The 65030-nt window shown below is 38.2% G+C and overlaps 1 protein-coding gene across 1 annotated transcript; it reads right to left on the minus strand.

Annotated features, from left to right (window-relative positions):
* Nucleotides 1-16390: 16390 nt before the first annotated feature.
* Nucleotides 16391-43518, minus strand: LOC139728257 (folylpolyglutamate synthase, mitochondrial-like). Its single transcript, XM_071639217.1, has 13 exons — nucleotides 43397-43518; nucleotides 35863-36250; nucleotides 32094-32207; nucleotides 30499-30617; nucleotides 29599-29806; nucleotides 28873-28934; nucleotides 26454-26556; nucleotides 25340-25417; nucleotides 24559-24721; nucleotides 23312-23437; nucleotides 22939-23165; nucleotides 17053-17122; nucleotides 16391-16767 (listed from the first exon to the last, which is right to left on the minus strand). The coding sequence occupies exons 2-13, from the start codon at nucleotides 35929-35931 to the stop codon at nucleotides 16391-16393; spliced, it is 1716 nt and encodes a 571-aa protein (XP_071495318.1). The 5' UTR covers nucleotides 35932-36250; nucleotides 43397-43518.
* Between the last annotated feature and the right edge of the window lie 21512 nt (nucleotides 43519-65030).

Here is a 65030-nt window from a genome sequence, read left to right on the forward strand (position 1 = left end):
ATTACAACTGATTCGTTTTCCTATTCCTCAGATCAAGGGATATTATTTACACGTCTCTGCCTTTGACCTCTGAGGACTGTGACAGGTCAATGACCTCAAAATATCAAAATATTGATATTTGATGTATATTCAATGGTTAACTGTATACCAGGGCCCCATTTCATAAAAGATGTTAGGATGGCAACTCTTGCTGGAATGGCAACTTCCAATAGCAACAGCCAATCAGGAAGCTGGATTCCTGTCGTTACTATGACAATTGCCATTCCAGCAAGAGTTGCTATCTATCAACTTTTCATGAAATGGGGCCCTGGTGTGCAATCATGGAATATGCTATTAGCACTTATACTACAAGAAGTGTCTTCTCATTCCACAGAACATTGGTCATTACCCTGTGTATATCCAACTTTGACCTCTAAGGACAACGCGAGGTCAGACTTTTAGAATATCAAAATTTGTGTAGGATTGCCAATATTGATGTTTGGCTTCATTGGTTTAATCCTAAATGTTTAATCATGTACAAATCACGTCTTGACGTTATAATCAAAGTATGTATGCACATTCCACAAAGCATTGGTTCATAGTAACGGGTCTCAGGAATGTGAGCGGTCAATTACTTCAGAAATGAAGCTTACGTGTCTTCAGTGATGGCGGTGACCTCAAATATAATATTCATATTTGGGTTAGTTATGCAGACTAGCTTGCATGAAATTATGTGCAACATTATCCAATTTGCACTGGACAAAATTTGTACGCTTAAAAATTGAAGGTGGGGTGAGGAGTACCATATTTTGGGTTGATGCTTAATAGTTTGTAAACAGGCATATGGCAAAGTCCCTTGAACTGGATGAAAGGGTGACAGATGCCAACCAGAAAACAACAGGCCCACCTCATCACATGTACGTCACGAGTCAAAACAACCCGAGTCGTACAGCCCATGAGTTAAGCAGCCAACGAGTCATACATCCCGTGACCTAAACACTAGATGAACAAGGTCAATGAGCTCGACATCAAATATAATAGGCCCACAAGCTGTGCGGTCCTCGAGCTCGACACTCGAGGAAAACAAGGCCCACGAGATTAATATATGTGTTATATCAGAAAGCTTAATCTATTCAGTGGAGGTCTTGTGGACCTCCCCCTCCCCCCCCCCCCCCCCCCCATGTGTCGGACTCTTTTGGGCCTGGTTTGCCTAAGTGTCAGGCTGATGGGCAATGCTACCTAGTTTCGAGCTGGCGGGCCTGTGTTGGTCAGTGTCAAGCTCATGGGCTGTATGTTCCGATTAATGACTCATGGTCCTGGAGCATGCAGAGACGTCATGGACCATCTGGAAAGCGACATACTGTGAGGCATAACATGCATTCCACATGAAGCAACCCTGTGTCTTGCAACTTGCTATTGTCATCCAATTAAGTTTGGGTCATTACGTCAGGCACTTTGGGGCATTTTTTCAACGACTTGTTTAGGTACCTCAATTCCAAATAGGAGAGGAACTACTATTTACTCTAACTGTCTTCTTTATGCTCGATACTCCTTAACACTTGGGCCTGATGGCCAAGAGTTGTGCCCCCATTCCCAAATATTGGTTGTTTCCAATATGGCCGCCATCCGGTTTGCATCCAATGTGTGAATCAGTGTACGCTGGCAGCGGGTAATATCACCTGCATGATCCGGTTAAGACTCTCTGCCAGCAAGTGATGATTCAGTGTAACCTGCTTAAATTGGTCTAGATCTATACCCTCGATCTCTTTCAAGACAGGGCAGCATCTGCGTCTTCAGTGAAGCACGCGATTGAGCCTACGTACATTGCACGGATCGAAATACAGATCTCCTCCACGACTAAACTGGATAGACATCCCGAGGTCAGACCAGCGTTCTTATAGGTGCACAGCCACTGTATGCGATCATCAGAGTCTTCCACTGGCAATATCTAAACAGTTAGGGTGAAGGTAAGCTTGTCTCTATGATGAGAGCATTGCACACAGAGTACAGGATGCACGAGATGATAAGAAAGCTTCTTTTTGACTTACGGGATAGGCTACAATCCTTTCTCAGGCAGAGGTTCTGAATTATCGGGTCGTGCTCAGTCTGCACACAGTGAGCTGAACACCATATCAAGTATACGTGTGTAATGATAGCGTGTAATGATATGGGAAAAATGCATGGAAAAATCAAAATACGTGTTTATGTATTTTACGTGGAATATCAGTGCCTGTCTGTTGTCTTGGCAGAAATGCATCAATCTTGCAATGTTGTTGTTTATTATTTTCCCTCTCCATCACGAGTATATATGGAACGTGTTGATCAAAGTTTTTGTGATGTCGGAAAATGCGAGGCATTATTGCAGGTGGCCTATTGCAGGTGGCCTTCAATTTGTTTTTCACAGTATATTGGCATGTTTAACAGACTGTAACTCACCAAGATGCCTCTTGAAATGTTTTGAAAAACTTCTGCTTGATTTCACATGAGCGGATGATTATCAGTTGTCTTTCTGCTATCATCTTGTGTGAAACAAAGTATTGTTTCTCAAATTCAAAAGATAGCGTGCCAATTAATCTGCACTTACTGTTGGTGCTCTATCGGCCCCATAGACATCCGTAGGCGTTGTGGTGTCGAGCGGGATCTGAACATCTCTCATGAAGCGAGACTTCTCTTTTCTTTTCTTTTCTTTTCTTTTTCCCAATAACAATGTGAAACAAAGATATCCGTAGGCGTTGTGGTATGTAGACGTGGCAGAGCGAGACTTCTCTTCTCACTTTTCTTTTCCCCACTAACAAACAAGTTTAGCAGGAAACATAAAACCGTTCACACATACTGTTTCCCATCACATGCTTTTAACATCGGAATTTTCATGTACAAATTTTGCCTGGAAAAGAATTACCAAGAACTTTTCAACACAATACATGTTCAAAAGAAGCCATTTGGTTCATATATGATTTACTCGACAGAGTGATTTATAGGGGCCTACTTATCACTGTCCACGTACTCGAACAATTTTCGCTAAAGATACAAAAGTATGTTCACAAGACTGCAAACAGTAGAATGATTTTCCCCATAACATATCAGACTACAACATCTCTTGAAATGTCTTCAAACGTAAATTAAAGTCATTCCTCTTAAATAATTACTCTCGGTCGACGAATGTGGTCCTCGGCTTCATGTCATTGTCGATCTCGTCAGTGTGACTGGGCCGTCCATTGAGCGATCTGCCGTCACGCTGTCAGTATTCTCTTCGTCACTATCACTCTCCACTTTGTATCAGTCTGACAGGGCGCTTCAACATCTCCGATGACACTCCAAATTGCACTCCAAATTGGCGTAAACCAAAGTTTTGTCTTATAGTTTTTCCTAATGTCCTGCTGCTCGCCGGTTCAGTCATGACAGTCAGATCCTCATCACATTCACAGCGTAGGTCGATGGTGCATTCAACGTCGATAAAGATTACTTGGTTGACTTGGAGGGGGGGGGGGGGGGGGGGCATGATGTACCAAGAAAGGGGAACTCCTGACTTTATCTCTGTGGTCTCCAACTATTCTCAAAGTTCCTCAAAATTCCAAAATACTCTGCAGCCTTTGCTTCACTGCATAGTGTGAAGCCGCTCCCTCTGTACTTGCCACTCTAACTGATTTTTCGGCTGAGACATGTTTTTTTATAACTAATTTACTTACAAACTTCCTTTCCCTAAAGCATTTCATTGGTTCAATCTTATATTGGGGTGTGGTGTTCACTAAAAATTAATTCCTTACTGGTCAAATGTTCAAATTGCTCCTCCTATTCGTTTCTGTGAAAACTCAATTTTCTATGATTCATCTCAATTTCTGATTAACTCGCCCACTGTCTTTTAGTTTCTTCATTCAATTGTTCTCTGTAACCACTGGTAAAGACTTTATTGTTTCTTGTATTTCAAAATGATAAACCAAATGAATATCAGTGTCCTTATGGCAACCAACGTCATCATTGTTCTGGGTCATTATCCCTGAATTTGTCTTGGGAGTTCCTGTTTGACCCACTCCACTAAACAATAAATGCTAAAATAGAGGGATAAATTCTGGCAGGAGGGCCACCTTCCAGCTCAGAGGGTCATTTATGTGTGGGGATCAGAGGGCAAAAACACGTCATCACGTCATTCCCCATAATTTGGCGCGGGACTTTGGGGGTGGAGAGTGCTGACCACTAGCGGGGAAATTAGCCAACATCAAACTCATAAATTCCTATGACCATAGACTTAATTTTCTTGGAAGAGGTGGTTTTGACAACAAAAAAGAAGAAGAAAGGAAATAGCTGGAAGGAAGATAAACGGTTTCATAAACTCCAAGAAGGGGAAAAAGACTGAGCATATATTAACCTCACAGGGTGTCTAGGAAAACGACTGCCGTGTTCTGTTTTCTTTTACTCTCTATCCTATTCTATTCTATTCTATTCTATTTTATTCTTTATTATAAACATGTGCTAGTAGCCATCTGGGCTACAATTGTGTTTGTTTTGTACATCCTCTAAAGGTCACCAGAGGTCAAAGGTAGAGCCCTATCTGTGCTCTTTGGAATATGAAGACAATTTCTTGTAAAACAGGTATGCTTGTTTTGTACATCTTAACCATGTTTATCATTAAGTAATGACACCACAGATCAATATTATGATATTTTGAGGTCATTGACCTCTAACAGGTCACCAGAGGTCAGAGTTAGAAACCTGTCTTTGCTCTTTGACATATGAAGACAGTTTCATTGCAAAACAGATATGCTTGTTTTGCACATCTTAACCATGTTTATCACTAACTAATAACATCACAGATCAATATTATGGTATTTTGAGGTCATTGACCTCTAAAGGTCATCAGAGGTCAAAGGTAAAAACCTCTCAATGTCCTGTGGAATCAGAAGATTTGTAGTACAAATGCATATTTAGTGCAGCGTAACCAAGATCTAAGCCTATCATTCATAAAATGCCTCCAAACATCAATATTCTGATATTCAAAGTTCATTGACCTCTGGAGGTCATCAGAGGTCAAATCAGACTTACCTCCCGATCTTAAAATGAATCTTATGGTATGTACTAACACTGGTGAAAGTTTCATACTTTAGTCAAATTTTGCACAATTCTCATGATTTTGAGGGCTTAACCGCTCTACTAATATCACATTTTGCTACTCATCAAGGAATGAATTACATGGGGATGTTGCATTCTATGGTTATCGGATGATTATGATACTCGTCGACGAGCAACCTTTGGCTGAGATGAGCCACGGTGTTCAAATTAAATAAACTCAAACTCAAACTAAAACTCAGCCCTCAACTTCCCTATATTCGTCGAACTTTTTAGGCTCATTATTTGACTTGCTCTCTCTCTCTCTCTCTCTCTCTCTCTCTCTCTCTTTACATTCAACCAGACTCAGCCAAGCTGCAAATTTTAGGAGCAAATCAGTATGTCTAGAAAACAACAATTGCGTTGCCCTTGGTATTGTGACATTCTTCCTTTTCTTAACCCTAAAGTGTACAAACGCCGTGGGAATTTATTTGATGGATTGTTGCGCTGTAAGTGTTCACTATTGAATTATTCCACGCGCTACACTCGAAGTGCCTTTTTGAGTATACAGTTGGTGTGGATATGGGCCATAGATGTGGCAGGGCGAATGAACTGTGAGGAAAGTAGATGGAATTAAGTTTCAACCGACAGAATGACTCAGAGTCACACCGAGGCAAGTCCACTTAAGCCAGTATCTAATGCTGGTTGCAAAAATAAAGGGCAGCACAATCATGAAGACGTATCATATAGCTATGTATAGATACCTACTGACGAGGGGATATATCCTTCCAAATTACCAAACAATACCTTTGTTAACTCCATAACCTGATGATCCAAGACATAGAAAAACAGTTGGCTCAACGTGGGGAATAGTCTCATTGTTCAACAGGTAGTGATATATCTTTACAAACATAGGTAAAAAAGAATATGTGACATTGAAAACGACTAAGACCCCATCAGTATCTTTCTTTTTGTGTGGCTAAATCCAGATTCTCTCAAATTCTCTCAAATTCCCTTTCAACGTCGTCATGGCGTCTAAAATCAGTGATTGTAATGGGGATTGTTATTATTCTTATAGTATAAATTGCGCCGAAAGAGAGATTCGAGAGAGCGTAATCAATGGTAATGTTTCTCACAGCAATATAATGGCCAGTGCATACATAATTCTGACGTGTTTAAAGTGAGGAGTCCAATGGGGCGTGTCTCTGCGAACTTGAAAGAACCGCTAAGTCAAGCGTGTCACAAAGGAATCTCTTCGTGTTTGCTTCTAGCTGTGTGTTCATGAATAGAGGTAATCATCTGTAACTGTGTGATTTGGTGTATTTGGCATTCGATATTTGTTAACATGGGGCCTCTCTACAGCATGGCAAATTGTGTTTTCCACACATGCTTTCACGGGGTATCTCACTGAGCGGCGAATGTTTGCGAACATAGCGAATTTTAGGGAATTTTAGGTTCCGCCAAAGTTCATTATAAGTTGCAATCGAATTCGTAAAAAATTGCAATCAAATTCGCAAACAGTTTTCATGGTCGGAAGCTTTTTGTTGTTGTTGTTGTTGCCAAAAAACCTGCTTACCACCATGAAAGCTCTTTGCGAATTTGATCGCAACTATATGTTTTCCCGGTCAATTTCATACTTTTGTCATTCAAATTCATTAATGTGCATTCAAATTCACACAGTGCACGCACGCAAAAATATTCGGGCATTCAAATTCAGAATCCGAGCAATCAATTTCATTTATGGGCGTTCTATTTCGTTTTCGTCCAATCAAATTCACGATTGGGCATTCAATTTCCAGATGCGAGCACCGACTCTCTTATTCGTGCATTCAAATTCATGCGATAGTCATGTGATTGTCCCGATGAGCTTGTTTGGAGCCTTCAATTTCATTTTTAGGCGATCAAATTCCTACTTCGTGTAATCAATTTAACGAGGAAAATGGAGTAGACTTTTTTAGAAAGGAAAAGGGGCCAACACAACCAATGAAGGTTTGTATATAGTGTAATTACGATTGTTTACAGGTTCTACATTGTTCTCTGTTCATGTATTCTTTGTTTTTCATCTCAATGAATTTCAGATTGTAAGGTCCAATCAGCAATGCATCCAAACAACACAATTTAATCATATTTCTTGGTGATACTGCATGCTGACAACGCCCCAACACCAGCCACATAATGACAATTCATCAATTTAAAGGCAAACTGACTCACAATGATCTCACTGTGTATAGTCCCGCAAAAGTAAACCAATAAGATAGCAATACACAACAAACTAGACGTATAAAATGTTCATGTATAATCAGTTTCAATATAGTCGAAATTGTTTTTGTTTTTTTCTCACAGAAGGTGTCAACCAACCCTCCGTATTATGCTCGTCTGTAGGCCTATACAGTGCCTAATGTTTGTTTGTTTAATTTTCCATCAAAGAAGATGGCTGGATAACCCATATTCAGCTGCAGTAGCATAGCTGGTCTTCCATATTGGGTCTAGTTGGATGTAAGCCTTAAACACCCTGCTCTTTGCGATGAATAAATTCATGAAGTGGGATCTTTTACGTGCATGAGTTGTGACTCTCTCACACATGGGACCTCCATTTTATGTCCAATCCGAGGGACATGTGCCTGTTTATTCCTTTTCGCTAAGCGCGAGTTCAAAATTTTCAATGAACAGGTGGACCTCTACTGCAAAATAAATAATAATCATCAAAGACAAATGGAAAACACACAAACAAACTAAATTCAGGATTTCTTTTAAATTGAATGCAGTTATTTGGAACATGGTTGCCGATTCACGAATTTGAATGACCGACGAGATTCCGTCGCCAGCTTGACATTTGAATGCTCATTGATGAAATGCGTGCTCCTCTCTTAAATTTGAATGCTCCGATAGTGAATTTGAATGTTCTGATAGTGAATTTGAATGTTCCGATAGTGAATTTGAATGCTCCGACAGTGAATTTGAATGCTCGGATAGTGAATACGAATGACCGGATTTTGAATTTGCTTGCTGATTCAGTGCTGCTAGTGTGGAATGCGTGAAATCGAAAGCTCGGAATAGGAACTTGAATGACATAAGTATGAAATTGACCGGGAAAACCTATCTTAACGAACCCTGAAATCCCCTTGAATTCGGTTTATACGCTCGCAAATATTCTCAACTCAGTGGAATACCCCCTTTACTGCTCTGCAACGAGCAAACATTAATGGTGTGATGAAGAATCAGCATTGAAGGATGTTGTTCCTTACCAACGAACCAAGTCGTGTATCATGTATTGTTTATGACTGATACCCATATTCTTTTAACCTGCGATTTTTCAAAGTCGTGCATCAGATGGTATTGCTTGCGAGTTTTCATGAGATATATGCATATCAAAATTATACAGTTATGAATATTGTAACGAATACAGAGAGTTTAGTATTCTATATAAGAGGAGAAAACAGGTTTTAAAGGCATTATTTACTACTTGCAGATGAAGCAAAAACCCAGCTTTAATGATTCAGTATAGTTCTAAAACGTGAGTTAGGGATATAGAAACAACCTTTGTTATAATGCCAATCAGTATAATCAATGTTAAGTATTGTTAGATATACAAAATGTGAACAATAGTTATGATAAAAGTGTTTCAAGAATAAATCGTCTACAGTTACGGTTTACTGAGAAAAGTAGTAATATCTCCGTTATGTCCGTGTAATTTTAGCAAACTCAGGAGCCTTGAGGGCCACCAAGGAGGCATGGTGTGCATCTGTATATGCCACTATCGATAACACGTGCCAAGTTCGTAGAAAATAACGTTTAACTATATACTGAGTATGCGTTTCGAAAAAGGAGTCCAAATCCGTGATTTGCTCCTTTCCCCAAGGGCATAATAAACTTGAAAATACACCCACTGATGTACATGTTTATTGAAGGGCTTTGTAGTTGTGCACCTTAGTGTAAATCCTGTCTGCCACATCTATATTCTCAGAACAGAAGCTTTTTTGAAAATGCTGTTTTTCACAGCCATGCACTTTTTAACAGAAGTGTCTATGTCATGAATAGAGACTAAAAACTGAACGGTGTGCTGAACAGTAATATAATTTTGTGCTAACAGGCAAACCTTTTCTGAAAGCAGCCAGGCCTCTCCTTTCCTTCTTCCCTTTCTACTCTTCTATCTCTACGCAAATCACAACTCCCCTCCATCTTTTTTTTTCTCTTTGTATATGTATTATGAAAAGGGTTGCGAGCAGTATCAAGTTATGCTCAAGCTGTAGCCCTTTTGTATTATGTTTTGTTACCCGCAGTATTCATTTTTGTTACACAATATTGTGTGAATCCAATGGATACACAATTACATTGTTAGCAACGCGTGCACACACACACACACACATATATATATATATATATATATATATATATATACCCGCAATGGTAATGCCAAAGCCAATAAATCACATCATGAGTGTACGATCTTTGATGGTATCCACAAAAGCGCAAAAGAAAAACAAAATTTACGTACCCCCTAGGCAATTACCCCTATGATTAGTGTCTACGGGAATTATTCAATGCAAGGGTTGAATGCAAATGTCTACTGCACCAGTATTCGGCCACCAACGAGCGCCGCAACGTCCCCGGTGCAATTTTGCACCAACAGTGTAGAGCGCGATGCATTTTCAGCGGCCTTGCACACGCATTGACATTGAGCACGCATATCGTGCAGTGTGACTGCGACCGAGCAAAATGCTCCTCCAACGAAAAAAACAATCAATGTTAATTTGAAAAATCATCAAAATACGGGCCAGTTTGTGATGACGGAGAACGAACTTTCATAAATCTAGAAGGACATAGTCCCTCAAATAGGCCTAAACGTAAATTTCGGAATTCTTACGAACATTTGAGCAGCGAAGTCGGATCGTTGGGGAGTTTATGTTTTCGTATGGTAGCGGAAAATCGCAAAGTGAGAAACGGGAAATTTTCGGAATGGTCACTATACCATGGGGTCAAAACTTCAAGGTCACACAGAATTTGCAAGGGTCAACCGATTATCACCAAAATCTAATCGATTCTTCCTGCCATTATCCAAACATCCCCATAACATTTCGTGCAAATCCGTTTACCCGTTCTCTTGTTATCTTGTACACAAACAAACAAACAAACAAACAAACAAACAAACAAACAAACTAGCCACTGCACTGGGCAGCCCTGCGTGACTTATCACCAGCCTGTGAGTTCTACCAAAGATCGTACACTTTTAGTGTACGATCTTTTGTTCTAAAGTCACATCACACGCAAATCACATCATTTCACATACTAGAACACTCATTCACAACACGAAAGTCCTTTAGTCTATTCCAAAAATCCATCGAAAACCCCAAATTCCACTGTCAAAAGTGCAGAATCGGAACTTTTCCAAGCGCGCGTTTTAAGAGTAACATGTTAGGGTCTACGGGACGCTGAAATAACGCTAAAAATCGAGAAATACGCCGTTTTCTTGCGGGTTATATAGCAAGCCGAGAGTGTGATGGTATCAAACGTCGTATGAGTGTACGATCTTTGATGGCATCCACAAAAGCGAAAAAGAAAAACAAAATTTACGTACCCCCTGGGCAATTACCCCCCCCCCCCCCCCTACGGCAATTATTCAATGCAAGGGTTGAATGCAAATATCTACTGCACCAGTATTCGGTCACCAACGAGCGCAGCAACGTCCGCGATGCAATTTTGCGCCAACAGGGTAGAGCGCGATGCATTTTCACCGGCCTTGAACACGCATTGACAATGAGTGCGCATATCGTGCAGTGTGACTGGGACCGAGCAAAATTATTTCATGATTGAGGAATGCTCCTCCAACAAACAAACAAAAAAAGAATCAATGTTAATTTGAAAAATCACCAAATACGGGACAGTTTGTGACGACGGAGAGCGAACCCCGAACTTTCATAAATCAAGAAGGACATAGTTCCTCAAATAAACGTAAATTTCGAAATTCTTACGAATGGTGTTGAGCAGCGAAGTTGGATCGTCTTACGAACAGAGTTGCATGCAGCGAAGTCGGATCGTTTGGGAGATACGCTTTTGTATATGGCGCGCCGATCGACCAACAACACTGTTTATCGGCGATAAACACTGTTTATCGAGCGATAAACACTGTTTATCGAGCGATAAACTCTGTTTATCAAGATGAAGCTCTGTTTATCACACTTTTATCAACTGATAAACAGAATTTTTCTCGATAAACACCGTTTATCGGCGGTCGATAAACAATGTTTATCACAAAAAAACTCTGTTTATCGGTCGATCGATAAACATAGTTTTTCGTCGATAAACACTGTTTATCACTTGGTCGATAAACATAGTTTTTCGTCGATAAACACTGTTTATCACTTGGTCGATAAACATAGTTTTTCTCTGTTGATAAACAGTGTTTTTCGCTCGATAAACACTGTTTATCGCCTATAAAATAAAAGAAGGTGGCATAGAAATGCAAGCTTTGCTGTGATGGCAAATCTTTTTACAAAGGTATGACTTTGATGCTTGTACTTTGGCCTGTTTTTTTTTTTTTTTCTCGCGATCTATCAATCGGCTTGTGAGGGATTCTGCGTTTGAATAAAGTTTATACAGTTGGCAAGCCGTCCATCGAGCCAGGCATGCGAACGTGGCACACAAAGAATTACAAAGAAAATGTATTGTGAACTTTTTCTTCTGTGGGAACTTCTAGGTCCTCTTGAGGCCTCCAAAGGTGGCACGGAGCCCATAATCAAGAATATCATAGGCCTTTATATCATACTACCCAAGTGATCCACTTGCCAAGTTATAGGTGACAAGTTTGATCATGCGTTTTCACGAAGATGAAAATGTGAAAAATCAATTGATTTATGCACCCCTCTCCCCCTCCCCCGTAATAAAAGGGGTATAGCTCTGGATCTGACATGAACAAACTTGAAACAGCACGCGCATAATTTACTTACTTATAGCATTTTACCTATATCATGTTTTAGAGAAGAATATATTTTTGAAGATTCTCTGATTTGGGACTTCCGGAGCCCCTGGGGGCCCTTAAGTGGGTCATTGTATTCATTTCTACCCATTACTCTATTACCCTAGCGATACCTCGATACCTGCCAGATTGATGAAAATATGACTGTATTTTTTTTTAAAGAAGAAAGGGACAATAACTTTAAAATGGGTCTCGATTGGTCCCCCCCCCCTCCCCACTGTCCCGGTTGTTTGTTTGTTTGTGCGTTCGTTTGTGTGTGTGTGTTTTTTGTTTGTTTGTTTGTTTGTTTGTTTGTGTGTGTTTTTTTGGGGGGGGGGGGAAGATCTGCAGATCAATGAGTAGTCAAAACTGTATTTATTCATAGCTCCAGCTTTATCAGTTCTAGTTACTGAAAAACAAATTCTTAAGGTGGGGGTGGGCATGGCGTCCAGTTGAAGAAATCTAGAGAAAGCACGAAATCATGAGAGAAGATCTATGGATATATTCTACTGTGTGTGTGTGTGTGTGTGTGTGTGTGTGTGTGTTGTAGCTTGTCGTATTGAAGAACACAAATGTTTTGGTGCCAAGGAATAAATCATATTATATCCCTCATGTAAAGCTTCTTGCCATAGGATTGTACAGAGCACGAACATGGTGTAGTTTTACTAGCTAGCGACGAGCAGCTGGATGCAGTGCAATTGGTTACTAGCCAGCGTGATATAGTACTTTTGGGAATCCACGATTTGCACCCAATCGTGATCGTGTGATCGATATCTACATTTCTCACTTAAGAATGTACGCAGTGCGCGTAGTAGCGATACTTTTGAGCGACAGTCCTGTGGCTTGTAGCGAGCTAGCGCTAGCAGCGCGGTGCGCGACAGCATTACAGAAATCTGTGGTGCGATGGCGTGTGTGTGTAACGTTATTAACAATAAGTGTGATCAATGCATTCAGCTCAATTGACAAAGTGACTGGTTCAAGTAACGGAGGAATGATCGCAGGAGGACACCATATCAGGTACGAATTAGGAATAAACTAAAACCGATTTTGAAGATGATCTGGCTAACGAAGCTGCTTTAGGCCTACTTCTAACGTAGTCCTGGACCTCCTCGATCTTTCGGAGTTTTGCACGCTGTAGTGTAGCTCGTGTGAAGGAATCAATAACCGGTAACAGCGCAGCGGTACGTGTCGTTCGCTACGCGCTGCACGCACTGCTGCTGCACAGCTACGGCCTAACGTTAGATTTATCGTTCAAGAAACCTGCACATTTTTCCAAAAGGGAACCGTCATTACTCTAGTAAAATGCTCGAGAGGGATATAAAACAAATATCGACTGCTTTCTTTCGGGCCATGGTAAAACTATTTGACCTCGGTGATTTCTCAACAGTGCCATGTCCCTCGACTTCGTCTCGGGACATAGCACTGTTGAGAAATCACCTCGGTGCAAATAGTTTTACCATCTCCCTCTGCAGCAGCCGATATTTGTATAATATTATCTGATGTAATTTCATTGAATGTGGAAGGGACTACCGTGCCCATGCAGTGGAAGATGACTTCTGACTTATATTGATTTCATTTGACAAGTATTGGGCATGAATTATAGCAGACATGCAAACACTGTTGATGGACAAAGATTGATATTTAAGAATTGAGATTTAATATTGTTTCCATATTAATGTGCTTAGAAACGTCAGTATTAAGGGCTATTAAGTGTTATCTATAATTATTACTATTATTATTGGTAATATTATTATTATTATTATCATTGTTATTATCATCATTATTACTGGTAAAGCGCAGTCATGACCGTGTATTCGCGTCCATCAACTAGTAGTAATATAGTAATAGATGAAATAAGATATAATAAAATGGAAGTAGTAGTAGTAGTAGTAGTTGTTGTTGTTGTTGTTGTTGTGACTTAGTAGCAGTATCTTACGCTATAAGTGAAAATCCGTCGTGCCGTTTTCGATAAGAAGCCGAAAGTGTAAAGATAATTTAAGGACGACACAAGATGTGATGGCGGGGCACGATGAATGATCGCAATATTTCATTATTGAGTTTTTGCTCAGGTGAGAGCTGAACCCCTCAACATCACGATCATCCTGCGATGGTTCCCACGCAGGAACGGTGACCGTCTCGTTAAAAATTGAGACCTGATTAGATCGAATAAAAAGTGAACGTTGATATCCCATACAACGACACGTAGTTGATATAATACTGATTTCAGTTATTTCATACGCGCACACACACGCTCACCCACTCACTTACATACGAAGAACACAGGCAGCTCTCCGTGATCATAAGCCCGTTCAATAATATGGGATCAGCTCTCTTAATTAAAAATTGGGAAATTTTCAACGAGCCTATATGTGAGCTTAGCGTGTTTAGAGTGCATATGGGAAGCAAAAACAATAGTTTACACGGGAAACGTATCTGACACGGTAACAAATCGTATCATTGTGCTATCCTCATGGCGTGATGATAGATTAATTGGATTTCTTTTGTGTTGGGAAATTCCAAGGATGAATAGAATTCGAATAAAACGTTAAAAAAAGGTCATGTTGCCGAGTGCAGTTTCCGTGAAGTAGGCTATTGAAGTAAACAAAACGACTCCACGCTCCAAGCAAACAGAATTCCAATCACCACAAGCAAGAAAGACAGCACCGACAGATTGCTATACGATTGTATGTCTATCACTGACCAGTATAATTTCGCCAAGATTTCGTTTTTGTGCTTTTATTTCATAACTTGTAATGTATTTTGTTAAGGTTAATGCAAATAATGATAATAATAATACTGAATTGAAACTATGAATAAAATCGAGGACATGATAGAACACTGCGCATTAACACATCGACAGATGTTGAAGAGCAATGTGAATACACTTTTATATAGTGAAAAGATTTCTTAGCTAATAAAGCAACAGTTTCTGAATGAAACACAGGATGATGATAACTTGTATTACTATGCGTTTTTCCACATCTATAATATATCTTGAAATTACATTAAAATTTCTAACCTCTAAATGCGAAGCAACTCATAACTCAATAGAAATCAATGACATAACTATAAAATTATTACAAAAGAATAGAAGAATGATTCTTATATAGTCACACACTTGTTGATTTAAGAAAAAATGTCTATTACTTGAATGTGAAAATCTTACAAAAAGTAACATTTGAAAATTCACATTCAGCGTAGCCCACTTAACTGTGGTCGATTTCATTTGCGGCCTTGGGTCCCAGCAAACACTGACTATGATTAAACGAATGTGCCTGCAGTGTAGGGTGCTTAAATCCATGATTGAGGTGGGGTTGAAAACAATGTTGAAGGACTTTTTCTCAGACTTACCTAAACAAAATAACTTTGGCGACAGTGGAGTTTGTACAATATTTCAGCCTTGCTTTATAGAATTACAGCGTTTGAATTTGGATGAATTCACATCGATTATAGGGGTACCTTCAATGAATAAAAACTCTGATATGTTGTAACATTGTCAATGTATGTAATATAATTTATATATATTTACCTATATATCTTTGGCTTAAAATGTCAATACACAGGAAAGAAAATGTATACATTTACGTGCTTCTTCCATGTCACCGTAATGATAAAAAGCAAAAGCTTCATGGTTGAATCATTTTTGCTGCCAAAGCATCTTCTTAAAAGAAAGGAAAGAGCCATTTAGCATTGCTTTTAAAACTATGTCTGGTCGACATTGATAATTTTGAATAAGACAGAGATGTTTGTCATTTAATATGCTTGCAGGATCCGTGAGAATCACTGCGAGAAGAGTGTCAGTCATGGAATCTCCATGTGAACAAAAATAACATAATACAAACACACCAAAACACACTACACACACCAAAAACAAAAAACAAAAGGAGAAAAAAAAAACTCATCAAAAAAATACTCATTTAAAAAAAAAATGAGCAAAAAAAAAAAAAAAAAGAGAAAATGTTAATGTATAGTTAATCATCGTAACCCATACAGTTATGTTTGTTTCGTTACTTTTGTGAACTCAAAGTGGAAATACATTCAAATCAAACAAAATCAAAGTAGAGGAGCAGCCAAGCAGCCATTACTAAAATATCACCATTAAACACCCTTATTGGTAGCTTAAACTTAATGTATGTCTTTTATGACCTATGGTCTTTGACCTCATGACCCCAAAATTTAATCGTTTCTTTCTTATCTCATCATGCATACATCCTGAAATTATGGTAAAAATGCCAACATCCGTTCTCAAGTTCTTGGCCACAAACAGACAGACATATCGACAAACATACAGAACCGAAAACATAACCTCCACAATCATCTTCTTTAGTTATATCCGCACAATGGAAAACTGAATGTCAAGAACCACAAGAATAATGAATGTCTGTAAATCCACTTACGTGGGCCTGAGTCCTTAGTGCTCTAAAGGGTACCAGTAGCAAGAGTTGGATCTAGGACATTTAGTACCGAGCCAACCAAGTATGTGCTGCCCGTAACCAGGATCTGAAGGTGATCTGCCGATTGAGGAGCTCCTCGCTCAGCGAAAGGTGATATTTCCTGGTTCTGTATTACTCCGTCGTTGAGGGGGCAGTATTTATCATCCAGCGGTCCCACCGCCCATTGAAGCGCTTCGGTGGCGGACGGTGCTACTCGAATGATGGGAATCCCAACCTTGCCATTACTGTTGCTTGGAGGAGTCGACTCGTTTGTCATCTTCTTGTGCAGGTCCCGATATGCATCCGCTAATGTATCCAGCTTCTTCAGTAGAGCAGGCAGCTTCAGAGGCGGTTTCTTGTAGTCTTTTATGCCAAAAATGAGATGGGCACAAATATGACTAATAATGATATGATGTAATTATGTGAAAGTTCAATTAGTTTTGCTGCATTAATGGTAACAATGCCTGCCTAAATACGTTCCCTTACAGGGAATGTGTAGGGATGTAAGATCTCAATCCGAGTTACTGAGACCGACAAAATAAGGAACATATAATCTGTCTGAGTTTTATCCATTTTCAAATTGTGAAATCATCTGTTTTGTTTCAGAAAACAAGGAATCTGCATCGTTGTTGCTGTCACCACACTTACCCATAACTTCGTTGAGTTTGTCAGTGACACTGCGATTTCCACATAAAATCACCGCATCAAAGCTGAAATCCTGTGACAATCAGAAAAAAGGGAAAAAAGAAAATTGAACTGACATTGTCGACTATGTGATAACAAGGTTCAAGCACAGATTTAAGGAAATTGGTATTGGTGATCTACCATCAAGTTCCTTTCTCATGTCTTTTGCTTAACCCTATAAAACCCAAGGGGGGGGGGGGGCACATTGTGCCCCTATACCATATTTTCGTCTGCCACTCCTACACACTTTACACAATTTCAACCAAATTTGGTGACTTTTCCTAAAATCTTATTGCGCACATTTTGATGTATAAGTTTTATTAGCTATGTCCGATATTGCTGGTTGTCACGGCAACCGTAAACTGACAACCATGTTCGTCAGATTTTGCATGATTTTCTGTTCCAATTCAGTAAACAATATGAAAATGGAAGAAATGGGGGTTTTCTCGGCCGTAATTTGCTGAAGGACCAAAGGGTGAAGTAATTATTGTTGTGAATTACCCTGAAATGGTATTCTTTTTATTTCCTTTATTTTCTATATGACATAGGCATCAAACAATAGATATAATAGAAACAATCGAAACTACAGCATTTTCCATAGACTACCCTTTTATTTTGTGTTATCTTCACTCAAGCTTTGCCAGTAATCTCATTTGTTTATTATATTATCAATCTGCAAGCTCAAAATTTCTATATTTTGCAAATATGAAATATTCATTCCAAGCAATATATCATAGGTTTTATACATTCTTTATATTGTAATAAATAGTGCCCCCGTATGTTGACCTTGAGAAATTCCAACCATAACAGATAGCGAAGGTTGACTTGCTTTTCCTTTGAGGCAGATATGAAAATGATTGATATAAAATATATATATATATATATATATATATATATATATATACTGGGGATGAAAAAATGAAAAGAAAAAACATGATTTTAGCATATTTCTATGTATTTCTTTATATTTTGGTAAATAGTGTCCTCAGTGGATGACCTTGAGAAATTTCAAATGTTGGGTCATGTAGAGTATGAGTTGCTCTAGCCATGTGCCAAATATGCCGGTCATACATTATCATAATAAAGAAGTTTATAGGGGGCACAATGTGCCCCCCCCCCCCCCCCTCTTGGGCCTGGAAGGGGTCAAAATAGCTTGGGCTTTTTGTAGCGTTAATTCTTTTGCAGAACTCTTTCGTACATCAACTCACCTCAACTCAAATCATTTCTGATTACTTACTTTTACTTACTGCCCGTTATGCCTCTATTGGCATGTAGGGCAGCAACGAACATCCTCCACTTCTGACGGTCCTGGGCGAGTTTCTGGATAGATCCCCATGTATGTTTTAGGGCCTTTAATTCTCCTTCCACTGTTCTTCTCCAGGTGGTCTTGGGACGTCCCCGCTTTCTCTTCCCTTCGGGTGTCCAGTGAAGTGCCACACGAGTGATATTTTGAGCATCCATCCTGAGTACATGCCCGATCCATTTCCATCGTCGTCTCAGAACAATAGTACTCATGTCTTCTTGGTTGCATTTGGAGAGCAGTTCTTCATTAGATATCTTGTTGGGCCAGAAAATTTGAAGGATTCTTCTGAGTGAGGCTTCGTGTATGGAAGACTGACAGTTTTCTGACGTCTCTCTCTGTCATTCTCCAGCACTCTGATCCATACAACAATGTGGAGAGGACACAGCTTTGGTATAGCCTCAGCTTTGTTCTTGTGCTATACTGTTTTGACCTCCATACGTTGTTCAACATTCTGAAGGCCGTGCTGGCTCTATTGAGGCGTTGTTTGATGTAATTTCCTGCACCTCCGTCGCATCTCACAATGCTTCCAAGATATCTAAATTCTTCTGCAGTTGGGACATTTTTTTTTATTCACTTGTATCGGTAATGGATCTGAGTTATTCAATATCATCACTTCTGTTTTACTTTCGTTTATCTTTAGACCAATTTGCTGTGCAAACTCACTCAGGCGTGATGTTTTCGCTTGCATATGCTGGTGTGTATGAGAAACTAATGCAAGATCGTCAGCAAAATCAAGGTCTTCCAAAGTTGAGAAAATGGACCATCTGATACCTCTTGACTTGTCTTCAGTTGTTCGCTTCATTACCCAGTCAATGGCAATTATGAAGAGAAGTGCGGACATGACACAACCCTGTCTTACTCCAGACTTCACTTCAAACTTTATACCACTGCTTCCAACACTGCATGAAAAATGTGAGTAAAAGCTCTTTATGACAAGAACTATATCGCGTGGTATTCCATACATACGCAGAATTTGCCACAAGCTCTCTCTGTGGATACTATCAAATGCCTTCTCAAAATCAACGAAATTTATGTAGATCTGTCTTTGCCATTCTGTGCATTGTTCGATGATATTACGCAGTACAAATATTTGGTCAATGCGCCCCCTTCCTCTGCGGAATCCTGCCTGTTCCTCTCTAAGCTCTTGGTCGACAGCATCCGTCAGACGTTTTACAATGATCTTTGAAAAAATCTTGCTTGGTATCGATAAAAGGGTAATTCCACGCCAGTTATTACAGTTCCTCAGGTTTCCTTTCTTTGGAATTCTAATAATCATACCTTCGGACCAGTCTCCTGGAATTTGCTTTCTTTCCCACACAGCTCTGAAGAGTGGTTCAAGACCAGCTGCAATCTCTGGTTCTACTTTAAACAATTCTGCATTGAGGTTGTCCTGTCCAGGAGATTTGCCATTTCTTAAGGACTTAATGGCAAAGATAATTTCATCTTTGGATGGAGGGCCAGTGTTTATGTCAAGGTCTTCTTCTGCTTCTTGAATGTCTGCCTCTACAGATGGTGGTGGTCTGTTCAGCACTTCACTGAAATGTTCTGCCCATCGAGCTTCTTTTTCCGTTTCTGTGGTAAGTGTCTGGCCCTGTTTATCAAAAACTGGTGCATCTGTCTTTCCTCTGCACTTTCCACTAATTATCTTGGTAAGTTTGTAAACTTTACCTTGCTCCCCTTTCTTCGCGGCATCTTCTGCTTGAGATGCTAGACCATCTAAGTAGCTCCTTTTATCTGCTCTTGCCTTTCTCTTGACTGTCCTATTCATTTCCTGATACTTACAAGTATACTTTTTCTTTAATCGTTCTGACTTTGCATTAATTACAAGCTTCTTTACCTCTTTCCGTTTCTTTATGGTGTCCCATGTGTCTGCTGAAATCCATTCTTTCTTTTCCTTTCCTTTGTAGCCTATGCACTCTTCGCTTGTCTGAACAAATGTCGTCTTAGTTTTCTCCCACATTTCATCAATTTCCCTATCAGTGTCGTCAAGATCTGCTAAAGCTTGAAATCTGTTCTTCAGCTGAAGAATGAAAGAAGATCTGGTCTTGGGATCGTTGAGCTTTTGAACATCAAACTGTCTCCTTCCTGTTTTCTTGGTGCCTGCTCTCTTAAGTTTTACTCTTAATGATGCCACTACAAGATAATGGTCGCTGCTAACATCTGCTCCTCTCCTCACTTTGACATCAAGGAGCGAGTGTCTCCATGTACCATTTATTATGAGGTGGTCAATCTGGTTCCTGTCTCTGCCATTTGGTGAGATCCAAGTCAGCTTATGGATGTTCTTGTGTGGGAAAAGTGTCCCTCCTATGACCAAATCATTTGTTGCACAGAAATCGAGCAACCTTTCACCGTTGTCATTCATGTTTCCACAGCCATGTCTGCCCATAACTCTTTCAAAGCTGGTGTTGTCATTACCTACTTTTGCATTCAAATCCCCCATTACAATTTTCATGTCGTGTCTAGGAATTCTGTCCAATTCAGCTTGTAGTTGCTCATAAAAATCATCTTTAACTATAACTGCAACTCCTTCACGATGTTGGCCGTCATCTCTCCCAGAGTACAGGACAGTCTCTCCACTGTTGGTGGTAATCTTACCAGATCCTGTCCATCTGCATTCACTGACTTGGATTTAAATGGCCTAGCCGAAAATAATAATCTATTGTTTAAATACCGTTGTTGGTCCCCAAGATTTCAAATTTGGCCAGTGTATATCTTGTCAATCAAGGACTTAAAAACCAAAGATATAAAACACCTGTTTCTTGACCCTGGCCTAACAGGGGGGGGGGGGGGGGCACCCGCGAGAGGAGGAGGTTGTTTTGATTTTGGCATGGGCTATGTAGCTCCATGGTACGTGTGTGTCGACAAACTTTGCTCTTCTTCTTATTCCTGTATTTTCTTTATTTGTGGGTCAAATTTTTTCTTTCGAAATTCAAAACGGATGACAATAGAATTTCTCAATAGAATATAAAATCTAAAACTTTAGAAAGAATAGAGAAAATTGAGTGCACTTTGAATGGTCTGCCACAGGCAGATATCCTTATCATGCTCTTACGTAATATGACAGCTGTTGCAGTCATTAAACCCTGGCTTGGCCTCCAGGTTTGGCACGCCTGAGTAGAAAGTTATTTTGCAGTGGGCAAATACATCTACTCCTCACCTCTCAAACGAGGAATTGTTAGAGGGGTATAGCACCCCATCAGCTTCGTTTGGCGATGGGGTCTCGCCTGAAACGGGGGTTCGACGGCATGTTAGCTGTAAGTTCATAAGGCGAGATCTTTAACAATATACATCCATTTAAAGGAATACCATGTCATGTTCGTGTTAACTCTGCAGTATTCCGCATAATATATGTGCGTGTATATCCTAGGAAGGTGTGCGTATTCAGTGAATGGATGTGTTAGCTTGCGAACGTTTGTCAAATTAATGGCATTGATATTTCATTTGTTTTGGATATACGTAATGCCTGCACTTTTTTCCAATTGTATTCTATTGTCTTCTGAAGATAAGATTATAATTCGAGTAGTTTTAAATCATGCCATTACATGAACAATCGGACCAATTGCTGCTCATTTTTGTCTTTCCTGCAAAAATTTGTGATAAACTCGTAACCAGACGTAGGCCTATTGTATTGTATTGTATTGTATTGTATTGTATTGCACTGCATTGTATTGTATGGTATTGTTGTATTGTATTGTATTGCATTGCATTGCATTGCATTGCATTGTATTGTATTGCATTGTATTGTATTTTATATTGTATTGTATTGCATTGTATTACATTGTATTGTATTATATTGCATTGCATTGTATTGTATTGTATTGTATTGTATTGTATTTTCAGTTACAAAATCTCGGAAGAAATATCATATACATGTTACAATTTCATGATAAATGACTGGATAGCCCTTTTCAACATTATCAACACGATATTGCTGGTTTTCAGAGGACAACCATACGTCATAGAATGAAAAAAAACCCAATATTGAAATATCCTACATACGCAGCAGGAGATATAGGAAGCTCATAAAAAACTTCTGAGTACAAAAAGAAACAAAAAATAACATAAAACACCAACAAGATAAAATAAAACAACATCTTTCCCAGGGTACTATGGTAACCTCTCTATGTATCACAATATCTGTAACGAAAGATATCAATACATAAACATTTTTTACTTTTTTCTTTCATCCCGAATGAATATTTGAATAGCATTTCTAATTGCAGTCGATACATTGATTGGCAATGTGCACTTTCTCATGCAATACATAAAGTTTGCTTGGAGGCCAAAGACCACAAGAACACATCTTCTTCCATCTAAACATTGTACGTGTTTTAGTGAATCTACGCCGAGGCCAAGTATACCTCCTTGGTCCAAGCGTGTCCAGCCTCCCAGTGGAACACAGAGCGTTTTTTTTTTTTTAATCCTCTCATCAACCGCAGCTGATTCGTTCTGTGAGCGTTGGTAATGAATTCTTTTACACATTACAATGTTCACAGTACAGCAAAAAGATATGGTGTGGAACGACATCCGCAGATTAGATGACCTACCACAAAAGGAGCCATGATGTCTTGTGCCCGTCTATCTCCACCGAGGTAGAACATCAGCACTCGCTTGACGACCCCTCCCATGACCTCCGCGTCACGCTTTGCCGCTTCAGCGAACCAGTCTCTACACATAAACGCACTGTGGTTGGTGTGTGCGTTGTCGAGGTAGTATGTCACGTGGCTGCCTTTGACCACTTGGTTTCGCCCAGGCCAGTGACAGGACGCCAGTGCTGATCAAAGAAATACAAAAACAACAGGGGATGCTGATTAGGTTCTTTTTTATGTTACTGTTGCTGCCTGTCAAAAGGCTAGCCAGATTAAGATTGTTACTTGTTGCTTCCATCAATTCTTTTGTTAAGTAGATAGCGTTACCTACCTTGAATAAACTCAGAAGGAAGAGTAAATGGCATTGCCCTTTCGACCTCTCCGTAGGTCAACTGTTGTTCACCAGTGGGGTCAATCAGTCCCGTGACAGAGTCCGGATCCACCGGGTGCTTCGGAACTGAAGTAAGTGGAAAATACCACCATATAAGATATCGAAAAGAAAGACAAAAGGATAAAAGGTTTTGAAGATCTGAACAAGTCATGCTGGTGTTTCTATCTCCCGCGAAACATTCCTTTTCTCTCAGATCATGAATTGAAAATATTCGAGAACATGCATGCAAGAGTTTATCATTTTAAAAAAAGAGCCCAACACACCTTTTTCAATGTCACTGATTGTATTTGGTTAATTCTATGATGCGCGAAGTAAGAATAGTGTGGTATAACAAAGTTGAAGATGTTCTTGTAATGTAATTATGAGAAAAAAAACACAAAAAGAGGGTGAAAAGCGAAGACATTTGTACATAAATCAGATGAAATGACGATGGCCAGAATAACAACCATGCAATCGGTTTGAAATGGTATTTAAGGGAGGACTGGTTGGTTGTCCCTCATCAGGGTAGTCGAAAGACAGGTAACCTTCTCGAAACAGCGTTTCACTCAGGAGCCTGCAACAGTCTGTACATTTCCTGCAAGTCGTTGTCTATCACCTGTTCACCACATGGGTTAAGGGCTAGTGTAGTAAGGCAATTCCTCGACAAATTTCCCGGCTAAAACCAATGTAGCTTTTGGCGAACATAAAAAAAGAAAAAAGAAGAAGAAATTGAACCTAATGCCAGAGCCGAAAAAGATGTAAAAGAAATATTCTAAAGACTTCATCTCGTCTTGTTCATAGGTATTTGTTCATGTATAACGTCGCTTGAGTTAAATTATCAAAGAAAATAAATACTAAAAAGGCGATCATCTGCATATCGAAATGATTGTAAAACCGTGTCTTACCACAAAATTGCGTTCCCTAACTGCCTAACACAATAACCCCCTTCACATTACACCGTGTAAATGATAATTTTACACGTTGTATTCGATTGACCGGATTCAGGTATTTAAAGAAGTTTTTATGATGCTTCTCCCTTCTTAGACCAAACCTTTCCCGAAATATAATGAAAACATAATATTGAATTTCCTTGAGAATTGGATGTCTGTTTTTGTACCTTTATGTAATGACACGTATGCCGATGACACAGGTATGTTCAGTCGATTCGGGGGTGGGGGATGGGGGGGGGGGTGGTGGAGAGTACTGACCCGTAAAGTCGAATCTTCCTGGGTCCTTCTCCTCGAGCCAAGCTTTAGCCATCTGCACTGCCAGCGTTGCGTTGATAAGTTGATGCTTTCCAACGAGACCAACTTTGAGCGGGTTGCCCCGGAAGTCGTTGTGTTCGATTGGCGAACACACCTGAAGAGTCGCCTGATTGTGACAGATCATGATATTCTTGTCTGTTTATTGATGGAATGTCTTGAAGCCAAATCATTCTCCATAAAGATTGAACGGCATTTGACAATGTTCCCAATTCATTTCTGGTAACGACACAGAGTTTGTGTATTAATGACGGTTGTAAATTGTGAATTCCCTGCAGCATCCATTCATTAAACAGCGTAAAAATGCACAGATTCTAACGATTGGTCTACCTACAGATCAGTCTGATTTCACGAGAACCATGTTCAAACTTAAAAATCAACAGTGGAACTATAAAATGAAAGACCACAGCTTGAACACAAACTAAGAAAAGAAAATCACCTATACCTTTAATAAGATAATGAGAAAGAGCGACATTATCAAAAAATATGATAAATGCAATAAGAATACACAATAATCGGGTGGAAAAGAAACAGCACCAAAAAAAAAAAAAACACATTCTGAAGTTTAAAAATTGAGGAGATGGGGAGGAATGCTGAAGAAGCAATGCTTGTAGGGTGTGGAACTGGATAAATTATAAACGACAAATTGGTGATCACCCTTGAGTGTATTGCTTTCCTATAGGCATTTTACTTACAACTATAGAAACGAATACGAGCAACTAATCACCTTTTTTTCAGCAGCTCTGCGGGTCAGAACTCGCATGGCCCCACCATCCTGGGCAACTGTGAAAGCAGGTCGGCCGTTCTTTGTGAAAGAGACATTACACATTAATGTTATGAATTTGCAACTGTATCCAGTTATTGTGATTCTTTAGTGCAAGTTAAGAATGACACTCACTAGGCATTCATTCAAGATTTATTTTTGATTAATCTTACAATTGCGATGAAAAACGAGCAAAAACACAAACAAACGAACAAACGAGCAAACAAACAATGAAGTGTCCATGCCGTAATGATCGACATTTCATCCTAATTTCGCGTTTTCTCTGTACCTTAAAACTAGTGCTGTTTGCAATACTATTTTGCATGAATTACATCATATAGATCAGTTATCAAAATATTTGAATTGTACATAAATACATTTCGGATATATTATAATTATATTACTAACATAATTGTTTTTCAAGTGATGCACGTCTTACCAGTTCGGCTTTTCAGCAAATCACACATTTCAATCCCGATATTATTACTATTATTATCATCATCATATGTATATACATTCATTATTGCAATTTTTCATTGGTTTTCTCGTTACATATTCATTCGGACGTACATGCATATCTTTTGTTATGCTTCATGACCTGAAATTTTTACAAATTGTTCAATATTACAATTTTATAAACGTTATAGGTTATATTATGCCTTACCTTTTGTTGGATGGGAATAAAGTAGAATTAAATTGAATTGAATTGAATTGGAAACAAGCAAACGAACATAATTCCTTCCATTGTGTCGTTCTATATTATTTAGCTCGTACGTACCGACATCCAGATCGACATTAGAATCCTAAGGGCTATTGGAACCCTGTCTTAACCTCCATATCGTGCAGCTATATGATGGCTCGAGAATTTATTCAAAACTTTGAAAATTCCTGACGTTTCCCTTTAAATGGATTGTCCGATTTTCTACTAATATTACCGCAAATATCCTCTGCTAATTATACAGCAAATTTTTCAAATAATCATTTAAGGAGGGCTAATTACACTTTGAAAGAAAGAGTGTGCAAACTGAATTTTCCTTATATCAATATCAAGTGGAAAGCAAGTTCCCTCTTAACTAACCTTAAAGATGCCGGATTTGTGCCAGGCAATTTCTTCGATCGTGTGTCCCAGATGATCCACGTGGTCGATACCTAGAGAAGTTACTCCTGCCACAGTGGAAGACCTTTGAGTATACCGGAAGAAGAAATCAGACTTTTGCTTGAACATAATAATATAACCCATTAAGAGGGCCTAAATGTTGCTGTGAACATTTAACATCATCTTGACCTTAATGATTGATTGATTATATTTCTGCAATTCTTGTCCACGCATAAATACATCACAAAGTCAATTGAACAAACTGATTGGTAACGATATTGTTTAAATCTTACGGTTGAAGCAGGTAAGTGGTTGATGCAAGCATACGATATCATTTCATGATTATGCAAAATAAAGATGAGCAGGTGTTATTTTATGCACATATAGGGCTTCTATACGCAAACTTAAGAATCACAATGTGCCTGCTGTTCAAAAGACAAATCAAAGAGCTCTAGATATAACAGAAATACAAGAGACCATCATCAAAAGCAAACGCTTGACGAGGAAAATGGGCTCAGAAATAGTTGTCTATGCAATGCGACAAATCTCATGTATGCACATGATATAATTCAATTCAATTCAATTTTTTCAATAGTGTATTTATTTCCATCATCAAAAAGAAAAGAAAAAGTTGACATAATCCAAAGTGATACAATTTTTTCATTTTTTCTTACACTCGTCTGAAAAAGGATTTTTTTTTTCAAATACAATAAAAGTATATGCACGAATGATGTCATAAAAAAGAGACAATGCACTTTGCCATGGCAACAAAAATAGTAAATAATCACAATGATGGAAAACAGTGTTCCTCTAAAAAATATCTTATTGCAAATTACAATCACCCAAATTACAATCACCCAATTCCTGATTTATTCTGTGTTATGTTTTGTTGGGAAAAAAGAGGATGAAGATAAATGAATTGAATTGTGTTGAATTGAAAAGGAATTTACTCTCGATTGAATGTGAAAGTACGAATTTCACTGCAATTAGAATAAGAACTAGTTAAATACACATTCTGCACACAGTCAGAAAGAAATAAAAACAAAATTGCCACAACGAGAGAAAAGAAAGCCCTTCAGTCTTTTTTCAATATATAATATAACTATGCTACCCATTTTAAATTGAGCTTACAAGATTTCTAATTAATCTAATTAATAAATCATCAATGATACTCCTGTAAAATCTGATGCGTGCAACACCTTCGCAATGATTTATTCGGGCTTAGACCACAGCAATACAGTGGTGGATCTTGATCATTCTCTTTGACTCTTTGTTCACTACTAAAGACAATCTTCTCACTTTTTCTAAAGATTTGGATTTTTTTTCCTAAAATGTCTCTCTTTCTAAAAAAAAAGAAAGAAAAAAAACCGTAGAAGAAGAAATCAATATTTAAATTCAACGCTAATCATTTAAAACGTACGAGCTTTTGATTCCGTGATAGGTCATTCCCTTCAGTAGGTGACTTAAATCAGTGAGGTTATATCTTGATTTATAATCTCATGCAAAAAGATGATAATGCATATTTTCTTCCAGCGCTGCCAATATACCTGGGTATATTGGTTCAAAGTGGCTTTAGATCCTTCAAATCTCCAAATTTGAGCACATTGCCATTTAGTAGGCCTACATTATTCTGACAGAGCCGTCGGTGTGCACAAACCTTAATTGCTAACATGGCGCCCAATTAAGTTATCTACCATACCTGCACCAAATGCGTATAATACATTTTCTCATAGCAGATTCTTAGCCTTTGACCGTTTGGGTGATTGTAATTTGCAATAAGATCTTACAGCAAAGCTATAAAGGGGTGAACGCGCAAGCTGGTACCGTTAGTCACTATTGACGTGTAGTCTTTTTTTTTTCTCCTGAAGTACGTGTATTACCGTCATGCTGTTTCTAGCACCGGTAACCATGAGTGAATCGAACTGAAGCGTGTAGAATACAAGAGAGATTACTAGTGTACTGGCTGTTTGACCAAGGAGCTTCCCCACAAGGATCATAACACGTGTTATGATCCTTGTGATTTTTGTGATTGTTACTCTGTCTTGCGTGACGACCCGGCTCCGTTTACATGAGCCTATTAATTCAGCAAGATGGTCTCTGACAAAAGCTTTCCCCGACGCCTCGCTGATGAGCATTCAATCCTTGCCTCGACATTCTCCATCGTAAATAGCTGCTTTTGAATCAAGTCCCGGGTGCGGAACGTGAAAGCCTTTTAGGCCACGACAAAAGCTAGCGGCTTCTACAGCGGTTAGAGAGTGATGACGCCAGAAACTCACATGCAAAAACGACCAGTTCTGATCAGAAAATTCTATGCATTGTGTATCGAATCTCTTCAGTGCGGACGTACTGAAGCAAATCGTTTTTTGAATATATTATTATCATTGTAAGGAGTTGTTCTCACCAAAGAGTATTAGTCGTGTCGTACTCTCCTCCCATACCAACTTCTATGACTGCCACGTCCACCTGTTAAGATCACACAAACAGATTCAATTTAAGTAATTGGTAAACCAATCAACAAACCAACCAAAACAAACAAAAAAATACACTCACAAGGACAAATACACTATACTCATAACTCTATGATAATTTTCCGAAACCCATCAGATGCCTGATAAAAACATATGATAAATGCTCAACAAAATTAGCATGCTAGGGTAGAACCTCATCTGTATTGAAAATTTCATCCGAAATTATTAATTTTGTGAAATTTGTGAAAGTCTCTGACCAGCGTATTAATAGACCGTCACGTGATCAAGGTGTGACGGTTCATTTTGCTGAAGAATGACAGCTGTAACTTTCGGAGGTAAGCATTTGTATTAGGACCAAAAGCTTAGCACAAATTTCAGAAAATTAACATACATCATTGTTTTTCTATGAGGATCCCTTGTGAAGGTTTGTATTTTATGCGTAACGCTTCAAATTAATGTGAGACTGCATGTAACTTCCTAAATTCGGATTGTGTTCGCATTGAAAAGTAAGTATGAATCGAGTGAGGACGCTCTCCATAACACAACAATCCCAATAAAAGACCGAGTGAGGAATCATCTGAATCTTTTCGATTCGACCAGATAGAGTGGCAGGTTATCATGGTTGTGGAAGATGTGCTATTTCAAGATTTTTCCCAAACCTTTTCTTGAATGAAGATGAAGAATGACAAGAATGTGAAGAGTTGGTATTGACCAAGTTTATCACTGTAAATTGGATCTTCTTCATTCATATAAGCATTCTTTTCGATCATCTCGAGGAAGTTGAGGGCGTAACGGGCAAACTTCTCCCTGGGAAGAGCTGCACCTCCGACACGGATTCGTTCCCTCACTTCAACCAGGGGTGGTGAACTGGAAAAAAAAAAAGTGTTCTCACCTGTTAAAGTGCAGTTCAGGAGCTTGCGCGAGTTGTTTTGAAGCCGCTTCAACCGCACACAAGCAAACCAAAAAGGAACTTCCAGTGACATCCACGCCTAAATGAAACTACTTTGTGTATAACACCAATGTCGTTGACATATACCATCGTTGTTGTTTTTTTCACAGTTCTCACAAATGATTTTAAAGAAATTCTATCAATCTACCTTTATTACCCAATCAGAACCTTTTCACAAGAAGATGGATAAAGGTTCACCAATGTTTTTTTTTTTTTTTTTTTGCTACCGCATGGGATGATCGCATCCCAAGCTGTGCGTGAAACTCGGAGTATGGCATTAAGGCACTGATGAGCCTTTAGTCATCTTCTTGTGTAAACGTTATCATTACATGCTGTGCCATCCGGACATTGAGCACTCTGAACGAAGATAAACTATCCATTAAAAAAAAAGATATATATATATATATATATATATATATATATATATGTGTGTGTGTGTGTGTGTGTGTGTGTGTGTGTGTGTAGATATATATTCAAAAAGTACAGCGTAGCGAGAAAGAAGTCTGTATTTGCGTTTGATATGTTTAAGCAATGATTATCAATGTTGAATTCCAATTATACAAGAGGACTAGAAAATTGAACAACAATAGAAAATGCGCCTCTTTCTTACGTCAGAAGTCCAGTTTTGTAGCCACAGGTCCTGAGAATACGTTCAGTCAAAGCACACGTTGACCCTTTGCCCTTGGTCCCCGCTACGTGAATGCAGGACAGTGAATCCAATACCTCTTTCTGTTTTGAATGCATAAGTTAAACCGTTTTAATGATGACATTTCCCCAATTCTAGTGCTGCTAGAGTTCATTTCAGGCCACATTCTCATCTCATCTCCTTTTTTGGTATGTTTACCTTCTAATGTATTAATTCAATGTGTCTCTACAAGTACTGTTCAATAAGATAGTGGCTTGTGATTTCATTGAACACGAAGAGAATGAAGATATGTTTACTAGCTTTAAATTGCTCACTAAAACCAAACGTGTTTCAAATGAAGAATGTGTAAATGTGGCTAACATACTCGAGACTAACACTGCAAGGAGATGGATTCCATTAAAAATTTTATCCAAGATTTGAATGATGTGTCAATGTATCTTTATTAAGGTTTAGGTTGATAAGGCCGTCTGAAAACTGATACATGCCGTCTTTGTACAACATGCAGCTTATTTTGGAAACATTTACATATGGACCCAAACCCAAATAACCCCACTGGGCATTTTCCCCCGTCATGCAAATACACAGACCAACCAAGAAAGAAGAAATTACTGTATCTTGCATAAATTAATTAACTTTAAATAATCAAGTACAATCATGCAGGTAACTGATTTAGTAACTTTTATATTTGGAAGCAGCACCCCAAATTTAACAACTTTGAATATTTTCATAGTTCCACAAATGAAGAAAGAACAAAAATACTATGTTTTGCATAAATTAATATAATTTGCATAATCAAGCACTGCACTGGTACCAGGTTAAAATGATGGCTGATGATTTCTCATCATTCATAAATGAACTAAGCACCCTAAATAACTCCACTCTATGAATTTTCATTAGTCCAAACGCATGATACCACAATGAAATAAAAATAACAGGATTTTTGCATAGAATAATTAAGTGAAATTTGCATAATTAAGCATTATCATCAAAAAAGCGCGCACATTTCCGACTAAATAATATTCATATAGAATATGGACTCAGCACACAGAAATTATCCCACTACATTGTATGCTAATTTTCGGTGATCCAAATGCAGACCCACCAACAAAAAAGGAAAATATCACATTTTGCATAAATTTGTTACATTTGCATAATTAAGCACTTAATATCATTAGAACGTGCATTTTGCTGACTTTGCAACATTGATATTTGGATTCAGCACCCGAAATTACATCAAGAGACACATTTTCAGGTGGAGCCTAAATGCGGACTACGAAACTCAAAAATTAGGCTGATTTTTCCATGTCGTCCCATGGTCTATATTTACATAAAATCACAATAAACAATACATGCGACAAGACTGAATTTTTCCATGACCTTGAGTCCCCCTCCCCTATTTGATAAGTAATGAAAATACTATGACCACTTTAAAATATCTGGACTGCTCACATCATTCATTGCACACAATTAAGAAGTGCCTTTATGAAAATAAGGCCAGAAAGTGAGAACTCCGCTATTATACAGTATTAGTTGAGATATTTCTACTGCAGTAGTCATACCGTTATACCAACTCGTTTCAGGAACTTTCTGCAGTCGGGAATTTTTTCGCATCTTTTGTCAGGAGGGTAGGCAATTTGAGAAGTGGTCATCTTTCCGAGTTTCTCCAAGAAGGTCTAGGATGTAAAGCACAAAATAATACTCACTCATTAATATAAAAAGTTCACAGTAGACACAATGAGCAGAATATAACAGCTAGGGTTTGATGACAAATTCTTCTCACTTGTTTTTGGCAGCTACTGGAATGTTTGAATTTGAAACGTTGGTGTCCAGAGGAAAAAAATAAGAGGGCCGAAAGAAAGAAGACAAAAACAAAAAGATTCTCTTTGAATTTCTGTTAGTGACCCGTTATCAATGTTTATTGTGGCTCCGGACCACCGAGCCATGCTCATGTCATGCCGCACTACAATGTTTTATTGAACCACTTCATTCACGTTTGCATTTCATCGAAGGATCTTTAGGCGAAGCACCGAAGAAATACATCGCATCACTGAGTCCTGCCTGTTTCCATGGCAACTTGAAGTTTTCTAGGGTGACATGTTTTCAAGCATTGTTTTCTTTGATCCATCCACATCGACATTAGGAAATGCATCAAGAACATATTAAGAGTGATGGCCGTTAATCCGAAAGTGAAATAAAGTTTTCATTCCGAAATTCATAAATTTCATGTATACATAGATGTTTGTTAATCCGAAAATGAACTACGGACCGCTAATTCGAACATTTTGTGGCATTATTCCTCAGGTTTGCTTTTCAGAAGATCTTTTTATTCGAAGATTCACTAATCCGAAAATAAAGTACGATTCATTATTTCGAGGATTCGTTCATCCGAAATTCAAATTAGGTTCGTTTTAGGAAAAACCCGTTAAATCCGGAAACAAAAATGGTGCGTATATACTTATTAATCTCACTATCAAAATAACAAGCCTTGGGAATAAAGAACTTCAGCAAGCTTAGGATGCAACAATGGATAAAAATCTCACAATGATGCGGCAACAGTCAAATTTACAGATAAAATCCCATGATGATATAGCAGCAGCCTAATTTACTAACATGTTCAATTTGTATTTGGAAACGTTAATGTAAACGAGGTTATTCTTCACACCAAGAAAGTTTGACAAGGAAAATTGCTTGTATTGCTTGTCATATTATCAACTGCAAGCAAGGTGACCTTGGAGATCACAAGTCACTCAATCCCGCTGGAGAGAACAAAGTGTGAAGACATTGTGAACACAGTGTGAAATCTCGTCACACTGTTTTCCGCAATCCAAGATGGCGCCCAAAATGGCCGCCATTTCCAGAATTTCTTATAACTTTTCAACCAGAGAACCCAAATACAAAATTAAAATGTCTAAATATATGTTTTGAAGCATGAAGAACTCAATAAAACACATATCAAGAGATGTTGATGCACGCAAGTACCGAAATCCAAGATGGCGTCCAAAATGGCCGCCATTTTTTGAAATTCTTATAGCTTTTCAGTCAGGTAACCCAAATACGAAATTTATATGTCTAAATATATGTTTTGAAGCATGAAGAACTCATTGAAACACATATCAAGAGATATTGATGCACGCAAGTACCGAAATCCAAGATGGCGTCCAAAATGGCTGCCATTTTCTGAAATTGTTATAGCTTTTCAGCCAGGTAACCTAAATACAAAATTTAAGTGTCTAGATATATGTTTTGAAGGATGAAGAACTCAATAAAATACATTTTAAGAGATGTTGACGCACACAAGTACCGTAATCCAATATGGCAACCAAAATGGCCGCCATTTCCTGAAATTTTTATAACCTTTCAACTAGAGAACCCAATACACAGTTTAAGTGTCTTTACACGTTTCGAAACATGAATAACTCAATAAAATACATATTAAGATATTTAGACGCACGAATGTGCTGATTTTAACGCTCGAGCTCTTCCTTATATGGAAAATGGGGTGCAACCAATTTTATCTCACAATTATGTAAATAAATGTCAATATATTTCATAAGAAACTTTTTATTTAAAATATAGTTCTTATGTGTAACGTATACAAATAAAAGCATTTGCATGTTAACGTCAAGGAGTGTGTCCTTGTTACGAGAGAAATATTTCACCAACAGATTTGTTGCTAAACATAAAGCCTACACTAGAAGGCAATATCCGTTTACCACATGGTCTATTTTCGTCACCTTAAGCACATGAGATGAAAATTTAGTGCTAGCCCCTTTTTATTACCAATGCATTTGATGTCTACCATGAGGTGAGTTCCAGTTGAAACTGTCAGTTATCACTTGAGAAATAAAAACAATTCTTTGAAAAGTAAAGTTATTTGTGCATGGAGGGGGGATACTCCTCCACCATACGAGGGACCTTTTTTCTTTCTTTTTTTTACTCGAAAGTGAAATACATAGTGCAAGCGTTTGGTAAGATATTGAATTATTTCCATCAAAGAGTAGGAAATTGGATATAAAGTAGTATTCAGGGAAATGGGCAATATGATCATGGAAGGGTGTGGGGGGGTCCCCTCCCCCTCCCCCTCCCCCCCCCCCCCAACATGAGGGAGATTTTGCATTTTCAGACCTGATATTCAGACATCCTGATGCACCCTATTGGTGAAATAATAGATTTTTGTTTCCATCAAAAAAGGAAAAAAAAGATATACAATCATGGATGTGCGCGGTCACAGGGTTGCCTGCTCCCACACGAGGGAAAATTTCGTATTTTCACAGAGCTGTTGCATCCATTTGATGAAATACCCGATATTTGTTTTCTATTTGAAAACGTGAGGAAAAATATATATTCAGGAAAGTGTCGGGGAGGGAGAAGTGTGAAAGGAGAATACTCCTTCCCATACCTCAGAAATTTTTGTATTTTCCAATTTGAAATTCAGAGATTTAGCGGACTCTTTGGTGAAATATCTGAGATTTGCTTTTGTCCTAAAAGTACGAAATTAATACTTATGGAAATATGCGGGGGAGGCGTATGAGGTGATGCACCTTCCCACAAAATGGAGATTTGTTGTTTTTTTCAGGTTACGAGTTTTATGGTGCGCTCTGTTGATGAAACACTAGATTTTTGTTTCTAATAAAAAGTGTAAGTAGAATAAAGACTAGTATATTCAAGGCAATGAGCTAGTAGATTATGGGGGGGGGGGGGTCACTTTCGACTGGAGGGAGTTTTGCATTTCGATGATCATCATTAAACGGCCTAATGCACCCTTGGTGTTATATGGAGAAAATTATCCATTCTCGAAGAGTAGATAATAATTTGTTACCAAAAATGTCCAGGTTAAAACTAATACTCTTGGACTAGTTAGATTTGAGTATATTAACAATGTGAACACTTTGGGAATCATCAATCCACATTGTGAATCATCAATCCACATTGCGAATCGTCAATTCACAGGTGTGAAAGAGAACTGAAGTACATTACCATGGTTACTGTGTAAACTCTTTGTCGAAAGCCACCCCACAATGCAATATCATCTTAACACTGTGAGCGAGAGTTCTCACATAGTTGATTGTGTGAACACATTGTGAACACACTGCGAGAAAATGTATTCTTTTCAGTATGGATGCTAGGATAATGGGATCAAAAGTTCGAATGGATTTAGACAGTTGAATAATTTCTGTCAGAAAGAAAAGGATACCATTTGCCGAACAAAGGATTAAATTTGGTCAGAGTACTTAAAATTGTTTCCTTATCTGTCACAAGTACCTAGAATTTATAATTGTCTGTAATCTTTAAGGCGAGACATTTTAAATTCAAGTTTATCACTTTTACCTCATAAAGACTCTTTTCGTCGTTTTGTTGAAAGCCGTCCGTGACAGGATTTGACTTTGCAGTTTCCATGTTGACAGTATTCTTCTTGGAGCAGTTTCAAGAATGGTTTCAAAAGATGCAGCTGTGGAAGTTACCGAAGCGCTGGTGATTGTACAGTTCGTGTCTGTCTCTTCAGTGCCCCAGTATTTATCCAGAGAAATTGAGATGGAATATAGTATGGTTATTTGCACTCTGGCATGCTCTCGCTTGAGAGCCGTATGGTCTTATACGGGAAATCTTGCTGCTCACATTCTCATTATCACGGACTTGGCATGAACGAGGTAACCACAAACAAAACAGTGGATGGGACCGTGACGAAAACATCCCGCACGTGACATAGATTTCCCCTCTGCCAAAGAAGTAAAAAGAAAAGAAAAATAGAAAAAAGGATGAATACAAAAAAAAAAAATCGATGAAACACTGACAAGATCACAAACCACGTAGATTTTAAGAAAGCGAAGCCATCTGACCTTTTGCAGTTTGCCGTGAAATAAAGTTATGCCTGATAGGACAAGATTGATTGGTCAAATCGTGATGCGAGTTGAAAAGAACAAACAAACCACAGACTACAGAGAATTAGGTGTCCGAGGGTTGGTCTCAGAGGATCGAGTCTTCGCGGATCCTGAGAACATTGTTGTGCCGCAAAATACGACAAAATGGTAAAATGGGGGTGTTTATATCCATGAGCCATTCCATATTCAAAAAATCCGCGATTCAAACGGGAATGTAGTATAATGGTCGAATACATAATCAAAATATCTTTTGGGAAGAAATAATTGAAGTCTGCAAATAACTGCTACATAAATGAGCATTAATCCTAACCCTTAAAAAAATCCTGAACCTAATCCTATTACTTACTGGTATTCAGCCCGGAGGGGTAATTATCCATGGGGATAACCGTCCCAATACATTAACTGTACAATCGGATTGAATATGGAGTGATGTCCGTTATTCTAAAACAATTGTTTTTTCCGAAAATGAAATGAGATACCTTTTTCCAAAGCAAGGATCTTCAAATCCAAAGGTACAAAACACACAAATTCCTATACCGAGATGTTCGTTAATCCGAAAATGAAATAGGGCTCGTTATTCCGAACATTTATGTTTCGTTATTCCGAACGTTCAATTCAATCATAGTTTATTTCCAATCAACGAAAATCAAAACATAGTACAAAGTATACATGTCATGAAATAATATTGTTCAAACGTTTGCAAAAGATTCATGTAGTATACGAGATGAATTATAGAACAATATATATGTACATATACATATATGTATATTATATATATATATATATATATATATATATATATATGTTACTGTATATATATATATATATATATATATATATATATATTTATATATACCGGGTGTCCCAAAAAAGCGGAACGGTGGGTTTTCAGTACCTTGCGTTCTAAAAGTGATATATTTATTGACATCATTAGAAAGAGCATCTTTCGCAGAAGACCATGATACCAAAATCATTAAATTTGGTTCAGTACTTTTTATTCTACGCCAATTTCTGTAAATGCAGTCATGTTTTCAATTTTTTGCGACTTATGAGATAATAATTTGGGTGCGACACACGTTCCATACGTCTGTAAGCTCGTTGATCCACAGTGGCGGATCCAGAGGGGGGCGCAACCGGCGCACGCCCCCTTTATTTTTCGTTAAAAACAAAAGAAATAAAAAGAAAAAAACATGAAATGAAACCCGGAAGTGGCACCAGAAATATTAGTCACGCCCCCCCCCCCCCCTTTACAGAATTCCTGGATCCGCCCCTGATCCATGTCAACAAAAGATACAGCTTCCATATTGGGAGCACACACACACAGACACAGACACAGACACAGACACACACACACACACACACACACACACACACACATACACACACACTGTTTTTTCCTGGCCCGTGTAGTCCATGGGCCAGGCCAGATATTGGTACCATCTGAGGTGGCAATACCTTTTTGGTGTCATGTTGTTTGTCGGGCATAGATATGCTTATCAAGCTATGATAGCATTTCCAAATGAGTAGCTTAGTCATAATAAATGAATTTTAAACCAATTTGGTCTCGTTGTTATATCCCTGTACTTCTGAATCGAGACCAACCGCTATACAAAGAAGAGCACTGTCTTCTGTATGTTCACAGGTGTTCTGTTGTAAACGCGGTGCGTTTAGTCTTTATTCAAGGCAGCGAAGGGAATATCCAAGGGTCATGATGTCCACAGCGCTTAGTCTAATATTCAAGACGGCGAAGGGAATGTCCAAAGGTTATAATACAGTGTATATCCCTTTATCTAAAAACAACAACAACAACAACAACAACAACAACAAAGCAATTCCTCGTAAATGTTACCGTATTTTTCAATTAAACATCTGGAAAACAAATTTTACACAGGCGGGAAAATAGAATGTTGGTTTTGTAGCCTCAAAATCATACGGAATAGCCAGGAACTCAATTCAACAGTCTGAGCCACCCGAACATCTCGTCAGTTTCCATTTCGGACAAGTACATTCCTCTAAAAAGTGACATTTTGGGACTTTTCTCACTCGTTCTGACTGCTCGGCAAGATGGTCAACACCAGGGCAAAACCACCAACGGTACCTGACAAAAAACAGGCCGGGACCGCTGGGGAGATAGACAGTGACTCGAGCACCTCTCCATCAGATCAAAAGCCCGTGAGCAACCAGCCAGAACCCAACACAAAGATGGACATTGAGACCATTGTGGAAGCCATTATCAGGGCATTCACGGACAAAGGACTGGTTGAAAATCGCCTCGCCCCTGCCCTAGGACCGGTGTTAGCGCCAGCGCTACACGACTGTTTCATGTTGGAATTGGAGAAAAGGGATGCCCAAATCAAACATCTGGAAAACAAATTGTCTGACGCCGAAGCTCGTGTAGAAGAACTGGAACAATATTCCAGGCGGAACTGCTTGGTCATCCACGGGATTAAAGAAAATCCACAGGAGAACACAGACACCTTACTCTGTCAACTTGCGAAGGACCAACTGGAAGTGGAAATCCAACCACAGGATATCGACAGATCCCACAGGATCGGCGAGAGGGGCAGACTTGATAGGAAAGGTCATGCTCTTCCTCGTCCCATCATAGCCAAGTTTGCCACGTACGGTCCCAGATCTCGAGTCTATGCCGCCAGATCGAAGCTGAGATCAACCCGCATCTTCATCCACGAGAACCTAACCAGTGACAGACAGAAATTGCTGAGGAAAGTGAGAGCAAAATACCCCCCACCCACAAACAAGGTATGGACACAAGACGGCAGAATCAAGATCAAAACTACACACAACCTCTACACAATAGCGACACAAAATGACTGGACGGAACACTGCAAACGAACTCGAGAACGATGAGTTGCCAGGGACGCTCACCAGCCATCATGATGTAAACAAACATGGCCCGTATGTATGTTATTCGAACTTGTGAACTTTTGAACTCGAACGTTCGTTCGTTTTTCCTCTGCCTTGTACTCTGCTCGATTGTGTTACTATTCTTTGCCGTCATTACTTGTATTACGTAATGTGTGTGCATGTGTATGTGTGTAATGTAGTTTATCATGAAGTGTAACATCTGTCTCAACTCTGTGAGAGCCTTTCAAAAGAAACGTACCTGTGTAGTATGTAGATCGCCCTGTCATGAAACCTGCTGTACATCTAGTATGCATTCGCCCTTACCTTGTAATTCCTGGATTTGTTTCCAGTGCACTGCAAACGAGCTACCTTTCAATCAAATCCTCGATGATGACGAATTTCAAAGAACAATTTACACGTTTTTCAATTACTCTAGTCATTATTGCTCTTCACGACTTGATTCTTTTGCTTTTGATGTATTTGGCATGAATGAAGAGGAAGGTTGGTCTGCCGATAACTTAGAAAATCCTTGTAATTACTATTTCAATGATACTTTTGATAGAAAGTTTAATCAATGTGGAGATAAACAGGCATTTTCTGTTTTTCATCTTAATTCGCAGAGTTTGTTTGCTAAATTTCACTCCATTTTTGATTTTATTGACAGTTTAAGTCACAAATTTTCAGTTTATGCCTTTTCTGAAACATGGTTTAATTCCAATGTACCGTCTATGTACAATATGAAGGGCTACTCCTTTGTACATAAACCACGTGAACATCGGAGAGGTGGAGGAGTTTGTTTATACGTTGATGAGAGATTCACTTTTCAAGTGAGAGATGACTTGTCGTTTTCAAACGAATCTGTAGATACAATGTTTGTTGAGATCGAAATGGAAAACAAGAACATCATAGTAGGTGTGGTTTACAAGGCGCCCAACTCAGATGCACAAGCTTTCAATGGAATGCTGGAGAATTCTGTAGCAAGTATTGCCAGAGAGAACAAGTTGTGTTATATCGCAGGTGATTTTAACTTTGATATTCTGAAGCACTCCATTAATTCATGTACAAATGATTTTCTTAGCATTATGTATACACATGGCTTGTTGCCCTTAATAACAAAGCCTACCCGAGTGACATCCTCATCATTTACATGTATTGATAATATATTTACAAATGTCTTGGACAAGTCCATTACTCCTGGTATCATATTTTCAGATATATCTGATCACCTACCTATTTTTCAAGTCACAACTTTTGATTCGACTGATATGAAACTGGACAAGAGCCGTCAGTACTTTGAACTTCAAAGCTTTGCAAATAATCTGAATTACTCAGATCTTATCCAAGACCTTTGTTCTATTAGTTGGTCCTGTGTTGATTCTTGTAACGATGTAAATATGTCATATAATGTTTTTCTTCAAACTTTGGGACAAATTTGTAACAAACATGTGTTGAAATCAGCCCCAAAAGTTAAATGTAAGAAAACAATTGCAAGAAAACCTTGGGTAACGAAAGGCATTCTGAAATCCATAAACAGGAAACAGAGATTATTTCATGCATATATTAACACGCCTTCTAGTAAAAACAAGCTGACATATCAGCGGTATAGAAATAAGTTAAATAGTATAATACGTGCTTCAAAGCGAACATATTTCACAAACTTAATCATGAGAAATAAAACCAACCTGTGTAAGGCTTGGAAGATTGTTAATGAAATTTTGGGGAGATGTAATATATCCAAGCTCCCAAATTCTGTTGAAGTGCTCGGAAAAAAGATTGAAGATGACAAAGAAATTGCTAATGAGTTCAATAAGTATTTCTCTGATATTGGTGTTTCTGTTGGTAACAATGTTGACACTGGTAAAAAATGTTTCACTGGTTTTTTGAACTCTAAAATTTCTGAATCTGCCTTTTTCATGCCTACTGACGAGTCAGAAATAATTGAGATTACAAAAAGTCTGAAAAGTTCAGCTTCCTGTGGACATGATGGATTAAGTTCTACATTTATTAAGAGAATTATTCACTTCATTGCTCAGCCATTGTGCCATGTTTTCAACCTTTCACTATACTCAGGCATAGTTCCAAACTCCCTTAAGCTAGCCAAAGTTATCCCGGTTTTTAAAAAGAACGAAAAACATCTCATAGAAAATTACAGACCAATCTCACTCCTCCCTACTCTCTCTAAAATCCTCGAGCGTATTATGCATAAAAGATTGTACAAGTACCTGTCAGAAAAGAACGTATTGATTAAAGAACAGTTTGGATTCCGACCATCTTGCTCTACTGAAACAGCCCTTTTACATGTCGTTGAGCAGATTACAGCTGCTCTAGAGAGAAAAGAAATTCCTTTGGCCATTTACGTCGACTTGTCCAAAGCATTCGATTCATTAGACCATGGTATTCTGCTACACAAATTAGAACACTACGGCATTCGTGGCGTACTCCTTCAATGGTTCGAAAGCTATCTCAGTTGTCGAAGTCAATATACTAGTTCTAAGGGCACCAACTCAGACATTCTACCCATAACATGTGGAGTACCACAAGGGAGCATATTGGGACCACTTTTGTTTTTGGTGTACGTGAATGACATCATCAATGCATCCAATCTACTTCGTTTTGTACTGTATGCGGACGACGTAAGCATTTTGGCTTCTCATTCTGACAAAACAATATTGAACAAAATGACGAACGATGAACTGCAAAAAGTCTGTGATTGGTTTAAAGCTAACAGATTACAAATGAATGCAAGTAAAACAAAATATATGATATTTCAGTCCTCCGGAATGAAGCTGTCACATGATGATATGATGATATACGCAGATGGTAATGCTATTTCCAGAGTTGACTCAATTAATTTTCTTGGGGTTATTATAGATGAGAGATTATCCTGGAAAAATCACATCAATCACATCCATGGCAAGATCAGTGTATCCATTGGAATGATTTATAAGCTACGCGTGATATTACCAAGGAAAACCCTTTTAATGTTACACAACGCCCTTGTCTTGCCTTACGTAGATTACTGCAATTTGGTTTGGTCTGGAGCCACTGAGCGTGACTTAAATCGTCTTACCGTTCTTCAGAAAAAAGCTATTCGATTGTGTACAAACTCTCATTATCTCGCTCACACTCCTCCTCTTTTCAAAGACGTAGGCTGCTTATCCCTTAAAGATAGGATCTTTTATAGAACGAGTATTTTTATGTTTAAATATGTACATTCGGTATTGCCGTGTATTTTTGATGATTATTTTAAAACGCATTCTATGAGTCATAATTTTAATACACGTTACAAACAAAATTTTGTCTTGCCATTATGCCGATCTAAGATGAAATGTAGGAACTCGGTGCAATATAAAGGTGCAAAAATATGGAATTCATTGGAATATAATCTTAAGTGCATTATGAGTTTAAATCATTTTAAGTTGAAATTGAAACAACATCTTTTTGAATCTTATGATTAATTACGTTTTATCAAGGTATTGGAACATTATACATTCATGACGTTTTGTTTTGTGTTGTATTTATGTACTTTTTGTTTTGATGTGTATTTTTTGTGTCTATCATTGAGTATCTAGTATCTAGTGTTATTATGTAACATTTTGTATTTTTGTATTTTCATGCCAATCTGTTTTTTAATATACTTCTGTATAGGGAATCACAATCTTCAAGCCACTGGCTTTTTCGTGGTTTTCCTCGACGTTTGATTATTGTACAAATATTGGCTGTATTGCTTTTATGAAATCAATAAATTGAATTGAATTGAATTGAATTGAATTATTTATCATTTTCCGGTGAAAACGGTACGGTGAAAACGCTAATACCACGCCAATTTCGCTTTATTTCCATCCAACAATGAAAGATTATTCAAAAACAATGTACCGGTACACTACAATACATTATAATCAATAATGTTGTAAATGAAAAGAGTGATTTTTGTTTAATACTGAAGTATTTGTTGAGAGGGTGATATAAAAACAGTATAGATAATCCCTTTTATTAGGAACTTTAGATATGATAACGGTACATTGTTCTAGATAAAGACTAAGCGCACCGCGTGACAGCTGTGGACATCATAACCCTTGGATATTCCCTTCGCTGCCTTGAATAAAAACTAAGCGCACCGCGGCATGAGATCTCGGGGTAGAAGCTGGAGGTCTAGCCGTCGGAAATTGACCCGTGAGCCACGGCGAGAAGTTGATCCACACAGGGGCATCTTGCATAGCCTCGATTAGCTGAGGAAAACAATAAAAATAAAAGGTTTAATGAATAAATGAGACAAAAAGAAAAAAATACAACACACATTGTTCCACACGTTTATGGATATAGCACCGAGTCTGGCATTGCGCAATTGCGCAAAAAAAAAGAAAAAAAAAAAAGAACATGGGCTCCATAAATTGAAAATGTTCAAAGCCAAACCATGCGAAACTGGAACTGCGTTTATAAACGCGTTAGCACTATCGTGTTTAGTTGCGTTGCGTTGATGCGATTTTTCCAAACGCCAATCTGAAACGCGGAAAAAGGGCGTTTTTAATCATGATTCTGCCAGAATCACAATCCGAGAAACCGCATGAACGCAACCGTGATTTCAATCATGATTTTATGACGTCATTAGTGCACTGCGCGCATGCGTGTCTCACCGGGTATCCCACCGCTTCCGGGTCTGTTCGCGCGCTTGTGTACGTCTTTTGAATCGTGTGTTTCGGTACCATATTATACTTGCACTAGCTTGTTAACATCAACGCCATACGCCGATTCTATGCTAGTATCTGGCTGTTTATTATAATAACAGTGGCGGATCCAAGGAGGACCGCAACCGGCACACGTCCCCCCCCCCCCCCCCCCTCCATTTATTATTATTTTTTAAACAAAAGAAAAAAAAAGAAAAAATGGGGGGGTGATGCGTGCTTTAATTTTGTAAACGCGCCCCCTCTTTACGGAATGCCTTGATCTGCCCCTGTAATAATACATGTAATTACTGTCCGATTGAGTTGAGAGTAGTAATGGCTGCACCTGTTCTACCAAGGAACCAATTGGACAGCCTTTTGCTATGGGCAGAGGCTGAATGCCACAGCAAATTGGATGGTATTCACCGAAATAAAAACGCATACAATAAACTCGCAGATTAGTTGGCAAAAGAGGGCTTCAACAGGAGGTCAGGCTCGAGCAGCAGAGACTTCGTGCGCTACGCAATGTCAGAGGGTGAGCTGATCCAGAATCAGCGTTGACGAAAACCCACACGAACGCTCTGATCCGCGGAGACCCTGATTTGAAACGCCGTTTTGAATCATGATTCATGTTTATGACTTATTTGAAACGCCGTTTTGAATCATGATTCATGTTTATGACTTAAATAGTCAAACTGTACGTGGTATAACCTTGGTCCTCCGGGAATGGGGGGGGGGGGGGGAGCGGAATTTGCAGATTTTCATCATCTTCTTGAAAAGTATATCACAGATTTTCACCAAACATGGCAGGTAGCATCCCTAGAGTAATAGAATCCCCTGCATAGCATCATCCCAAGGGTAATAGAATCCCTTGCGAAGGAGCACTAAGCCCATGGGGGATGGAAGAGGTTCGGGGGGGGGGGTTAGGTTGGGGCAGAGGCTCAAATTTAAGGTATTGTTCTAAAAAGAAAAGAAAAAACTCCTCCCCCCCCCCTTGGGCATCCCCTCATCCGCCATCGTAAACTTGAAACTACATTCGGTTTTTGTCGAGCCCACCGGAGGTAAGGGAGACTAAGGGATCGAGTGCGGTGTCTGTCCGTCCGTCGTCTGTCCGTAACGCTACAAAAACTTCAATAACTCTTTACTCTGGGTTTCAATTGCAATCAAAGTTCGAGGGAAGAGGGGTCATACAAAGTTTCACATTATACCATGTATGAAGGTCACCTCAAGGTCAAATCTCACTGGCAGGGGTCAATGAACTTTAGGGCCCAATGTTAAATTTTATGGCGCGTTTCTATTATGGGTCATAACTTTTGATCCTAACTCCATTTGTGACCAAACTAGGATGGTAGATGTCCCTTGGGGAGTGGATGATCACCGCAAGTCAAAGGTCACAAACAGGGGTCAACGAACTTTTAGAGCCCAATGTTAAGTTTCTATGGTGCGTTCGTGGGTCATAGCTTTTGATCCATAGCTCCATTTGTGACTAAACTTGGATGGTGGATGTCCCTTGGGGAGTGGATGATCATCACAAGGTCAAAGGTCACAAGCAGGGGTCAACAAACGTTAAAGCCCAATGTTAAGTTTTTATGGCTCACATTATATGGGTCATAGCTTTTGATCCATAACTCCATTTGTGACTAAACTTGGATGGTGGATGTCCCTTGGGGAGTGGATGGTCACCACAAGGTCAATGGTCACAAGCAAGAGGCAATGAACTTTTAGAGCCCAATGTTAAGTTTTTATGGCGCATTTCTATTATGGGTCATAACTTTTGATCCATAGTTCCGTTTGTGACTAAACTTTGATGGTAGATGTCCCTTCAGAAGTGGATGATCACCACAAGGTCAAAGGTCTCAGTTTTTATGGCGCGTTTCTATTATATGTCATAACTTTTGATCCATAACACCATTTGTGACTAAACGTGGATGGTAGATGTCCCTTGGGGAGTTGATGGTCACCACAGGGTCAAAGGTCACAGGCAGGGGTCAACGAACTTTAAGGGCCCAATGTTCAGTTTTTCTGGCATGTTTCTTTTTTGCTATAAATTTTCACCCTTTTATATCTCTTTTTATCAGTTATATCTCTTTTTTATCTGTTATATCCCATTCGCGTACAATTTTTTGTACGCGAATGGGCGAGACACATTATGGCACTTGCCTTGTTTCTTTTAATAATCCCTTAAATTGGGGCCTTTGCCCCAACCCCAGCCCAGCCCGAACCTCTAACCCCTCTCCCACGATCTTGGTGCCCCTTCGAACAAAATAGAATTCTATTACCCTAGGGATGCTACCTACCATGTTATAGATCAAGTGTTCTCTAAACTCATCCAATAGCTGTTTTCACCTGTGGCAGTTTCGACGACGGGCTGTCATCTTTCTCAAACGATGGCTAATCGGCACCTGATGATTTGGCGCGGATTAGCCATCATTATTTGAGAACGATGACAGCCCGTCGACAAAACTGTTACATGTAAACACAACTATTGGATGTGTTTAGAGAACTCTTTTGTCTGTATTCATCAACCATCAACTATTTCTCAGTGCTATCCAGCCACGTTTGATGAAAATCGGCCATAGAGTTTACAAGATGTCGCTTCCAACAGCGCGCTACAGCGGTGAAGAAAAAGAAAGTGAAAAACGTGTTTAAGATCGAAAACAAAATATGACCATTAACAATTATTTATGATTTCACCTTCATAAATGTCAACAGTTTAAAAGAGATGCCTTCCTCACGTGATAGCTTCAAACTTAAAACCTCAGGGAGAGAGAGAGAAAAACAACAACACTTTTTAAACGCTATTTTACCGGGAATTTCATCCTTGAGACCTTTTTAACGAGTAGTATCTCAAGGGTGCACCCAATCGTGTCCATTGACCCCTAGTTTGATTATTGCTAACCATGAAAGAGGTATAAATGGGCATAGCCATAGTATATATCAATAAACAATTGCAAAACAAACACACACACACACACACACACACACACAATTAATACCCACCGCCATTGGTTGTGTCGCCCTCTTGTTTTATGAGATGCTGTCTGTTTTGCTAGGTGTGAGTTATTTCACGTATAGTTCCTGCAAGAACTGCAGTGAAATTTGATTGTGTCCTTCCTTACTGGCGTACTTTGCTATCTGCCGTGCAGCTGCATTCAAGTGGCACTGCGCTGTGTGTAATGAGTATAATATATAAAATACGTACTTGCTTCACAGAAGCAAAATAGTTATCTAACAGATCATCTGGCGACACGAAATTGTAGAGGCTCTTCACCGAATTTGATAAAATCAGATAATAAAAACAAATCTGCGAGCAAAAGAGGGGACAAATTCAAGAACGTTCGTCTTCAATTACCTTGTTTTTCCCCCGAAACCTTAACAACCACTTCAAAAACTTTCAGGACTGTTGGCAATCGAGCGCTGCTGGTATGGATATTCTTGCATCAGATCATCCCAAACAGGATTTTCAAGGAGATGAAGATGAGAGCATTTATCAGGTAATCGTTACTTACAAATCAAATGATGGCCATGCAAGTTGCTGTTTTTTTTTTTGTTTTGTTTTTTGTTTTTTGTAAGGGTGCAATATTACATTGTTCCAGACGTAGGGCCTGTAATTAACAAATTTCCGATACACATACATGGCAAACAGCAATATTTATGGATGAATATACTAACAATCAGCTCTCTGAAATTTTTAAAGATCTGTACATTTCAAATTTATTTTAGTATCCATTCATATCCTACCCGTCATGCAAAAAATTATCATTTAGAAAATCCCAAACTAATTATAGCTCAAAAGTGCATAAGGCATCACGGGCCAGATATATGGAACTTATTGACTGATGATCTTATCTACAATGTTTTAAATCCTGCTATAAAAAAGGTTATTCTCGCAATGTATCACTATAATTGGAAATATGCCCTCATTAGTTCCCACCTCCTGAACACTGTATACGATCACTTTTCTTCACCGTTACTTTTCTTCTCTTCTCTGTACTTTTCCTTTTCGGGTACCCTCTTATTCTTGTCCCTTATTCTCGGTTTTTTTTTTGTGTGTGTGTCCTTTTTTGTTATGCCACCTTGTGTTGTCCTTTTTGGTCAAATGACATTCAAAATACTCGAAAGTTTTACGTTATTTATCTTATATGTGTATGTGTTCTATTCCTCCAGTTAAAAAAAAATAATAATAAAATTGTTCCAAGCCGTAATGGTCGTTGTCCAAGTCAAGCGATATTTGCTTATTGACAAACGGTCTCCTCCACCTGTATATTTAAAGATTTGTATAATTTATATGATTATGTACTGAGAACTCCTGTTTATATGCCCATGATTTGAGAATATGTTTAATATTGTCATACCTATTTTTGTTCTCTACAAGTTGAGAAATAAAACTTACTGAAACTAATGAAACATTACCTCGAGAGAAAAAAATATATATTTCTCACTTCATTCTTCACGCAATGAATGGCAACTGCCTCTGCAAGATATTACATCTTTTGTTGAATGAAATAGCAAAAAATACAGGCTTACCATGTTTACATGGGGATATGTGAATTGCAATGTTGCTTTATGACTCAGGAAGAAAACCATGCGTAAAGTCCTATTGCACCAAGCACCCCATTAAATTCAATTAAAAAATCGTGGACTCTAATTTCAGTTAAGAAGTCTGTTGAAAACGTATGCATTATCAAGATGAAATTATGTTTCATCATTTATAGTGGCTCCTCAGTGGATATTTTCAGAATTGGATAAGATTTTTTTTTTAATGATAAAGACGGTGTAATAGGTAGATTACTTATCAAGATTATGGTCAAGGGGAACTACGAATGATAAATTTAAGTTTTATGTAAAAACCTAACGTATTGTGTGGTTGAAATGTTTATTGTACGGTGAGAAGAAATCTGAATGGAAAATATATTTAGATAATAAATTGCTTACGATCAGTATAGGAGGAAGATCTATTTTTTCATGCGATTATGAGTGGTCTAGATTGACGATAGCAAATCCACTCCCATCTTTCTATATGGAAATGGTTAAAGTATGACAGGAAATGGATAAATGTAGGAATTTTGAGAATGAAGTAATAAACCCATTGATATTTAATAATATATATGTTTGTATAAAGGAGAAGAGTATTTTTTTTTTTGTGATTTATAAGAAAGGGGTATTTATGACGTACATCACATCTTACAAAGAGGTTTTAATAAACCGGTTGTGCATTTTCAGAATCTAGGTTTAAGGGAAATGGTGTATATCTAAGATGAATGATATTTCTAATGCTTTTTTTTTCAGAGAACTGGAAAGAGCCCAAAGGGAAACATGAGATTTAAAGCATAATTATTGATATTCATTACAGTTGGGGATTTCTGGAATGATATTTAATTTTCTGAATATCAAAGCAAAGATAATTCATGGGTATTTTCCTACACAGTTATAAGAAATGTATAGTTTGAAAATAAAACATGGTGAAAGGAATTAAGATTTCTGCTGATAAAGATATTAGAATGCTGTCTATTAGACAAAGAACATGACATTACTTAGTAAACAGGAAATTTCGGTACAAGTTATCACATGGGGTGATATACACTAAAGAACATCTCTTAAAGTTTGGTTTTGTGAATGATAGAAAGATAGAAATGATAGAAAGGAAAACTTGTAACAAACTTTATCTTTATTTTTCGGATCAATGAACCTTCGGAATAACGAACCTTGTTTCGTTTTCGAAATTATACAAACCTTGGGAATAACGAACTCTGACTGCAAGATACAATTAAAGATAATTCTATCAGCTAAACCTGACACGGCTTCATAACTTTAGTAGCGTTATACGAGGTGAGGAAGATCGCTAGTCCTGTGTCGCTCAATAATTTTATAAAACACTTCTTTATAGACGTGGCCATTACGTATATAAACATGGTAAAGATTGACAATTTATTTCAGTTCGTGTGGAAGGGAACGAATGGTAGAAGTGATTGTATTTTGGTAGACTCTGTACCGAATATGATTGTCAGCTTTTCATGTCTCTTATCTACAGGGTAAGGAGATACACATCTTCCAAAAAATAGCTGGTATTAGAATACAGCGGACCGATGATTAGACGGAAAGTTTTCCTTTGGATTTATTCACTTTGCGTTTAAATTTCAGTTATAACCGAGTCCCAAACTGCAACATAGTACAAATGTATGTACATGAGCAATAACATAATAGCTCGCATGGGAGTAGTCTGAATCCAGTCTAAATTCGGAGCATGTACAGCCTCATGCTTTTTCGTTAGGTAATGTCAGTAACACAGATTACCAGCAGTCACACCGTTACCTGGTTACCAATGTTTATCACTATTATTCTTATTATCATCGTTTCCATCATTTTTTTTTTGTGAGGGAGGGGAGATCATGTCTGTAAGCATTAAAATGAAATCCATTATAGCACATTCCCTGTATTTCATGTTGCCTAATTGTCTATATCTTTTTGTTTAATGTTTAATCTATACTTGAAATAGTAAGTAAATTGAAATATTGGAATGCAGTCACTGAGAACTCGTTGATGAACACTACTTCATTGTGGTCCTTAGTCACTTTAGATTTCATGAAGCAAGAATTTGCTTGAAATGAATTTAATGTTAGTTGGGGTTGTCTTGATGGTCTTACCATGAGTCCTCTGTGGATAAATAAATCCCAGTAATCTAAAGGATCTCTTTAAAAAAATGTGCAACTTATGTGCAACGTACCACCCACATATAGGAATACTTATCAAGTCTGAAGAGACAGGCTTACATTGACCAAGTTCCCATACCATCTCCAAGAATGTAATTTCGAAGAAGTTCTATGAATCATTGAAACAATAAAACCCCATACAAGCCTCTTGTTCCAGAGTTCTTCTACTCACTTCTGATATCTTGCTTCCTGCAGTATTGTGGAAATAGAAGCATTACCCCTCCCACTCCCCCCCCCCCCAAAAAAAAAAAAAACCCAATAATAATGTCTCTACGAATGTTGATGTTTTGGTTGGCAGTTTTCAGGGCTTTGAGGCCTGCGACAGTATAAGCATAGTCACGTGATGTAAGGTTTTGTCCGATGGTCCCTTTTTAGATGTAATCAGCGGGTAGCAATGAACTGGTGATGTTCGTTATTGCGAAGATTCTTTAATCCGAAAATAATTCAGGGTTCGTTATTCCGAAGGTTCGTTTTTCCAAAACAGACAAATATTAAGCCCTACACCAATAATGTTCGTTAAATGGGGAAATTAAATATTGTTAGTTAACCGACGGAAGTCTTACACGAGCTTTATTTCGTTTTTGGATTAACGAACCCTCCGAGTGACGATATATATATATTTCCATTTTCGCATTAAGGAACCATCGGAATTATCCGAACCGTCAGAATAACGAACCTCATTTCATTTTCGAATTGACAAACCTTTGGAATAGTGAACTTCTGCAATAGCGAGCTGTAACCTAATGGACGTACTACTGTACGAATTACATTTATTCTCACAATGATTACCCTCGTCTTTGTCTTTTTTGCGGGTTACATTTTGCATTCCAGACTTTCTTGGAGAGTCTTGGGAAGCTGATCTGTTTTACAGGTACTTACCTTCCCGACAGAAGACATGACAAGATATCTGACGGGAGAAAGTTCCTGGAAAGAGCCGGCATAACGGTAGTTACAACAGTCTTTCAAGGAAATCATCATCACTAGTTTTCTTTTACGTCTGAAGAATGTATTGTTGCACACATATCATGCACAATTCTGTTGTCATAGTGAACGCGACATATCGCTTAAAGATAATATAAAGTTTTGGTACCTCAAAAGTTTCCCTGAGTTTCCTTGTCTTAGTTTGTATTTCAGGTTAAAGTACCTTTCATGTAACTAACACTGTGAGACTTACTCGCCCCAAAGTGCTCTCATGTCTTAGTATTCATGCAATAATGGTTTCGTACAATACGTGTATACTGATTGTCGTGGTACCGCGTCGAGTCAAACAACGGCTCGTTCGAATTTTTCAGAGCCCGCTCTGCTCTGGTACGAAAATTTTATTGCATGATTACTAAGACATGAGAGCACTTTGGGGCGAGTAATTCTCACAGTGTTAGTTATATGAAAGGTACTTTAACCTGAAATACAAACTAAGACAAGGAAACTCATCAGGGAAACTTTTGAGGTACCAAAACTTTATATTATCTTTAACATCATTATCTCCTATTGCTGAACCTCCATCACTATGTTGAAATTTATACATGTATGGCAAATCTTGCTGACGGTAGGCCTATGCCATACTGCCACAATCAACTGAAAGTGTCTTTGAGAAACTCTTGCTACAATGGAAGATGTAAATGTTATTTTAATACACAGAAGGCAATTCGGAAGAAAGGAGTGATTAAAGAACTCGATATAGTTGGGATTTTAGTGATGTGCTAAATTGTTGATCTCATCTGAATCTATTTCATGACTAATTTAAAATTTGTAACCAAATACATGTAATTGGTTGTTCACGTCCGGCTATGTGTTATTCAAGGCAACCAGAGATGGAACGGTTTATCAAACAGGAAATCAATGTACGATTGATTTTATGCAGAAGGAGGTGTTGAACACACTGTCCTGCATTCACGTAGCTGGGACCAAGGGCAAGGGGTCAACCTGTGCTTTGACAGAACTTATTCTCAGGACCTGTGGATACAAAACTGGACTTCTGACGTAAGGATACATTTTTCCTCTCTGTGGTCACCTTATGTATTCTGGTGTTTCGTTACTTTTGATGTCAACACTGAAAACCATGTATGATGTATCAATGTATTAATTTTTTTTTTATCAATACTTTGTTTTTTATTTCTTTTTTTTTTCAAGAAACTGATACTAGTAGCTATTATCTTTATATTCTATTATTCCCTAAGCAGTAATTTTTCGTCTTCTCTCTCTCTCTCTCTCTCTCTCAGGGCCGGCGCAAGTAATGCATATAGGAATACATAGAGGGTCTATAACCCTCTGCCCTGAACCTTTTTTTTTTTTACCCCGGAAGTGGCACCAGAAATAGAAATTCCCCGCCCCCTCTCCTTGAAAAACCAATCGAACTTTCATGTTATTTTTTCTTCAATCATCTCTCCCTTATATGCGTTCAAATGTCTATCCTCTTTTGTTTTCTTTTATGATAAACTTCATAATGCTTCATCCCTCTGGTTTTTTTTTTATTATTAAAAGAAAAAGGTTGTCGGGGGCATAGAGTTATTCGCTGGTACACTAGTTATACTCACATTTTTAGTGTTAAGGGGGAAATCCAGTCCAAACATAAGTTAACCTGATAAGAAAGAGTAAAATCTGCTCTCAAATCTAATCTCAAATCTACTTAAAAGTTCAACTGTAACAATTTGACTGAAATCGGATGAAAAATAAGGAGGTTACGACACTTTGAAGTTTTGGTAATTTCTGCAAAACAGTTCTTTTGCAGTGGATATGAATATGGTTATGAGTGAGCTACCCATGCCATGACCTCATATAATTTTCCATTTTCAAAATCAATTTTCATAACTTCTTTATTTTTTATCCGATTTCGATCAACATGATTGTGACCATTGAACTCGTAATATCTTACTCCTTCTTATCAGACTAACTTATGATTGGACTGGATTTCCCCTTTAAAGACTTGTCGAAATGCACAGCTTTTGCATCGCTCGCGCCAGTCTTCGACCAGTCCAAACGGGGTCGACTTGATAGGTCTGGCTCAAAACATGTTCAGGCCCCTTTTTTTCCCCGATGGAAACTACTCACATGAACAATCATGATTTCACTATGGATACTACGCAGCTTATCAGAGATAAAATTATTTGAATTCTGAGAATTACACATGTACACACACACTCAAATGTGATGGAATAATAAGTATGTTTATATATATATATATATATATATATATATATATATTTATTTATTCATTTATGTTAAACATTCCATTCTTTCTTTTTTAGTTCACCACCACTGGTTGAAGTGAGGGAACGAATCCGCGTTGGCGGTGCAGCACTCCCCCGGGCAAAGTTTGCTCGTTACGGGATCGACTTCCTCAACATGATCCAGACGAATGCTCATATAAATGAGAAGGACCCAGTATTTGCCAATGAAATCGGACCCTACCAATTGTTAACGCTTTTGACATTTTACATTTTTCTGCAAGAGAAGGTTTGTTGGTTGTCCTTTTTTCCATTGCATTGCTTTTCTCAAATGAAAGTAAGAATTGCCAAATCACATACTTATGTAATCAGAACGTCACAACTAGTTAGTATACTTTTAGAATAGTACTAATAACTTACCAAGACTTGGGTTTGGAAAGCCTTGAATGAATTTATTAGTACACACTGAAATTAGTGACACAACAAACAACAGGACTGATGATGCATCGACATGCAGGAATCAGGATAATTCAGATCGTGCAATACATTGTATCATAGATACCAGAGTGAGGACGCACAGAAATTCCGAAACTACGTGTATCGCAAAGACTCACAGTTCATACTTATACTTTAGTATGTACAATACATTAACATTTACAAATATATATATATATATATATATATATATATATATATAAATTGAAACAAGAAAGGGAAAACTGACCAGAAACAAAATAAATGGCGAAAACTTTGAGCAAAGAAAATGGGTTTTCATCGGGATTCGAACCCGAGACCTCCGGATTACTAGACCGGTGCTCTACCGACTGAGCTATTGAAAGCCCTAGATCGGTGTTCGTCCCAAACCCTTAACTCTCTTTGCTCGTGTGGTCAGAAGCTATAGTGTGTGTATGTGTGCCACACACACACACACATTATATATATATATATATATATATAATACGCTATATACATATATATATATATAATATATATATAATATAGATACTACATATATATTTATATATGCATATATTATATATATATATATATCGCTTACATCTTATAATTTCTGGCTGCGAAGTGTCATCGTGATTGAATGATAACTAGAAAAGCACTCTGAGAGCGCAGACCTCCGCCAAGCATGCAAATCATTTTCACCACTGATCTTGTTCTTCCATAGAGATATCAGTGATTTCCACCCATACGTAGGTCCCTACTGTTATAGCATTGTGTGCTGATAGTTGCCAGATTTCTCAATATAGAAGCCTTTGTTACGTCATAAACACTCAGCTGCACGGCGCGCCTCACCCCAGCAGAAACTAGAGCACGCACTTTAGTGCGCGCAGGCAAACCTCAAATACGCGCAGCCTGAACTCCCAAGTGCATTGACCCTACCTGCCAAAATGTCAAAAATCCTTCATAAATTCCCCCAAAATTCTCGGATCACTACCAAAAGTTAATTGTTTGGTACTTGTGTCATTCTCAACCTTTTCTGCAAGTTTCATCCCAATCCGTTAGCTACCTTTTGAGTTATTTTGCACACGGACAAACTAACTAACGAATGAACGAACTAACTAACGAACAAACCAACGGTAACGAAAACATAACCTCCTCCCTTGGCGGAGGTAATAAGAAGATTGACACAGAAGCCCATCTATCGTATACTTCCTTTAAAAAAACAATAAACGCCTTCGAACCACCGCATATTAATACGCTCTTTCAGATGTCAGATATTTGTGCGCCTCTAATGTATAATATAAAATGTTAGCACAAAATATTGATTACTTTTCTGTAAAGTATGAAATGTAACAGAGAAGCTTATTGCTTTTAGGATGGTGAAAACTGTATGTTTAGGAAATTATATGCATAAGTAGAGCCTTACTTGGATGGCCGCCGATAAACTACGTATAGTGATGGAAAGATACTGTGACTAAACTATGTTACAAAAGCAAATCTGGAAAAAAAAGACGAGAGGTATAACAGATTTTGATCAGAATCTATAAGTGTATGTGTGGGTGTGTATGTGTGTGGGTGTGTGTGTGTGTGTGTGAAATGGCCCAAGAAACTAGAACAGTACATTCACATTCGTACGTTATATATAGGTACAATTTAGTGTCTATATATCTAAATACCAAGACGGTAACTTTTGCCCCTAAGAAATAAGTATGGGTAGGTTTTGAAATGAAACAAAGCTTGCAAAATCTTATTGATCTTTAATTAATTGCATCGTATTGTCTGTTACTTCGCCCTGATGAATTTGTCTTATAAAGGTGGACGTTGCTGTCATCGAAGTGGGTATGGGAGGCGAGTACGACACGACTAACGTTATTTGGTAAGAGATTTTTTTTTTATATATATAAACAACCATTTTCTAAACACGCAATCACACACACACACACACACAAAGGAAGTCAACGTGTTTGTGGTCTCTGCATGGTTCGTTTCAAAGGTAGTTAACTCATTTCAATTCAGGATTTATTCATTTTCAACGAAATGCAAATTAACAAGGTACGCAAGTGAAATAATGATACAATGCATTCAAATGACATAACATTCTTAAAAATCCCAAGGATATGCTTGCCATAACAGTGAAGGGTACGTTAAAGAAAATGAAATATATATTTTATATCACTGTCGAGACAGTTCCTGACTCGGGGACCATGTGTACATGAAAATATGTTTTCAGGAGGGGAAGATGATTTTTTTTTTTAGTCTGATAGGATTACAAATTGTGGAACTATCGATTTTTTTTTTCAATATCATATCAAAAGCATTGGGAGGGAAGAGAGCGAGAGAGAGAAAGAGAGTTATCATTGTAATTGTACATAAGATTGGCCTCGCTGAAATGAATGTAAGTGTTCGATTTCCATGGTTTTGTTTTGAAGGAACATTTACTTTGTTTGTTTTAGAACGTGCAGCGCAGTATTGGAAAATAATGGTGCCTGGTAAACATGTCAGAAATAAAAACGTCGATCAGAGGTAATAATGTCAGAGACAAACATTCCAGAGGTAAAAATCATATCAGAGGTAAAAAAAGGTCAGAGATAAAAATGTCAGAGGTAAAAAATATCAGAGGTAAAATATGCCAGAGGTAAAAAAAAAAAATGTTAGCGGTAATCACCTGGTAATAATGTTAGGTACAAAAATGTCAAAGGAACATGCGTGTAAACCCAACCCACTGCGCTGCGGACACAAACATTTCGGTTTAAAATTTATTGAAATTTGCGTATTGATTCCAACGGATCTGATATTCTAATCTTCATACCCTTTTCAACATAGGATCACATGCAGTTACGTAATAAGTCAGAGGAAATATACGTGAATAATGACAGCGATAATGTCAGATGTAAAGATTTTACTGTCACCAAATGTCACCAAAATATCAACAAATGAAATGAAAAAGCTTGAAATTATTTGATGAAGTAAAATTGTGATATTTTGGAGTGCATGTGCTTTTAGATTCATTTGGAAAATGACAAGTGTATTGCTTTTATATTACCCAGCGTTATCAATTTCTGCCATATTTAATTTTTGCCTTCTTGTTTAGTCTGTCTTTCGTTGTTTCAATTCTCCTATCATAAGCATTGAGATGTGTCTCTTTTTTCTCAATTATGAATAAAATCGATCGCAACAAGAAAAAAAAACCCACCCCTTTTACGTAAATAAGTGTAATAAATTACAAGCGATGTGTGACTTCCAAGACAATTTAGGTTGTTATAACTGCATTGAGGTTTCTCCTGGCGGAATTCGTCGGTACAGCAGCTCCCGAAATTAATTCGTCAGAGATCAGTTTAACTCTACAAGATTCCCACATCTCATTTCTTTGGCTGTGCTCACCTGTTATTAGTCAATCCATAATTCTAACATTCTTATATTTACTTACGGGCATTTATAAGTAAACGAAGTGACAATTACTTTTGATTTTAACATTTTGGCAATTTGAATCCACGATTGGCAGAGTCGATTTCGCTTGCAGCGGACATGATAATCGAGAATTTCTAGACTGCCCAGTGATATGTAAACTTTATCTCTTGAATACTGCAAATGGGGTACAAAGTACAATGTAAAAATAGTCAAAAATCAAAACTACATTCCTTCACGACTTGCGAAATATATCTCTCGTTTTTCTCAATTATGAATGAAATCGATCGCCAACAATAAAAAGAAAACACCCCTTTGCGGCCTGTCTGTTTCTGATCGCTGATCCCCGGAGTTGTCATGTGCTTCAGTTTATTGGGTATTATTGTGTATACATTCTTAGAAATGTAGTACATACTGTCATGTGATTTAAAATATGAGAGAAACCCCTTTCAGGGGGAACTGCCGTTTAAACGTGCACCGTATCTGCATGAAAGGAAACTCGTGAAAGAGGGTGTGTTTATCAGTAAGTGCATGACGCAGAACCCCGCGTACTGCAAAAAGGGTGTCAAACTATGACAAATGGGAAAGTGAGATAAAATGTATTAACTTCATGTACGTTGAAATGGTAGCAAGGCTAGGAAATCAGGGGGGCATTTCATGAAGCATTTCGTCCGACAAAGTTGTCGGACAAACTTGCTCTCAGCCAATCAGTTGCAAGGATTTCAGTAGCTTGTAACAGTTTGTCAGAAAAATATCCGACCAAACTGCTTCATGAAATGCCCCCCTAATCCCTTGCAATCAATGGGCAAATTTCAATAAGTTTTAAACTTAAATGTTTACGTCCGCAGCGCACCAGTGCTTAAATAGGATTGTCATAACACTGTTGCCTCTGACATTTTTGTTTCTGATATTTTTACCATGTGATTAGCGCTGACAATTTTACCTCTGACAATTCTTTTTACCCCTGATATTCTTTAACTCTGACATTCGTACGTCTGACATTTTTGCCTTTGAAATTTTCACCTCTGACATTTTTACTTTTGACACTTTTACTTTTGCCATTTTTGCCACTAACATTCTTACACCGATTTATACACCGTGACTTTCATTTGAAGTGAAGCTAATATATCTCGTAGGATTTTATGTGCATTGCGTCATGCAAGGATTCCATAGTTAAGATATATGGGAACGTCAAAGAGGAGTACAGTAGAATGTAAAAAGAATGCACAATTTCAGTCTATCACCTACGCCAATATTACGTAAATAAGTGTAATAAACTACAAGCGATGTATGACTTCCAAGACAATTTAGGTTGTTATACCTGCATTGAGGTTTCTCCTGGCGGAATTCGTCGGTACAGCAGCTCCCGAAATTAATTCGTCAGAGATCAATTTAACTCTACAAGATTCCGTGATTCAAGCATTCTTACATTCACTTACAGGCATTTATTAGTAAACGAAGTGACAATTACTTTTGATTTTAACATTTTGACAATTTGATTCCACGATTGGCAGAGTCGATTTCGCTTGCAGCGGACATGATAATCGAGAATTTCTAGACTGCCCAGTGATATGTAAACTTTATCTCTTGAATACTGCAAATGGGGTACAAAGTAAAATGTAAAAATGGTCAAAAATCAAAACTACATTCCTTCACGACTTGCGAAATATATCTCTCGTTTTCCTAAATTATGAATAAAATCGATCGCCAACAATAAAAAACCACCCCTTTGCGGCCTGTCTGTTTCTGATCGCTGGTCCCCGGAGTTGTCATGTGCTTCAGTTTATTGGGTATTATTGTGTATACATTCTTAGAAATTTAGTAAACAATGTCATGTGATTTAAAATATGAAAGAAACCCCTTTCAGGGGGAACTGCCGTTTAAACGTGCACCGTATCTGCATGAAAGGAAACTCGTGAAAGAGGGTATGTTTATCACTAATCAGTAAGTGCGTGGCGCGGAACCCGCGTATTGCAAAAAGGGCGTCAAACTATGACAAATGGGAAAGTAAGATACTATTAGTTACCCCCTGCTTGTTCACGAAATACGGGCAAATATCTACGGTCTGGTGCCATATTCCATGAGGCCGAAGGCCGAATGGAATATGGCACCAGACCGTAGATATTTCCCGTATTTCGTAAGAACAAGCAGGGGGTAACGATTTTATCTTTTAGTGTAAGTGCTAACCTTCTTCTCGCTGATTTCCCCTCGTGAATGATGTTGAAATCGCCGGCTGTCAGCCATGACCATGTTGACTTAGGCCTCGCGAGCTGATTACTGTGTGCGCGCATACAATGTACAAATACGTAAGCCATTATACTGCAGTAGCCAGATACGTAAGCTGCTGTTGTCGTTTATCAAGCGTCTAGTGGTCTCAGGTTATGTGCGTAATACGCTTGAGGACCACGCGCTGTCCATTTGTTTTGTACAGGATTAGCGCGCACTTTCCTATAAGCGTCTTTGGTACACGCGCAGCTAGCTGTGTAATATGACGTCATATCAAGGAATACGGAATATATTCAGTGGTGGATTTAGCGCATGCGCACAATATGACCTTATCACGGAATACGGGATATATTCAGTGGTTGATTGACCAATGAGATTACAGAATTCACGATCACTAAAAGATAAAATGTATTGACTTCATGTAATATGTTGAAATGGTAGCAAGGCTGGGAAATCAGATCCCTTGCAATCAATGGGCAAGTTTCAATAAGTTTTAAACTTAAATGTTTACGTCCGCAGCGCAGCAGTGCTTAAATAGGATTGTCATAACACTATTGCCTCTGACATTTTTGTTTCTGATATTTTTACCATGTGATTAGCGCTGACAATTTTACCTCTGACAATTTTTTTTTACCCCTGATATTCTTTAACTCTGACATTCATACGTCTGCCATTTTTGCCTCTGAAATTTTCACCTCTGACATTTTTACTTTTGACACTTTTACTTCTGCCATTTTTGCCACTAACATTCTTACGCCGATTTATACACAATAACTTTCATTTGAAGTGAAGGTAATCTATCTAGTAAGATTTTATGTGCATTGCGTCATGCAAGGATTCCATAGTTAAGATATATGGGAACGTCAAAGAAGAATACAGCAGAATGTAAAAAGAATGCAAAATTTCAGTCTATCAGCTACGCCGATATTACGTAAATAAGTGTAATTAATTACAAGCGATGTGTGACTTCCAAACAATTTAGGTTGTTATACCTGCATTGAGGTTTCTCCTGGCGGAATTCGTCGGTACAGCAGCTCCCGAAATTAATTCGTCAGAGATCAATTTAACTCTACAAGATTCCCACATATCATTTCCTTGGCTATGCTCACCTGTTATTAGTCAATCCATAATTCTAACATTCTTATATTCACTTACAGGCATTTATAAGTAAACGAAGTGACAATTACTTTTGATTTTAACATTTTGACAATTTGATTCCACGATTGGCAGAGTCGATTTCGCTTGCAGCGGACATGATAATCGAGAATTTCTAGACTGCCCAGTGATATGTAAACTTTATCTCTTGTATACTGCAAATGGGGTACAAAGTACAATGTAAAAATAGTAAAAAATCAAAACTACATTCCTTCACGACTTGCGAAATATATCTCTCGTTTTCCTAAATTATGAATAAAATCGATCGCCAACAATAAAAAACCACCCCTTTGCGGCCTGTCTGTTTCTGCTCGCTGGTCCCCGGAGTTGTCATGTGCTTCAGTTTATTGGGTATTATTGTGTATACATTCTTAGAAATGTAGTACATACTGTCATGTGATTTAAAATATGAGAGAAACCCCTTTCAGGGGGAACTGCCGTTTAAACGTGCACCGTATCTGCATGAAAGGAAACTCGTGAAAGAGGGTGTGTTTATCAGTAAGTGCGTGACGCGGAACCCCGCGTACTGAAAAAGGGTGTCAAACTATGACAAATGGGAAAGTGAGATAAAATGTATTAACTTCATGTATGTTGAAATGGTAGCAAGGCTAGGAAATCAGATCCTTTGCAATCAATGGGCAAATTTCAATAAGTTTTAAACTTAAATGTTTACGTCCGCAGCGCAGCAGTGCTTAAATAGGATTGTCATAACACTATTGCCTCTGACATTTTTGTTTCTGATATTTTTACCATGTGATTAGCGCTGACAATTTTACCTCTGACAATTTTTTTTACCCCTGATATTCTTTAACTCTGACATTCGTACGTCTGACATTTTGCCTTTGAAATTTTCACCTCTGACAATTTTACTTTTGACACTTTTACTTCTGCCATTTTTGCCACTAACATTCTTACACTGATTTATACACCGTGACTGTCATTTGAAGTGAAGCTAATATATCTCGTAGGATTTTATGTGCATTGCGTCATGCAAGGATTCCATAGTTAAGATATATGGGAACGTCAAAGAAGAGTACAGTAGAATGTAAAAAGAATGCAAAATTTCAGTCTATCACCTACGCCGATATTACGTAAATAAGTGTAATAAATTACAAGCGATGTGTGTCTTCCAAGACAATTAAGGTTGTTATACCTGCATCGAGGTTTCTCCTGGCGGAATTCGTCGGTACATCAGCTCCCGTAATTAATTCGTCAGAGATCATTTTAACTCTACAAGATTCCATGATTCAAGCATTCTTATATTCACTTACGGGCATTTATTAGTAAACGAAGTGACAATTACTTTTGATTTTAACATTTTGGCAATTTGAATCCACGATTGGCAGAGTCGATTTCGCTTGCAGCGGACATGATAATCGAGAATTTCTAGACTGCCCAGTGATATGTGAACTTTATCTCTTGAATACTGCAAATGGGGTATAAAGTTAAATGTAAAAATGGTCACAAATGAAAACTACATTCCTTCTCGACTTGCGAAATATATCTCTCGTTTTTCTCAATTATGAATAAAATCGATCGCCAACAATACGGCCTGTCTGTTTCTGATCGCTGGTCCCCGGAGTTGTCATGTGCTTCAGTTTATTGGGTATTATTGTGTATACATCCTGAGAAATGAAGTGCACAATATCATGTGATTTAAGATATGAGAGAAACCCCTTTCAGGGGGAACTGCCGTTTAAACGTGCACCGTGTCTGCATGAAAGGAAACTCGTGAAAGAGGGTATGTTTATCAGTAAGTGCGTGACGCGGAACCCCGCGTATTGCAAAAAGGGTGTCAAACTATGACAAATGGGAAAGTGAGATACAATGTATCAACTTCATGTAATATGTTGAAATGGTAGCAAGGCTGGGAAATCAGATCCCTTGCAATCATGGGGCAAATTTCAATAAGTTTTAAACTTAAATGTTTACGTCCGAAGCGCAGCAGTGCTTAGGATTGTCATAACAATATTGCCTCTGACGTTTTTGTCTCTGATATCATTACCAAGTGATTAGCGCTGACATTTTTAGCTCTGGCAGTATTTTTAACCCTGATATATTTTTTTACTCTGACATTCGTATGCCTGACATTTTTGCCTCTGAAATTTTTTTCTTCTGACTTTTTTAGTTCTGACATTTTTGCCACAAACATTCTTGCACCGATTTGTACACAGTGACTTTCATTTTAAGTGTAGGTAATCAATCTATTAAGATTGTATGTGCATTGCGTCAAGGATTCAATAGTTACGATATATGGAAACGTCAAAGAAGAGTACAGTCTATCAACTACGCCGATATTACGTAAATAAGTGTAATAAATTACAAGCGATGTGTGACTTCCAAGACAATTTAGGTTGTTATATCTGCATTGAGGTCTCTCCTGGCGGAATTCGTCGGTACAGCAGCTCCCGAAATTAATTCGTCAGAGATCATTATTTAACTCTGCTAGATTCCCACATCTCATTTTTCCTTTTTTTTTTTTTTTTTTGGCTATGCTCACCTGGTATCAGTAAATCCATAATTCAAGCTTTCTTATATCTATTTACAGGCATTTATGAGTAAACGAAGTGACAATTACTTTTGATTTTAACATTTTGACAATTTGATTCCGCGATTGGCTGAGTCGTTCGCTTGCAGCGGACAATAATAGTCAAGAATTTCTAGGCTGCCCATTGATATGTGAACTTCATCTCTTGAATACTGCAAATGGGGTACAAAGTAAAATGTGAAAATGGTCAAAAATCAAAACTACATTCTTCTCGAAATATTTCTTTCGTTTTTCTCAGTCATAAATAAAATCGACCGCCAACAAAAGACCGCCCCTTTGCGGCCTGTCTGTTTCTGATCGCTGGTCCCCGGAATTGTTATGTGCATTAGATTATTGGGTATTAATGTGCATACATCCTGAGAAATGAAGTGAACAATATCATGTGATTTAAGATATGAGAGAAACCCCTTTCAGGGGGATCTGCATGAAAAGAAACTCGTGAACATGGTGAAAGGGGTGTGTTTTTGTCGAGCCCACCGGAGGTGAGGGGAGAAGGGAGCGCCTGCGGCGTCTGTCCGTCTGTCATCCGCCCGTCCGTCCGTCCGTCGTCTGTCCGTAACGCTACAAAAACTTCAATATCTCTTTACTTTGGGCTTTAATTGCAATGAAACTTCGAGGGAAGAGGGGTCATACAAAGTTTCACATTTTACCATATATGAAGGTCACCTCAAGGTCAAAGCTCACAGGCAGGGGTCAATGAACTTAAGGACCCAATGTTAAGTTTTTATGGCGCGTTTGTATTATGGGTCATAACTCTTGATCTATAACTCCATTTGTAACTAAACTTGGATGGTAGATGTCCCTTGGGGAGTAGATGATCACCACAAGGTCAATGGTCACAAGCATCGGTCAACGAACTTTTATACCCCAATGTTAAGTTTTTATGGCGCATTTCTATTATGGGTCATAACTCTTGATCCATAACTCCATTTGTGACTAAACTTGGATGGTAGATGTCCCTTGGGGAGTGGATGGTCACCACAAGGTCAAAGGTCACAAGCAGGGGTCAACATACTTTTAGAGGCCAATGTTAAGTTTTTATGGCGCGTTTCTATTATGGGTCATAACTCTTGATCCATATAACTCCATTTGTGACTAAACTTGGATGGTAGATGTCCCTTGAGGAGTAGACGATCACCACAAGGTCAATGGTCACAAGCATAGGTCAACAAACTTTTCGAGGCCAATGTTAAGTTTCTATGGCGCGTTTCTATTATGGGTCATAACTTTTGATCCATAACACCATTTGTGACTAAACCTGGATGGTAGATGTCCCTTGGGGAGTGGATGGTCACCACAAGGTCAAAGGTCACAAGCAGGGGTCAACGAACTTTTAGAGGCCAATGTTAAGTTTTTATGGCGCGTTTCTATTATGGGTCATAACTCTTGATCCATATAACTCCATTTGTGACTAAACTTGGATGGTA

This window comes from Diadema antillarum, unplaced genomic scaffold (assembly GCF_040938485.1).
Source record: "Diadema antillarum isolate AM-2024a unplaced genomic scaffold, OU_Dant_1.0 seq00000170_RagTag, whole genome shotgun sequence".
In the NCBI taxonomy this organism is placed as follows: Eukaryota; Metazoa; Echinodermata; class Echinoidea; order Diadematoida; family Diadematidae; genus Diadema; species Diadema antillarum.

Bases quoted from the DNA above. Each gene is read 5' to 3' on its own strand.
- LOC139728257 (XM_071639217.1), bottom strand. From the start codon at position 35,931: ATGGAAACTGCAAAGTCAAATCCTGTCACGGACGGCTTTCAACAAAAC. The intron at 32,208-35,862 runs GTAAAAGTGATA...TTTACATCCTAG, and splicing joins ACGAAAAGAGTCTTTATGAG to ACCTTCTTGGAGAAACTCGG. The intron at 25,418-26,453 runs GTTAGTTAAGAG...TCTTTCACAAAG, and splicing joins ACAAATCCGGCATCTTTAAG to AACGGCCGACCTGCTTTCAC.